At 44.2% G+C, this 55,660-nt stretch overlaps 2 protein-coding genes across 9 annotated transcripts; both read left to right on the top strand.

Annotated features, from left to right (window-relative positions):
• Window positions 1-1,113: 1,113 nt before the first annotated feature.
• On the top strand, window positions 1,114-40,568 carry WIPF2 (WAS/WASL interacting protein family member 2). 6 transcript variants are annotated; one of them, XM_006068604.4, is made up of 10 exons: window positions 1,114-1,289; window positions 10,370-10,493; window positions 12,417-12,470; window positions 20,368-20,499; window positions 24,037-24,169; window positions 24,862-24,978; window positions 25,325-25,981; window positions 33,665-33,871; window positions 35,348-35,449; window positions 35,685-40,568. In XM_006068604.4, exons 4-10 carry the CDS (start codon window positions 20,437-20,439, stop codon window positions 35,723-35,725), a joined length of 1,320 nt encoding a protein of 439 aa, XP_006068666.1. In that variant the 5' UTR covers window positions 1,114-1,289; window positions 10,370-10,493; window positions 12,417-12,470; window positions 20,368-20,436; the 3' UTR covers window positions 35,726-40,568. The 6 variants fall into 6 exon arrangements, with proteins under 6 accessions (XP_006068666.1, XP_044794927.1, XP_006068664.1 ...); XM_044938992.2 differs by having other exon boundaries at window positions 12,412-12,470; XM_006068602.4 differs by lacking the exon at window positions 12,417-12,470 and having other exon boundaries at window positions 1,115-1,289.
• A 3,530-nt stretch (window positions 40,569-44,098) lies between these two features.
• Window positions 44,099-55,257, top strand: CDC6 (cell division cycle 6). 3 transcript variants are annotated; one of them, XM_025280170.3, is made up of 12 exons: window positions 44,099-44,291; window positions 45,240-45,430; window positions 46,217-46,498; window positions 46,623-46,822; window positions 47,076-47,248; window positions 47,609-47,715; window positions 48,721-48,860; window positions 49,961-50,061; window positions 51,243-51,307; window positions 53,468-53,670; window positions 54,112-54,252; window positions 54,568-55,257. In XM_025280170.3, the coding sequence occupies exons 2-12, from the start codon at window positions 45,253-45,255 to the stop codon at window positions 54,655-54,657; spliced, it is 1,680 nt and encodes a 559-aa protein (XP_025135955.2). In that variant the 5' UTR covers window positions 44,099-44,291; window positions 45,240-45,252; the 3' UTR covers window positions 54,658-55,257. The 3 variants fall into 3 exon arrangements, with proteins under 3 accessions (XP_025135955.2, XP_006068674.2, XP_006068675.2); XM_006068612.4 differs by having other exon boundaries at window positions 44,101-44,291; window positions 47,073-47,248; XM_006068613.4 differs by having other exon boundaries at window positions 44,101-44,403; window positions 47,073-47,248.
• Window positions 55,258-55,660: the final 403 nt, after the last annotated feature.

Genomic DNA, 55,660 nt, shown 5'->3' with positions numbered 1-55,660 from the left:
AACTCTTGCGACCCATGGACAGTAGCCTGCCAGGCTCCTGTGTCCATGGGATTCTCCAGCCAAGAATACTGGAATGGGTTGCCATTTCCTTCTCCAGGGGCTCTTCCCGACCCAGGGATCCAACCTGGGTCTCCTGCATTGCAGGCAGATTCTTTACCAACAGAGCTACGAGGGAAGTCCCTATGAAACAGTCGAGACAGGGACTATTAGAGCCATTTTACAGATAGCGTAGTTGAGGCCCAAGGGCACACGGTAAGAAATGAGAACTAAGTCCCAATTCTGTCTCCTTACTTCCGATTCAGCGTAAATAAAGGTGATGGAGAGACCCAAAGAACATTTTGAGGCAATGAGTTTGCAGTGGAAAAGCATTTTTGTGGGTGGACTAGGGAGGAATACTTAGCTGAGACAGAGCTAACAGCAGGCGCACCAGGGAGGGCACGGGATTCCTTTCCCCAACTCCCCCGGAACCCCCCCGCCCCCGACCCAAACAGCAGGAAGTCTGCAGCACCAACCCCCAGCCATGGAAACTGGGGAAGCCCAGGCCCGGGAAAGTGAAGATGGATGTTCACAGGTGTTCGGGTCAAGCAGCTAAGATGACGGTAACGGGTGACTAGTTAGCAGGGCCTGCCTCCCCGTTGCCATGACAACCGGAGCTTGATTGCTGAGCCCTAGCAAGGTTTGCCTGGGGCGGGTTCTTCGTTAACTCGAAATTAGGAAAGGACATTTATGGTGTGTGTGTGCGCGTGAGCACGCGGAAAAAAGATGAAAAAGATATTATGCGAAACTCTGTTCAGCTCAGTAATTCTTCACTTCAGCAACATGTTAGAATCACTGCGCAGTTTTAAAAGTTCCGATGCCTGGCCACACACAAGATCAATTAAATCAGAATCTCTGGGTGTGGAATTCAGGTATCACTATTTAGTCAACTCTTGCCAGGTTATTCCAATTGCAACCAAAGTGGCAAACCCTGCTTTTCAGCGGCTAAGCAACATTCTTGCGACCTTCCCAAGATGGCGGCCACCGACAGCTTCCGCCTTTACGTAAACCGGCAAGGGGCGGGCTCTCCAGGTGCGCATGCGTGTAGCGTCTCTTCGCCCTCTGCTCCCTCCTCCTTTCTCCCCCTCCTCCATTTTGTTCGCGGACGCTGGGGACGGTGGGAGCAGATCCATTTCCGGGTTGGCAAAAGGGGCGGCGGCGGCGAGAAGGGGAGCTTGCCGCGGGGCAAGCAGGACTGGACGGAGCCAGAGCCGAGGTGGCGGAGGAGTCGCTCCCGGAGCCGCTGCGGCCAGGTCGGGAAGAGTGGGTCCAGGGAGGGTGGGTCCGTCGCTGAAATGACCTGCGGATCTGAATGGGAGGGCGAGCCGGGGGAGGGGGGACTGGGGCGGGGCTGTAAGGGAGAGAGGGGACTTTGGAGGAGGGGCCTGTGGGGGAGAGGGGTCCTGGGGGCGGGACCTAAGGGGAGGGGGATTGGAGGCTGGGTCTAAAGAACCTGGAGAAGGGGGGCGTGAGGAATCGAAGTAGGGAGGAGTGGTCGGGAATCGGTGTGGGGCGAGCGCTAACTGTGAGATGGGAAGGAAGGTTGTTGAGAGACAGGAAATAAGGGATCCTGAAGGGTTGGGTGAGGTGAGTAAGACGGCTACTGGGGTGAGGAACGAGGTAACCGTGCGCAAAAAGGCAGATGGGGAGGGAGGACCTGTTGGGAACAGGTAATTAACAGGATGTTCCGGATGAGGAGGCCGCTGTAATATTTAGGGATTGATGAGTGAAAACCACTGGTTACTGAGGAAATCGCTTACATTAGAGGGAATCTGAGAACGTTAGTTGGGAAGAAAGCAGAATTGAGTTTAAGGTTGGATGGATAAATGTTGAAGTTCGCGAGGGAGCGCGATCTGCAGTTGAGGGCTCAGGTTGGAATGATGTGAAGTCTTAATTCTGGCCTCCGCCATCTCCCTAGGATCCACCTTCCTTTTCACTCTGTTATCTTTGCCCTGTGTTTGTTTCTGAATGACTTACTGCATGTTTTGGGTGACTTTTTCTTTCCTCTACACATCAGAAGAGAACCTCAGGGAATAAGGACGGTTCTAGCCCTCCTTTGGATTTAGTAAGTAACTTCGAGGCAGATCAGTTTTTGTCTCCCCCCACCCCCCCCACCACATTGGAGATGTTGGTTTGATCCCTTTCTGCATCTAAAAGATTGTGTTAAGCAAATGGGATCTTTAAAGTGGTTGCAAAGAAGTGGATCCTGAAAATAAGACTGAGATACTGATGTTTAGAAGATACGTCGCTCCCAGTTTCTTCCTCTCAACCTTGTCCATTTTTTTGTGCCTCGTGCCTGGGAAGAGTTTGTTTGGATTTGATACATGTCCAATTTTTAAACTTTTCTTATTGTCAACTTTTAGTAGCCAGAAATTTCATACTGTTGTGTTACGCTGTATTGGCTGCCGTCAAGACGGGGATGGGGAAGTTAGAATTGGAAATGAAAGAGGTTGGTTGATGGAGAGAACTGATGGAGAATGTGGGAGAATGCACTATTTTATTTTCTAGCTACAGAGTATTTTACTCCTGACAAACACTTGCTTCGTGAACTCTTTGAGAATTCACTAAAAAATAGTTGGAGGTCGTTGAGCCTTTTGCTTTTGTTCAGTCACTTAGGCCCTTTTTGCCAGTTGCTGGGGACCAGTGTGCTCATGGACAATTTTGGCTTCTTCTTAATCCTTTAACATCTTGACTGTTCTAGGTTTTCCTTTGGGTGTAATACTCTAAACACTTGGTGCATAGGTGAACTTGTTTAGCTTAAACGTGTTCCTGAAAGTCTTGGCATTTCTGAAGTCTGACGTGGATTTGCTTAAGAGGGGGCAGTTTCTAACTCGGCTTCACACTTGGTATCAGAGTAGTGTTTATCTTAGTTGGTACTGATTAGTTAGGTGATGTTAGCACAGAGATGAAATGCAGGGGAAAGTGGAAGGTGTTGAAAACTGTGGGGTTTTCAGGTTTTACTGATGGCTTTTAAGAGGGAAGAGACGAGTTCTATTCCTTATGGTGGATGTTCTTTCTTGATTTCTTAGGCTCTTTGATATATATATATTTTTTTAATTGTGTATTTATTATTTTATTTTTGGCTGCACATGGGCTTTCTGTAGGTGCTGCGAGCAGGGGCTGCTTTCGGTTGCAGAGCGAGGGCCTCTCGCTCTGGAGGCTCTTTCGGCGGGCTTTAAGGTCGTGTGGGCTTCGGTGGTTTAAGCTCTCCGGCTTAGTTTGGCACGGGGTCTTAGTTGCCCTGTGGCATGTGAAATCTTCCCAGACCAGGGATTGAACCTGTGTTTCCTGCATTGCATGGTGGATTCTTTACCACTGTACCGCCAGGGAAGTGTGTCTTGGGCTCTGCGGGAGAGTAACCTGGTGTACTTGAATCTTTGCTCCTTTTGCTCTGAATTAATTCTGAAAATCATGGGCTGCTGGTTCAGGTTGTTTCAGCAACTCAACCCCAGGAAGGACTGCAGGTATGAAGTACATAGAGATGGTCCCTGACTAAGTATGGTTCGACTTAGAGTTTTCAACTTCACAGTGGTGTGTAAGGGATATGCATTCAGTAGAAGCTGTGCTTTGAATGTTTAATTTTGATCTTTTCCTGAGCTATCAATATTTGGCTCTCATGATGCTGAGCAGAGGCAAACAGCCGCAGCTCGCAGTCAGCCGATATACACTTTATAATCATCCTGTGCCCATATAACTTTTCCGTTTTTCACTTTTAGTACAGTGTTCAGTAAATGACATGAACTATTCAGTCAGTTCAGTTCAGGCTTCCAGGTCCATCACCAACTCCCGGAACTTGCTCAAACTCATGTCCATCCAGTCAGTGATGCCATCCAATCATCTCATCTTCTGTCGTCCCCTTCTCCTCCTGCCCTCAGTCTTTCCCAGCATCAGGGTCTTTTCTAATGAGTCAGTTCTTCCCATCAGGCGGCCAAAGTATTGGCGCTTCAGCATCAGTCCTTCCAATGAATATTCAGAATTGATTTCCTTTAGGATTGACTGTTTTGATCTCCTTGCAGTCCAAGGGACTCTCAAGAGTCTTCTCCAACACCACAATTCAAAAGCATCAGTTCTTCGGCGCTCAGCTTTCTTTATGGTCCAACTCTCACATCCATACGTGATTACTGGAAAAACCAGGGCTATTTTGTACTTTATTGTAAAATAGGCTTTGTGTTAGATGATTTTGCCCAACTGTAGGCTAATGTACGTGTTCTGAGCATGTGTGAAGTAGGCTAGGCTAAGCTAAGCTATGATGTCCTGTAGGTTAGGTGTATTAAATGTATTTTCGACTTAATGGTATTTTCAGTTTATGATGGGCTTATCAGGATGTAACCCGTCTGTACACTTACTTGAGGGTTAAAAACTTGCTTAATATTTTGCTGTCATTTAAGCCTACAGTGTGTTTTTTTGGTTTGTTTTTAGGAAGGTTTGGAAATAAGCTGTGGAGGCTCTGGGTGGACTTTTAGTGTAACCTGCTTCTTCCACATAATGGTTTTCCGTTTTTCCTATCCTGCCATGTGTTTCTGTTGCTCTGCTGGAACCAGTCCCAAGTGGAAAACAGCAAATTGCACATTTTTTCCCCCTCCTTTTTAGTCTCTGGTGGATGTCTTGTTTGTGTCACAGTTTGATACCACCAAATTGAAAGAATTCTTTACTGCTTCAGAGGGAGAGGGTGACAGAAGCTGAGCTGGGTTTCCTGGGCTAGAGAATGGACTCTGTCAAAGCAGAGAATAGTTGCAGAAACACAAACCGGGACCTTGAAGCTGTGACTAACATTTTGGCAACATGCTTCCCTGTGCCAAATAACTTCTTTTCTTCCTGAGTGTGATTGTTGATCTCCTTCTCAAAGTAGGCTCTTGTTGCTACTGTTCTGCACACAGCTCCCGAGCAGAAGTTGGCAGAGTTCCGGTTGACTGTCTCTTGGGGGATGTGGCCTGGATTAGAGTAGATGGGGTGTTCCATGTCAAAGTGAGGTTCATTGGCAGATCCTGAGAGCCTCTCTGCAAGGAAATGGAGGCGGTACTCTTTACTGAATGTTCTTACACTCCTTTATGTTTCTTCTAAATTCAAATCTGTTTCTTATTCATCTGGTGATTAAATGCAGAATCATTGCCTTTGCCTAGCTTTGAAAGTCCAAGGCGTTGAGGGGAAGAGAGTGTTTCTGACTTTTTTTCACCTCACTCTCATTCCCAGGCCTTTGAGCCTAGGGAGCCACAGACTAAACTTATGAGCATTTTTCGGTATTAATATCAAAGGGTATTTAAAAATACTGGATAGAGCTTTATGGAGAAAAGCAATGTTAGTAGGGAAAGAAGGCATTTGCTAATATCTGTGTCAGTCTTAGCTCTCTTAAGATTTTGGCTGATGCCTGTGGAGGCAAATACGTTATCAAATAGGGAAGCCAGGAATTAGCTTCTCGCTTGCCATTTAGGCTTGGCAAAGTTGTAACAATTTAGTATGACCATCCTAAATACTTAATTTTACTTAGTAAATGCTCTTTTCAGTGTGTTCTGCTTAGTGGATGCACTTTTGTTTTTCAGGAGATGATTATTTGAAGATAACTGTGTTTCCATTAGGTCTTGGAATGGATTATGAAGATCATTTCTCGCAGTATATGGCAGTGGCCCTGTAACATTGCAGAGAACCTCAAAACAAATTTTGGCGGCCCTGGATTCACCTTTCTTCTCCCTTCATTAGCCCAGAGGATTCTGTTCTGATATGCAGGTTCAGATCCAGAGGTTTTGACCCTGGTCCAGGGCTTTGATTGTGGTAACAAATATGATTATTGGAGTTGTGTTTAATCTAGTCTCGGGTCTTTCTTTCCTGAAGAGTGTCTTGAAGTGTGGCAAATCTGTATAAACAAGGAACATGTGTAGATTTCCTCACCATTAAAAAAAATTTTGCGGGGGGTCTGTGCTGGGTGTTTGTTGCTGCGCGCGGGCTTTCTCGACTTGCCGCAAGCAGGGGCTGCTCTTTGTTGGGGGCACAGGCTTCTCATTGCGGTGGCTTCGCTTGTGGCGTGGGCTCTAGAGCGTGGGCTCAGCAGTTGCGGCTCCTAGGGGGCTCTAGAGCACAGGCCCTATGGTTGTGGTGCACGGGCTGGTTCTGCAGCGTGGAATCTTCCCAGACCAGGGAGTTAATCCTTGTCCCCTCTATTGGTAGGCAGATTCCTATCCACTGTACCACCAGGGATGTCCTCCTCCCCATTTAATAATTAGTTTTCAAAAATTTTTTAGCTTCTCAAACTTCATGGATTTATATTAAGCTCCATTTAGATTGAGGCCCCTGAGTGAAAGTAATGTGTTTTTAGTTGGTATTTATGATAATATTTCCATACGAATTCATCAGCCTGCTCTCTGTGCTCATAGAAAGCCTGAATCAAGTAGTCGCTTTCTTTTTCCCTCCCAATAAACCCTCTGACTGTGGAACAGTCTCCATATGTCCATATTGGAACATTTGGTATTTTTTAAAAAAGGAATTTTCTAAAGGGGTACAATGTATTATGGGACATGCTGTCTGAGACGTGTGGAGAGTGAGTTTTCCTTCTTTCCACTTCCACCTTCCCAGTGTTCAGATGTAGGCAGGATGTTTGTCATTAAAGATTCAGATATGAGATTAATTTAAACTCGTGCTGCCACTGTCTTACAAGGACAGGACTTTTAAGAAAATAATAATAAATATCTATTTAAGAAAATAATAATAAAAAGATTATTTTCTTAAATAGATAATATACTCACATGGCCCAGAATTTGAAAGGTAAAAAGACGGTATGCATTGAGCAGTCTGCCTTCTACCCTTGTCTACTCTTCGTTCTGGTTTGTCTTCCCAGAGTCAGCTAATAGTATCAGTTTCTTGAGATCCTTTTTTTCTTTTTTTAGTCTTATTTATTTATTTTTGGCTGCGTAGGGTCTATGCTGCACGTGGGCTTTTTCTTAGTTGCAGTGCTTGGGATTCATGTTCCAGTGGTTTCTTTTATTGGGGAGAATGGCCTCTAGGATGCTCAGGCTTCAGTAGTTGTGGCGCATGGGCTTAGTTGTCCAGAGACATGTGGGATCTTCCCAGACCAGGGATGGAACTCATATCCCTTGCATTGGCAGGCAGATTCTTAACCCACTGGACCACCAGGTAAGTCCTCTTGACATCCTTTCCAGAGATAATGTGTACAAAGTAAATATATATGTGTCTTGCATTTTTTAAAATGAGTGTCACACACTAATTCTATGTATGGTTTTTAAAAAACTTATTTTGGCAATCAGTCATTCTATATGAACAGTAAAGAGAGTAACACCTGCTCTATCTGGTAGATATTTAATGTTTCCTGTCTTTTGCTGTTACAAACTATGCTCCAGAGAAAAACTATGTATATCTGGCCTTTTGCATGTGTGATTATATCTGTAGGGTAAATTAGAATTGCTGAGGCTGCTTTTTTGGGGGCCCTGTTATTCATTTCCTTGACAATTTTTGAGTTCCTACTGTGTGCCAAGCACTATGGTAGGTATTGGTGATGCAACAGTGAAAACAAAACTGATTCAGCCTTTGCACTCATGTGGTTATGGTCTAGTGGGGAAAACATCCATTAAACGGGTAATTAATTACGGTTGCCAACAGTACAGTGAAGAGTGCAAATGGGAAGCTTGACCCTAGTTCATTGAGAAGGCGGCCGGTTAGGGAAGGTCCCTGAGGAATTGACTTTTAAGGCTGAAACCTGAAGGATGAGGGGAGGAAATGGCAAAGGTGAAGGTCCTGAGGAGGGAAAGAACGTGGCTATGTGGAGAGCTGAAGGGAGTCCCGGTGTGTCTGGACCTTAGGGAGTGAGAAGCAGAGAGATGGGAGGCAAGACTTCAGAGAGTGTGAGTTCTTAAAAAATACAGGTAAATGGCGTAGTTCATTTTAAGTTCAACCTTTCCAATAGAGATTTCTTCCTGTCAGTTCTCTCCATGGGAGTAGTTTACCACTGTTGATGCTGAATCATCAGTATCATAAAGAACAGGAATTCTGTACAGCAGAACATGTTTCCAGAAAAATTTCCTGGATAAAGCCTGTTCTTTTAGTCTTGATTTCTTTTAGATCCTGCCCATTAAACTCTTGTGGCTGGATTAGAACTTAAAATGTGGGGCTCTTGAGAACTGGTTTGGAGATTGTTGGGGTGCTGTTCTTAGATCATGGGGGATGATGGGCTTGTTAGTTTACCAGACCTGGTTATTTAAGAAACAAAAACCTCTTCACCTCTGGGGATTATTGACTGTTTTTTTGGTAAGCCTCATGGGCTGGAGAGAGAACACAGATGTTCTTCTTGTGAACTACTGAAAGTAATTTGTCATCTAGGCCATATGTCTTAACATGGTGCATACATCTTACTGGACATGCAGATGGATCAGTAGCTCAGGGCCATTATAACTCTGAATATATGAAGCCATTTTTATCTGCTGTATCTGCAGTATATTTTATATTGACTTTTGTTCAGGAATCACAGTACTCTTCCTCAAAGCCCAGATGGTCCTGTTTTGATTTAGTACTTACTTGTGTAATTGGATCAGCTTGCCCTGTTTTCATACTTCAAAGTAGACTCCTGATTTTGCAGACCATCACTAGTGATCTCAATGAAAATGTGCAGATTTTTCTAGCATTTCAGCAAGGAGCATCTGTGTATCTGATGGCTTAAGGGTATTAGAGTGAGAGAAGAAACTCTTCTGCAGTGAAAGTCACAGCTTTGTTAATAGACTTTCTGTGGTGAGTTGGGACTTAATATATTATCTTTGAAATGAGGCATGACACTTCTCTCCATGTGAAGTCTGGATCAACGTTTTATGGAGCATCTGCTTAAATTTTCTTTCAGGCCTTTTCTTAATAGAGACTGTCATCACTGATTTTCCTTCCTCTGACTGTTCTCTGTATGTTTTCTACTTTTATATTTGTGCTGTGCAAATGATGGAATGCACATAGAAGCCAAGTGCTAGTCCTGTGAGATGGCCAGCCTCGAGTGAGAAGAGCTGGTTTTTGTCATCCGTGACTAGATTTCAGCCTACCTGCTAAGTCTTTTAATTTCATTAACAGTTTCTTAGAACTTGTAAAGATATTTTGATAGCAGATGTTGGTTATTTTTGTTTTTCAGTTAGTTGTATTAAATGGAGAACAAGACCTGAAAAGGGGGCTAAGTAATTGGTTTTAAGATTTATCCCTCTATTTTTGTGCTTACCTTTGCAATTAAATTTTGCTTATTCGTTCTTACAGTGGCCTGGAAGTTCCGCACTATTTGACTTGTGATGGTGTGAGCACTGGGTGGTGAACCTTGTTTGGTTACACCCAGGCGGTGGCACAGATTCAGGTCACATTAGGCAGCCTGCTTCATTGCATTTGAGCCTGAGACATGAGTTATTTTGGTTTGTTTGGGGTTTTCTATTTTCTTTAACTGCATTGGTAGCAGATCCAATGTTGACCTTTCTTGGGAAATTTTGGTAGTCTGAAGCTTGGTTTTGTTGTACAGTGTTAGATTTTTTGGTTTTAGTAGTTAAATTTAAAATGAAAATAGTAAGAATATATAAAGAGTCAAATAGTACTGTAAGTCTCATAGTACTTAAGAGCTGCTCCATTTCTCCTTACTTATACTCGGAATGCTTTTAATATTTTTAATAATTTAATAATACTTGTAATATTTTTTGTGATGTATATTCATGTTTCTACATAGTATTCTTACACTGTTATGTCTTGATTTTTCCATTCGTAGATATTATCTATTGAGTTTCTGCTGTGGACACTTGAGTTTTGCATTCTTATGCTGCTATTCATGCACAACCCTTCCTGCTCTCTGCATTATATATATATATATATATCTCACTATCTTGATTAAATCAATATTCTATATGTTTTGGTATTATATATCATGATTATATATCACTGTAGCCTATCAGGCTCTTCCGTCCCTGGGATTTTCCAGGCAAGAGTGCTGGAGTGGATTGCCATTTCCTTTTCCAGGAGATCTTCCCCACCCAGGAATCGAACCCAGGTCTCCCGCATTGCAGGCAGACGCTTTACCGTCTGAGCCACCAGGGAAGCATTATATATCATGATTCAAGTAGAAAAACCAACCATTCTTGGTATTTCACAGATTATCAAATCATGAAAGGCCAGGGGAGCATAGGTCAGGGAAAGCCACTTGCAGGGCTTGAAAGAAACTGCAGTCATTAATAATCCTGATTGCCTTAAACACCAAAGCAGCCAATTTACAGAATATTGAAAACTGCTGCAAACCACATGTCTGTCATCTGTCAGAGGCTACACACCTGCTCATTGTTCCTGGAAGATCAATAATGGCATCTACCTTCCTTCTATCTTCTAGATCTTGAGTGAATGCTATGTGTTGGTGGGATTTAAACCACAACCCAGTGACAGGGGATTCTAGGAAAAGTAGTTCCCAGACCTCCAGCCTCCCCACTCTCCTGTGAGTCCAGAAGGGAGTAGAGGTGAGTGTTATCAAAAGAAGAGAAAAAAGTAGCATCCAATATAATGATTGTGTACTATATTTCCTTCTTTATATATATATATATATTTTTTCCCTTAAGTATTATATTTGCCTTTTTTTCCTGTCTTATTTCCTTTTTTTCCTTGATTTACTAAGTATCAGTCGTTAATTCATCCCTAACCTTGGATGGAAGTATCTCTTCTCAGCACATTTAAACACGTCAGTGGAGTCTCTTCCAGAGACTTTATGAGAAAGATCTATAGGATGGGTGCACTTTTTGAGGGTTTGCCTGTCTGAATCATCTCTTTTCTACCTTCATGCTGGTTGATAGTTTGACTAGATATAAAATACTTTGTTGGGGATCATATTTCTTTGGAAATTTTAAACCTTGCTTTGTGGTTTTCTAACTTTCAGTAATAATATTATGGAATTTGATGCTATTCAATTCTAGATTCTTTGTATAGGATCTGTTTTTTCCTCTGAAAGATTCTAGGGTCTTGTCTTTACCTGCCTCCTGCATTGGAGGGTGGATTCTTAACCTCTGGACCACCAGACTAGTCCCATTTAGGGTCTTGTCCTTATCCTTGGTATTCTGAAATGCAGTGATGTGCCTTGGGGTGGATATTAGAATTCATCATGCTTGGTGGTCCAGTGGTTAGGACTCCATGTTTCTGCTAGTGGGGGCCCAGGTTTGATGCCTGGTTGGGGAACTAATAAGATCCCACAAGCTGTACAGTATGGCCAGGGGGAAAAAAAATTCATCATGCTTGAAATTCAGTGGGCCATTTCAGTCTGCAGCTTATTTCCATTTACTTCCCTGGTGGCTCAGATGGTAAAGAATCTACTTGCAGTGTGGGAAACCTGGGTTCGATCCCTGGAGTCTCTGGGATGATCCCCTGGAGAAGGGAATGGCAACCGACTCCAGCATTCTTATCTGGAGAATTGCATGGACAGAGGAGCCTGGCAGGCCATAGTCTGTGGGTCGCAGAGTCAGACCTGACTGAGCGACTTAACACTTACACCCTTTCCATCTGTCAAGTTTTCCTGTATTATCATCTCTTATAATGTATTCTCTCTCTGATAATTATTTCTCTCCTCCCTATTTCTCAGAACCCATGTTATCCAGATGGTGAAACTCCTAGACTAGCCCTCAATTTTTTTCCCTTGTGAATGTTTTTCCCTCATTCAGTTTTCAGACAGCCTTAGTTTTTTCTTCCAGCTCTTGTATTTTAAATATTTACCATCAATTTTTTTTAGTTTCCAAGAAATTTTCTCCAAATTTTTAAAACTTTATTTTTAATTGGAGGATGATTGCTTTACAATGTTGTGTTGGTGTCTGCCATACATCAACATGAGTCAGCCAGAGGTATACATATCTCAGAATTCTATGTATAAATATTTTTGCCTGTTGTCAGGAATTCTGTTTTGCTTATTTACTTTGCTTCCTGTCTTTCATGTGAGAGGTTTTCTTGAAACGTCTAATAATTCTTGGCTATCTGTTCATTTTTAAGGATGAGGCACTAAAAAGCTGAGTGCAGATCCCTGGCTCATCAAGTGGCGGGCACCATTTTAGGGTGAATTGGCATTGGTCACTTTGCTCAGAGAGGACCGCTCCGGTCTTCTGCCTGGAGAGTATTAGCCCAGCAGCAGGTGTTTTGGGAACGGAGTGGGAGGAGAGAGCCGGGGATGGGGAGAGGTCTCATTATTGAGGACAAGTTAGGCTTGCTTGATCCCGTTTGTTCTCAGTATGGCTCAGCTGCCCTTAGCTATCACTGGTCCCTTGGTTCAGAGACCCTTTGGTTCAGCTTCTCTCATCTCCTGCCAGGCAGTGTAGGGGCGGGGACAGAGGGGATAAAAGAATCTTATTTCTTACACAGACTTTTTGTCTTTGCTTTCTTTTTCTTTTTTTTTAATTGGAGGACAGCTGCTCTACAATATTGTGTTGGCCCCTCCACACATCAGCATGAGTTAGCCACAGGTACGTTACACAGACTTGCAGCCCGTTCTCTTTCAGCCCCTCCTACACCCCTTTCTCCAGACATACTGGATGCCTCCAGTTTCTGAGCCTTTTCTGAGATTCTGTGGTAGAAATCTGCTTGCTTCTTTCCACTGCAGGCATTTGGTTTTTTCCTTTCTGTGAAGTTATTTATCACTAGTGCATCTGCTGTCCAGCTTCCAAAATTTTGTTGATACCTCTCTTTATGTTGTTGTCTCGTTTCCCATTTTCTCTTTTTTTAAAAATTTATGCCTTAAAATTTTTTTTCCTGATTTTAGTAGGTCTGGATTAGGGCCCAGAAATCTTTGTGTGTGTGTTTATTAAACATGCCCTAGGATGTGTTTTTTCTTCAGGCAAGTTTGGAAGCTCTGTTTTAGAAGGACCTTCTGAACCATTTATTGCTATCCTGAGTTGCTTTTGTATTCTGGCTGTGTTTTAGTCTGTCTAGCTTTGGTCTGGATTTCTAAATTAGAATGTGTCCTTCATCTGATTAACTCCTCTCTTCTGTAAGTTAAATACTGGCAAATGGTAATAACTTTGGCCTTGTGTGACTGCATTTTTTTTAGCCACCATTTCTAAACCCTCCGGTTCCTGGGATGTGTGGGTGGGGAGGAAACATTAGTTATGAGCATTGAGCTGCTCTGCATCATTTCACTGTCCAAATCCAGGAATCCGGTTTTTGTTGTTGTTGTTGTTTGAAATGGAAAATTGACTCAGGCTTTAAAAACAAATTTAGTAGTTATCTGCCTTAGATTTATTTATGCAGTGTCATTTTCAGAGATGTTAAAGTACTGTGATTTGAAGTTTGTTTTTAATTTTGACAGTATGAGAGGGCACATTCTCTTCTTTTTGTGTTCTAGATCGTTAGGCCTTACAATGGAGAAGGAAATGGCAACCCACTCCAGTGTTCTTGCCTGGAGAATCCCAGGGACAGAGGAGCCTAGTGAGCTGCCATCTATGGGGTCGCACAGAGTCGGACACGACTGAAGCGACTTAGCAGCAGCCATCTTTTTAATGAAGCCATTCTTCACAACTGGTTATTTAATTGAACACAAGAGTAGACTTCTCATTGATTTGTGGTCCTTTTAGATGAGAGGGCTTGGTTGCCGTGTTGCCCTGTATTTGGGGATCATATATAACCTTTGGAACCTGGTATTTGCCACATCAAGTAGTCTATGCATATGTAGGCTTCTGAGTTTATGTTTTTCAGGCTTTTGAAAAATAACTTGGGACAAGAGGAAAGAGTCTTACTAGGGGGAAAAGCTGAATTCTGGGATATATAATTTTATTCTTATTAGAAAAATTATATTTGAAAGATTATCATCATAAAGTTATGTATTTTTCTTCTGCCTTCCTGGTGGCTCAGTGGGTGAAGAATCTGTCCAAAATGCAGGAGACACAGGAGACACGGGTTTGATCCCTGAGTTGGAAAGATCCCCTGGATGAGAAAATGGCAACCCATCCAGTATTCTTGCCTGAAAAATCCTGTGGACAGAGGAGCCTGGCAGGCTATAGCCCATGGAGTCGCAAAGACTTGGACACGACTAGGTGACTAAACACACGCGCGCGTGCACGCACACTTCTGCCGCCATCCTTTTTTCTTCCAGGATTGTGTGCTGCTTGTAACAGTGAAAAATCATGGAAGTAAAGAGGTTTTTTTTTTTAATTACTTGTTGTATCAATCAGGTTTGCTGCATAGTTAAATTTCCTCGATGGAAAATGCCTGTCATTGGAAAGATGATTTTTTTTATCCTTCATGGAGTAACTTTGGAATTTTAATTACTTCCATGGCCATACATGATAGAAATCTGTTTCACCAGAGGTTTGACTGAATTGAATTTCCAGGGAGAGGGAGCACCTTTTTCCCTGAGAGAAGAGGGCTGTAGATTACTTTTAGATTATATAAAGCTTTCGGAGGAGGGGAGGGTGGTAAAAGACGTAGAACAAGAAAGTTACTCTAGTCTGTTTCCTTGTGCTTTAGAGAAACCAAAATTGCTTTAGTGGAAACTCTACGGTATTCTGTCATAGAACACATGGAGGCATGTTCATAGTTTTCTGCTGATGTCAGTTCTTGCGTAATTAGAGGAACCTGTTTGACTCCTGCTGTTAGTCTCTGGCAGTGGTATGTGAATCCTCTCAGAGAGCTCCTGGCTCTTCTCCCATGTGGGGTTCTGTGGCTTGGGAACTGGATGCCTTTGTGCCACTGTGGTGATGAGCTCACGCTTCCCTAGACTGCTGCTTTTCAGGTGCAAGGTTGAAGGGTAGGTGGACGGGTAAGCAAATTCCCAGCAGGGAACTTTTAACCCTGCAAGGCTTCTGGTTAGTACCTAGGTCCCTAGCTGTGCTCAGGCCAAAGAGAGGTGAGGTACAGTCTGTGGGGATAATGCATGAGATAACTGGTGGAACTTGTTTACTTTGGATATGAAGCTATTGGTTTGTTTAGACTTCTTTGGTATAATAGGCATATTGGATGGAGGAGGATACTACTTTTTATTTGTTTTGGTTGAGCTAGGTCTTCATTGCTTTCTCTGGTTGCGGTGAGCAGAAGTTACTCTCTAGTTGTGGTGTGTGAGCTTTTCCTTGCGGTGGCTTCTCTTGTTGTGGAGCACAGGCTCGAGGTGCGTGGGCTTGGTAGTTGTGGCTCATGGGCTTAGTTGCCCCGTGGCATGTGGGATCTTCCCAGATCAGGGATTGAACTTGTGTCCCTCGCATTGGCAGGTAGAGTCCCATCCATTGTACACTAGGGAAGTCCAGAGAAGGATACTACTATTGGACTGGGAGGATGGCTTCTTATTTATTTATTTTTAATTGGAGGCTATGGAGCATGGCTTATAAAAACCTCAGGTTTCATCTCTTTCCATTCTTTTCACCCTGTTCTAGTTACCTTGGCGTTCAGTTCTCTTAACACATCAAACTTACTTCCATCTCCTTGATGTTTGTTAATTCTTTTCGGAAGATGCTTTCCCCAGATGTTCCTAGGGCTTGGCTGCTCATGGAGAGGCTTCTGAGAGCCAGGCCCCCAGCCCCTGCCCCTCCACATCTAACAACACTGTCCCCTGCTCCTACACTCCCCTTTATGATTCTCATTTTTCCATTCTTTTTATCACTGATATATGAGATTGTATTTGTTTCCTTGTTTTCTTCCTCTAGAATGTAAAGTCCAAGATTGTAAAAAATTGTCTTGTTAAGCCACTGAAACAGAGTGTATCAGTCTCAGCATTTTTCACATTTCTAGACTGGATAATTCTTTGTTGTGGGTGGCTTAGTTGCTCCATGGCACATGGGATCTTCCTGGACCAGAGATCGAACCTGTGTCCCCTGCATTGGCAGGCAGATTCTTTACCACAGAGCCAGCAGGGGAGCCCTTAATAGGATATTAAAGAATCAAACACGTGTTTAAGAAGGGTGAGACAGGGACTTCCCCATGATCCAGTGCTTAAGACTTTGTGCTTCCAGTGAAGAGGGCACAGTGTCAGTCCCTGGTCAGGGAGTGAAGATTCTACATGCTGTGCAGTGTGGCCAAAAAAAATAATAATAATAATTTTTCTTGTTAACATCTTAAATTCCTATCCATATGACTGAGTCTTGTAAGGTGAAACTAAGGCCCTTGAGTCTTTCCTGAGGGAGATAGCCTACTTAAAAAATGTTCAGGGTCATTTTTTTCTCCCCCTGTGGAATTTTTTTCGGTACTTTGGTACAAAAACTGTAATATACTGTGTAATCAAAGTTGAGATCAAAGGAAAGTACTGTTACTTGAGGTCTCTCAGCATGAAAGTGGATGGCATTAAGATTTAGATTTTTAAAAATTATTTTTTCTTTTTAAAATAACTTGTAAACGAAACCTCAGTTTTAGAACAGTAGAATACCATTTGAATAAAGGCCTCAAATTATAGTGGTAACTACAATATCCTTAGATCATTTTAAATATATGAAAAAAGCAGCTAAATTGGATTCTTCATTTATCAAATTAAAAGGCAGCATCATTGTCTTTGTCCTCAGGAGGGTTCCTGCTCCTAAAATGTATGAATATTTGAAAATTGGATAGAAAAATAAGTTTTGTCTTTTGAGGAGTAGAAGAAAGCACTTTTTAAAAAGTGCATTGCTTGAGTTTTATAGAGACTTAACTCTGAATTCTGAGATAAAGTTGACATTAAGAAGACTTAAAATAATGCTCTCTGCTCTTTATTTCAAAGAAACTGACTCCTGAGGATGTATAAAGCTTATTTTATCATGGTTTTTAAGATGAAAGGGATTAAGAAAGGAATGAGAATTTTTCTGAAAATCAAGGACTCTGAAAAACAGAGATGGTGAGGTTTGTAGTTTGAATTTAATAGATCAGAAAGGAAAGACTTAATTCTGTGATGAACTTTTTTTCTTTTTTGTTTAACTTCACGAGTGTTAGATTCTTAAAAATGCAATAGGCAGTGATTCCAGAAGGCCTGGATTTGTCCTCTGATTAAACGTTAATCACTAAAGTTTGTCTTTCTGTTATAAAGCTTTATGAATTGTTTTTGCTTCATTTGTTCTTAACTGAAAGCACTTCTCAAAGCAGACCCTCTGCATTGGGTTCGTGCTTGTAGTATCCATCTTGAATTGGTTTGAATAACACTTCTTTAGGGAATCTTCAGGGAAAGGAAAGTTGGGTTAATTTAAATTTGTATAAATTGGTCTGGTCTGGGAAAATGTAGAGATCGGGTTGTATTCTATCACTAAGATAGGAATTTCGAGTGAGTTAAATTTTTATTTAGGAAAAATAATGGAAAATTGCTAAACCCAGCCAGCTTGCAGTCAAGATTTGTTTCATAGTGATGAGTGAGGTAGAAAGGGACGAGGAGACCTGAGTTTGAGTCCTTACTCTGCAGTTTCCTCCTGAGTGATCATGGGGGTTGCCCCTAGCTCAGTTGGTCTGCCTCTTACCGTAGTGTGTAGACAGACTCCTGCTCCTCGAACTTCCGAGTTCTCACCTGTAAAATGGGAGTGAGAATACTTTACTGTACAGGGCATCACTGTGTACTCCGTGTCCCTGACAGGAGAGTGACATGCTTGCAGTCTTTGTGAAGGCAGCAGGGAGGCTGAGCGCCACTGCTGGTAGTCAGCACTAAAGACAATCACTTGATCAAAGTGTGTGCGCACACACACACACTCCACGCCTTGCAGGACCTCAGTTTCCTGACCAGAGATCGAACCCGGGTCATGGCAGTGAAAGCCCAGAATCCTAACCACTAGGCCATCAGGGAACTCCCAAAAGTGATTTTTTTGAGGGATCTATTTTGAAATTGGAGTTTGAATTGAGCCTATTTTAAAAAGGTATCTTTAACTGTGTAATGTATTAGTGGTCTTTTGCAGTGGGTGACTTTAAAAAAAGGTTTGCCTTGCTAGAGAATTACTGCTTTGCCTAATAAGTGACACTCACTATCAGATTTAAGGTTCCCTTCAGGTTATTTCTTATTTCGTAGCACGTAGGTTGGATCAGCTTGTGGGTCTGGGAAGAATTAGGGACTTGTCTGAACCTCTTTTCCAGGTCATTCTAGAAGACAGTTTCAGCCGTGGCAATGGCCAAAGTAGGTAAAACGGGAACCCCAGAAAAGGCAGAAACTGAGGTGACTGGAATTAGTTGACAATGTTTGTTTCTGAATGGACTATAATTTTCCCTATTGTTAGGCTGTTGGCTATATGCCAGCTATGGAGACCTGAGTGGAATGGTCATAGTGATCCCAGAGAATTGAATAGAAGAAAGTTTATTTCTTCTTCTCCATATGTTTCTTTCATTTTAACACCCCCCACACTCTGTGATAGATGTTCTGCTTATGAGCATTTACTATTTTGACCAGTTTCTCAAGCCTAGTGTGTTAGATTCCTGGGAAAGGAAAACTAGACTTAGTTTTGAAACCAGAAATGAGAAGGTAGTTCCCTTAGAGGAGAGTCAGCTGCTTGTTCTTTGAAGTGAATTCAGACACTACTCCCCGTGGGAGCCACCCAGCCAGAGTAGTGTCCAGGTTTTTGTGGTTGGAGCAAAAAGTTCTGTTGGGCAGACAACCTTTAGAGGCATTACACTGGGAGGAGTTGGGATTTTGAAGACATTCACAGTAATGTTTTTAATCAAATTTTACTTACCTACAAATGTTCTTGGTTTTATAGAAACTGAAATATTTGCTGTTTTATCATTCTCCGGGCATTGAGAGAAGTTTTTAAGTGATCTTTATTCACAGAAAGATTTTGTTCACTCCTATAAAGAGTTTAGAACGAAACCTCTGCAGTTACTTGACTTTTGACTTTTAGGGGTTCAAGAAGTGGGATTTCCTTGGGGTGACTTTTTGGAGGTATTGTTCTTGAGTTTTGGTTTTGGCTTTGCCCCCTACTTCAGTGTCTTAGGGTAAGAGTCCCCTGGCTTTAGTCTCATTTGTGAAATGAGGAACACTTACAAACTCTTAACAGGGAGACAGCCATATAGTTTCTGAGTTTTAAGTGTTCAGCCACTGATGATGGGTTAAATTTGTACATAGTATTTATGCCCTTATCAGATTCCAGTCATATGACTATATCAGGGGTCAGTAAACTTTGACCCATGAGTCAGATCTGGTCCATGATCTGTTTTGTATGGCACAATGACTAAGAACATTTTTTTACATTTTCAAAATGCAAAGATCAAGAGAATGAAAAAAGCCATGGAATAAGAGAATATATTTGCAAAAAGTACAGCTGATAAAAGACCATTAGCTAAAATGTATAAAGAACTCTTAAAACTCAACAATAAGAAAACAACCCAATTAAAAAGTGGGCAAAAGACCTGAACAGGCATGTCATCAAAGAAGAAATATAGATGGCAAGTCAGCATTTGAGAAGATTCCAACATCACGTGTCACTTGGGAATTGCAAATTAGAACAACAGGACTGCACACCTATTAGAATGACCAAAATTCAGAATTCTCGCAAGGATATGGAACAGTAGGAACTCTTACCGTTGCTTGTGAGAATTGCACATTGATACAGCCACTGCGGAAGATATTTTGGCAGTTTATTACAAAACATACTCTTACCATATGATCCATCAGTCATACTCCTTGATATTTACCCAAATGAGTCAAAAACTTAAGTCCTCACAAAAGCCTGCACAAGGATGTTTATATCAGCATTATTCATAATTGCTCTAAGACTTGGAAGCAACTCAGATGTCCTTTAGGAGATGAATGGATAAAACAAACTGTGGTACATCTGGATAGTGGAATGTTACCCAGCGCTAAAAAGAAATGAGTTATTAAGCCATGAAAAGACATGGAGGAAACTGAAATGCATATTATCAAGTGAAAGAAGCCAATCTGAGAAAGGTACATGCTGTATGATTCCAACAGTGTGACAGTTCTGGAAAAGGCAAAACTATGGAGACATTAAAAAGCTCAGTGGTTGCCAGGGGTTCAAAGGACGGGGGCAGGGAGGGATGAATAGGCAGAGCATAAAAGAATTTTTAGCAAACTTCAGGTTCATCAGTTATAACAAATGTAGCACAGCAGGATGCAGATAGTGGGGTACTGTGTGTTTGGTTGGGGGGACAGAGGTTTTAAGGGAACTCAATACTTTCTGCTCTTTTGCTGTGAACCTAAAACCGCAGTTAAAAATGAAGTTTAGTAATGTAAAAGGCTGTCAAAGCAAAATAAAAGAATAATGTGCAACAGAGACCATAGACAGTTTACAGAGCCTAAAGTATTGTTTTTAACTGGCCTTTTACGGAGAAGATTTACCGAGCCCAGGACTGGATCATGGTGCGCCTAGGAGATGAGTGCCTAGTTTCTCTGGTGTCGTGCCCGGGCCTCTGGTTCTTCTGGTACTCACTGTCTCTCAGGGCAGAGTTGTTCTCTTGAATTTATTTCTGCTTCACTTGCAGGTATATGAGTGACCTAAAGCTGCAGATTAAAACGGAGAGAGAGCAGTGCCAACTGCACGCAGGGCAAGGATGCCAATTCCTCCTCCTCCTCCACCACCCCCCGGTCCTCCTCCTCCTCCCACTTTTCATCAGGTAGGTCGTCCTTCTACTCGGCTATCTCGAAACCTGAATGCATACTTAGGGCTTCCTGGTGTAAGACATACGGTGTGGGAAGATGGAGACTGAATAAATAAAGTCTGTCTTCCTCAATTAGTTCTGATTCCTGAGAAGTCCTCTTAGGACCATAATGGCTTGTCTTGGCTTTCCTATCCTGGTTCAGTCTAAGTGGAGCTTTGAGTAGGTGGCACCAGTGTCTCTTCCCTGTTAAACTATTTGTGACATAAAGGTTGGTGTGTCCTTTCTCTGTGCCCCAAAAGAGACTTACCTAGCTAGTTTGTTTCAGTACTAGGACTAGAACTCGGGCCTGCCAACTTGTGTTTTTTTTTTCTTCTAAGTTTTGGGTTTTAGACATTTTGTTTGAGAATATGTATGAATCCCCTTTTAAAACCTTATTTATTTTTGGCTGTGCTGGCTCTTCATTGCTGTGGGGGCTTTTCTCTAGTTGTGGTGAGCAGGGTCTCTCTAATTGCGGTGCTTGGGCTTCTCATTGAGGTGGCTTCTCTGGGGGAGCATGGTCTCTAGGCGTGAGGGCTCAGTAGTTGCTGCACGTGAGCTCAGTGGTTGTGACTCTTGGGCTCTAGAGCACTGGCACGATGATTATGGCGCCCAGGCTTCGTTGCTTAGAGGCATGTGGGATCTCCCTGGATCAGGGATTGAACCCATGTCTCCTGCCTTGGCAGGCAGATTCTTTGCTACTGAGCCACCAGGGAAGCCCTGGATTCCCTTTTCAGTTGAAATTTTATGTGGAAGACCAATAAGTAAAGTAGGTAAAAGCAGAACTGCTCTTGATAGAGTAGAGTTCAAAGATCCACAGTTAATCCTTGTATCCTTGTAGCCTTTAGGTTACTGCGCTGCATTGTTCTTAGTCATTCCCTCATAGCCTTTTCACTGGGGGCTTACTATGTGTCAGAGACTTGGCTGACTACAATTTCAAAAAGCCACATAATTTTACTCTATACTTTAATTTTCTCTATACTTTTTAATTTTCATTTTTTAAAAACATTTTTTATTGTTTTTGGCTGTACCACTTGACTTGTGGGATCTTAGTTCCTTGCTCAGGGATTGAACCTGTGCCCTCAGTGAAAAGTGCAAGAGTCCTAACCATGGGACTGCCAGGGAATTCCCATATAAGAGCTTATATATTGCTTGACTCTCCACACGAATTTATTTAAAAATTAAAAGGGGAAATATGCAGATAAGCAAAAAGAAGCAGATAAAAATCATCTGTGATCTGACAACCTGCAATGAAGCAGATTCTGCTTTTAAGGGCCCCCAGTATAATGAGTGAAACAGGTAAGTCAACAGTCAAAATCCATGCTATGCAGAGATATATGGGGCCATAAGAAGGGCACATCACCAGTGGTCGAAGGAGAGGAGGCAGCCATAAGAGAAGCTTCTGGCAGGAGATGATGCTGAGCTGAATCTTGAAAGATGAGTAGAGTTTAGCCAGAAAAGGGTGAAGGTAGGCACTTGAAGTTGCTTAACTGGCATCCTCCTCGTTGTTCTTTTTGGTTGAACTTTTAGATTACTTTCAGCTTCATGCTATTATAAACTGTTTTTTCCTGTTATTATCTTTGTGCACTGCTCCAATTATTTTCTTCAAGTTAATTTCTGGAAGTAGAACTCTTGTGCTAGACTTTTATGCTATTTTTTGGCTGTGCCTCATGGCATGTAGGCTTCCTAGGTGGCTCAGTGGGTAAAGAATCCACCTGCAGTGCAGGGGACGCAGGAGGTTCGATCCCTGGGTCGAGAAGATCCCCTGGAGGAGGGTGTGGCAACCCACTCCAGTGCTCTTGCCGGGAAAAATCCCATCGACAGAGGAGCCTGGAGGGCTACAGTGCATGGGGTCACAAAGAGTTGGACATGACTGAAGCGACTGAGCATGCACGCAGGCTCGCACACTTGGCATGCAGGATCTTAGTTCCATGACCAGGGATCAGACCTGTGTCGCCTGAAGTGAAGGCACAGGGTCTTCACTGCTGGACCACCAGGGCAGTCCTGTGCTAGACTTGCCTGAACAGGGCAGGTTTTTGTTCTGTACGCTTTTTACATCTTCAGTGTGCCAGGCACTATGCAGGCAGTGCCTTGACAAAGCTAACAAGCTCTTTTTGTAATTTTAACCTTAACCAATATCATAGGTAGATAATAATACTGTTTCACACTATATTTTTTTTTTTATTGTTGAAGGTTTTTTTTTTCTTTTCATATTTGCTGGCTCTTTTGACTTTCTTCAGCCTGTATTGTTCATGTGTGTGCACTAAGTCGCTTCAGTCGTCTGACTCTTTGTGATCCTATCTATGGACTGTAGCCTGCCAGGCTCCTCTGTCCATGGGATTCTCCAGGCTAGCATACTGGAGTGGGTTGCCATTTCCTTCTCCAGGGGATCTTCCTGACCCAGGGATCAAACTCAAGTCTCCTGCATTTCCTGCTTTGCAGGCAGATTCTTTACCTGCTGAGCCACCTGGGAAACCTCAGTACTGTTCATAATCTTTCTTGCTTATTATCCTATTGATTTCTGAGTCATCTTGTTTGTTAATGCTGTATAGATTTAGAGCACTACGTTTGTTTCTATCATATGTTACATTTGTCACTGATAATTTCTCCTTCCAGTGTGTTATCTGCATATTATATTCCTAAGTGAATAATCTATAATAAAGAGATCTGTTGGTCTTTTCCTGTATTTTGGTTGTCTTGATAAGAAGTCCTTCCCCTTACCTATTTTTTTCCATATAGTACTTCTGTGGGTTTTTTTTTTTACACTTGAAATTTTTAATTCAGCCAGAGTAAAGCCCTAAGGTAGGTATTTAACTTTATTATTTTTTTCTGAAAATTAACCACTTGTTGGACTTCCTTGGCATTCCAGTGGTTAGGACTCTGAGCTTTCACTCCAGGGGGCTCAGGTTTGAGCCCTAGCCAGGGAACTAAGATTCTACATGCCCCATGGTGCATCCCCCAGAAAATTAACCACTAGTTTTTAACACCTGGTATTTAATAACCTATCCTTTCTGCACTGATGAACTGTACTTTTATTTTTTCTTCTGTAGATCTGGGCCTGCTTATGGAGTGTCTGTTTGTTCCATTAATCTAGGTGTCTGTCCTTGTGTTCTTACTATAGTTGGTCATAGGACTGTTTCAAGATTTGAATGAGATAATGAAAGTAATGTGCTTATTATTATTAGTACAATGCTTCTGGTATAGTAGGGACTCCATAAGTGTTTGCATTGATGATGATGATACAATACAGATAAAGTGTCTGACACAAGCCTAGCACATAGGTACTCTGTTAGTATTGGTGCAGGCCTCCTATCAGAAGCCTCTAAATAGGAGGGAGAGCTATCCCTTCACCGAAGGGACAGCATGAGAAAAGGGTGTGAGAAGGGTGTCGTTTGGCACATGTACCTTATCAGGCTAGACAAGCATTGCATGGAATCCAGTTTGCCGAAGACATTTATCCTGAACTTGTGATGAAGAGGATATTGAGGGTGAACTTTTGTTTCCCTCTTCCTTCAGGCAAACACCGAGCCGCCCAAGCTGAGTAGAGATGAGCAGCGGGGTCGAGGCGCCCTCTTACAGGACATCTGCAAGGGCACTAAGCTGAAGAAGGTGACCAACGTTAACGATCGGAGCGCTCCCATCCTCGAGAGTGAGTCTGAGCTGCATCGCCTTGCGAACCGCCAGGACCCCAGGGTTGACCTGGAGACTCAGCCTGGCTGTCATTTTTTCTGTTGGATCTTGGGTGGGAGTTTTGTGTTAGGGTGTTCTGTGACTGTCTTCTCATCTGTACTTTTGAATGCCTTAGAAATTTCTTTTTGACCTTTGAGAAACATTCTTGGGGTCTTAAGCCTCCCGTCTCCTCCTATGCCTCGTGCTTGTTAGGGCACATCCTTGGCTTTTTTCTGAGAGAACCACCACAGTCCTGAAAACTGATAAGCTGAAGCCAGTAATGATTTTATAATTGCTGCAAGTGTTCTTGCTGGAGGGCCTCTGGGGAGCTGGCTCACACCTGGTTCCCAGAGCCATCAGCCCCTGATCATCTGGGACTTGGAGAGGAGAGTTTAGAGAACTCTCTTCATCCTGGTTACCCCTGTGCCCTAAATAAAGGAAGATTGGCTTCTCGTTCCTTTCGTTCTCTCTCATCACAGCCCAAAGTTTCATCCCCATGCCCACTTGAAGCTGTGGAGCAGAGAGGCTCACTTTCTATTTCAGTGGAAGGACAAAAGCAGTGGCGGTTTGCAAATTAAAGCCCAGGGAGAAGGACGGGTTTCTCCTCAGGATTGACTTGGTCACCAGCTCAGAGCACGCATGAAATGACAATCCTAATGGTGTGCTTTCCAGAGCCCAAAGGGAGCTGTGGTGGTTACGGTTCTGGAGCAGCTGCCCTGCAGGCCAAGGGAGGCCTCTTCCAAGGAGGAGTGCCAAAGCTGCGCCCTGTGGGAGCCAAGGACAGTTCAGGTATGTGGTAAGGACTTCCTTAGGGTATTTCCCAAATGTGTTCATTTTGGACTGATCCCAAGCGGGACCTCTGGAGATCAGGAGCACGGTAGAGGTGCGAGAAAGAGGGGTGGGAGCAGGGGAGGAGTGACAGAGCAGAATAAAGTGGGAGCTGAGGCATTCGATGAAAGTGCGTTCGACTTGCAGCAGTAGTATTTGCTAATGGACCCTGAGCCTGAAACCAGGTTAAAACCCAGAACCGTTCCTGCTGCCATGCAGGTTGCACAGAGGAGGCGGGGTGACACGGAGATAACTCACCACCATGCGCCTGGCTCTGTTGACCTGGTGCTGTCTGCTGTATTTGTAGAGAACCTGGCTGGTAAGCCAGCGCTCCAAGTCCCCAGTTCCCGAGCTGCTGCCCCGAGGCCTCCAGGGACCACAGCCAGCGGGCGTCCTCAAGATGACACAGACAGCAGCCGGGCCTCACTCCCAGAGCTGCCCCGGACGCAGAGACCCTCGTTACCGGACCTCTCTCGGCCCAATCCCACCAGCAGTACCGGGATGAAGCACAGCTCCTCCGCCCCTCCTCCACCTCCCCCGGGGAGGCGTGCCAACGCCCCCCCCACGCCCCTGCCTATGCACAGCAACAAAGCCACGGCCTATAACAGAGAGAAACCCCTGCCGCCCACGCCTGGACAGAGGCTTCACCCGGGTCGAGAGGGACCTTCTGCTCCACCCCCAGTCAAGCCGCCTCCTTCCCCTGTGAATGTCAGATCGGGACCAAGTGGCCAGTCTCTGGCTCCTCCTCCACCGCCTTACCGCCAGCCTCCTGGGGTCCCCAACGGACCCTCCAGCCCCACGAATGAGTCAGCCCCCGAGCTGCCACAGAGACACAATTCTTTGCATAGGAAGACTCCAGGGCCTGCCAGAGGCCTGGCGCCTCCTCCGCCCACCTCAGCCTCCCCCTCTTCACAGAGTAATAGGCCACCTCCCCCAACCCGTGACCCTCCCAGCCGGGGAGCAGGTAAGTGCCTGGAAGTACCTTGTGTTTCCCCTCATACTCAGACTGAGTCTGTCTTCCTTTTCACCCTTCTCACCAAAGCTCTTCAGTGACTGAAGTGAATACTCATTGGACAGGTTTATTAGTGCCTTTTTACATGTCAGATTCTGTTGTTAGGGAAACAGCAATAAATAAAAGGCAAAAAATCCTGTTCTGAACACTGAGGAAAATAAGTTAATAGAAAAAATATATATGTGTGTGTGTATGTATAAAGAAAACAAGCAAAAAATATATATAAACACATAATATATAGATGCTTTAGAGAAATACGAAGCAGAGAAAGGGGATGGGGTGTACTGGAGTGGGGATGAGGAAATACTTAAATTGCAGGGATGAGGGTAAAAGTAGGGTCAGGGAAGGCCTTACTGATAAAGCCACAGTTTGGCAAAGACCTGAAGAAACTGAGGGAATGCACTAAGCAGGCATTGAGAGCAGCAGATGCTAAGGCCCTGAGACTGGGGACAGCAGGGAGACCGCTGTGGCAAGACCAGGATATGCGAGGGGACAAGCGACAGGATGTGGAGGTCAGAAAGCTAGATTCCATGAAAGAGTAGCCGAGGACTTTGTGAAGGCTTCAGGTTTTAGTCCATGTGAGATGGGGAGCCACTGGGTCGGGGGGAGGATGGGAACATGGAAGTAGCATTGATCTACCTTTTGAAAAGGTCACTGGACCCTGTGTTGAGAAAGACCACAGGAAGACAGAGGGGCCAAGGGAGAGCACTTGGGAGGCTAGGGCAGTGAACTGGGTGTATGGTGTATGGGTGGATCGCAGCAGCTTTGGGGAAAGATCGGTGTTCCATTGATCTTGTTTTTTTGTTTTGCTTTTAAATATCTATTCGGCTGCCTCCGGTCTTGGTTGCAGTGCGTGGGCTTCACTCTAGCTGTAGCTCAAGGGCTTTCTTGCCCCACACCATGTGGGATCTTAGTTCCCTGAACAGGGATCGAGTCCCCTACATTGGAAGGTGGATTCTTAACCACTGAACCACAAGGGAAGTCGTAGGTGTTCAGTTTTGAATGTCAAGTTTGAGACCTGAGGGGAAATCATGGATTGGCAATTGGCTCTGAGACTCTGCAGTTCAGGGGGATGGTGTGGGCTAGAGAGGGGAATTTGAAGAATTTTGAGAACTACATGCTGGGGTGAGACCACCTGGGGAGTGAGTTCATTGAAGCAGAGGAGAAGTCTGGGGCGTGAGTCCTTCCTATAGCAGAGGCCAGAGCATTGAGAGTACTAAGAGAGAGGAAGCTGAGAAAAGGCCTGGAGTGAGGGAAAAAGGAGGAATGCCGAGAGAGTAATGGGAAAAGTCCGAGATAGTCAGTGAGCACCCGGGGCCTGTGCTGCAGGTGGGTCAGCTAAGCTGAAGGCTGAGAATGACACTGGTCTCAGCAACACGAAGAGTCATTTTGAGGATCCACAAACTATCCTTGTGAGTAGTTTTAGTGGAGTGCGGAGGAGAGGGTGACGCAAAAGTCTGATTGGATTGGGTTCAAGCATGCAGGAATAGGAGAGGCCTTGATGAAGACAGCAGTAGACATCTAAGGAGTTTGCTGTAAGGGGAGAGGGCTGCAGCTATGTGGAATGGTTGCTGGAGGAGGATATGAGATTGAGGGCTGATCCCCCTGCCCCATGCTCCAAGATGGGAGAGATTTCAACATCTGTTTGTATGCTGATGGAATGATCCTGTAGAGAAGGGGAGATTGCCTGGATAATCCTCAGGGAGGCAAAAAGGAATGAAATCTGATCCACAGGTCAAGGGTTGATCTTAGGTAAGAATTCAGATAGTTCTTCTGGGTAGCAAGAGGGATGACTGAGTATATAGGCAAAGAAGCAAGTGAGTAGGTGGGTGTAGTGGTGGGAGCATGTGGAAAGTTTCTTCTGTTTTTTTTTTGTTGTAGTTCTATTTACTTGGTGAGTTTGAAAGCAAGGACATCTGCTGTGAATGTGGGTAAGGAGTTAGAGGGAGATTTGAGGACAGAAAAGAGGGCATGAATTGGCCATCTGGGCGCACGGGTGAGTGAGTGAAAGAGGGAAGTGTGCTGCGATGACCAGTGACACAGAAGGCTCACTGCAGCTTAGGGGCCACATGTTTCAAGTGAGATTCATCAGTTCGACGTGTGTTCAGCTGTGTCTCTGCCAGTCCTAAGTCGGGGCAGAGTTGTAATTAACCAGGTTAGCATTTTGTAGGCATGTGTGACCATGAGGGAGAGTTGGGCAAGGGAGGTAAGGGGGTGTGTAAGGGAGTGGTTGTCACAAGGGACCATGCTGCTAAACTGGGTGAGGAGAAGATTCAGGAACCTTTGAAAAGGTGGAAGAGAGGAGTTCTATGGTGTGACGGTGAGCTCTCTGGACTCTGAATCAAGCGAAGAAGTTGTGTCATCTTTCAAAATAGGTGAAAGAGAGTGAATGAGACTCTTGACAGCTCTCTGGGGCCTTCTTAGTGTTCTATAGTGTTAGTCGCATCCAACTGTTTGCAATTCCATGGACCGTAACCTGCTAGAATCCTCTGTCCATGGAATTCTCCAGGCAAGAATATTGGCGTGGTTTGCCGTTCTCTTCTCCAGGGGATCTTCCCGACCCAGGGATTGAACCTGGGTCTCCTGTACTGAAGGCAGATTCTTTACCATCTGAGCCACCAGGGAAGCCCTTCTTAGGCCCAGGAATTTTGGCTCCCATATTCTGTTGTATCAGCTCTCCTGGTGGCTCAGTGGTAAGCAGTCTGTATGTCAGACATCCAGGTCCCAATCCCAGGGTTGGGAAGATCCCCTGGAGGAGGAAATGGCAACCCACTCTAGTATTCTTGCCTGGGAAATCTGATGGACAGAGGTGCTTGGCAGGCTACAGTCCATGGGGTCACAGAAGAGTCAGACACGAATTAGAGATTAAATAGCAACAATTCTTTTGTATCACTGGGCTTTGAGCGGCACCCTCCACAAATGGCTTTTGAACTTTGGCTTTAGACACCCCACGTGTGTAGGTGAAATCATCGAATAGGGAGGTTTGTCACCAGGAAGCATGTATTAAAGGCCCATTAACCTGCACGCTGCTTGACTAAGTACAGAGATGTCAGTTTTAGGAGCTGGCCATGGCATCAGGTGGTCACATAGGAGCCTAGTACATGGCCAACCCTGTATCTCCTTGGCTTTAGCTGGAAGGATATAGTCCCAACATGACCTTTGATTTTACAAAGTTTTGGTTAAAAAAATTTTTTTTAACTAAAGAATGTTTTTTAAATGACCCTTTAACTGAGCCAGAGCGCATATCTTTCTAAACCCAACCAGGAATAGAAGCAGGGGAAAATGTAATTTCCCTGGGTTGAATTGAGTCGTTTTAAATGTCTGTAGACTTCTTGCTTCCCACTTCTCAGTTCTTTCTTTGTGATTTCTTTAGAATATTGTGAAGTTACGAGTCTTATTCTTCTATTAGTCATCACCAACTTTGAAGCCTGCCATAGGCCTCGGCCTACTTTCTGCATCAGTAACCAGAGCTGCTGCTGCTGCTACTGCTAAGTCGCTTCAGTCGTGTCTGACTCTGTGCGACCCCATAGACGGCAGCCCACGAGGCTCCCCCGTCCCTGGGATTCTCCAGGCAAGAACACTGGAGTGGGTTGCCATTTCCTTCTCCAATGCAGGAAAGTGAAAAGTGAAAGGGAAGTCGCTCAGTCGTGTCTGACTCTTAGCGACCCCATGGACTGCAGCCCACCAGGCTCCTCCATCCATGGGATTTTCCAGGCAAGAGTACTGGAGTAGGGTGCCATTGCCTTCTCCGTTAGTAACCAGAGCAACAGTTCTTAAAAATGGTACTCTGAAAAAAAAAAAAATTGAGATATTTTAGTCAGAGATCTTGTGAGTATTGGCTCCATTTGTTTATGAGATTGGGCCTATCGCTCTGATTTCTGAGTTTGTTTCCTGATCTGTAAAATGATATTCATAGTACTTTCAGAGGTGGTTGTAAATAAAAGAATGCATAGAAGTGCTTTTTCAACTGTGGTGTGCTGGTGAGCTTAGTGGGTTTATGCAAAGGGCTTCTGGGTAGTTTTTGTGGACTTATTTCTATTAATTAATCATACTGTGATAATGATAACATGTTATAATGTACTTTTGTTTCTTTATGAATGATTTACATTTGAAAGAATATGTAAAAAGGCAAAAGAATATGTAAAAAAGGCAAAAGGAGTCTTTTGCTGTGCCCAGGGTGCTTAGAGACCAAAAATATCCCTTCTTATTGGTCCATAAAGTTTCTTTTTGAATTTTTTCTCTGTAGAGTAAAACACTATTTTGAAGGGCATTTTTTTCTTTTGAAAAGAATCAAGGATGGAATGGGAGGTTGGGTTTAGTAGATGTAAGTGCAACATTGTAAATCAGCTATGTCTGTGTGCTCAGTCCTGTCCAGCTCTTTGCCACCCCATGGAGTATAGTTTGCCAGGCTCTTATGTCCATGGAATTGTCCAGGCAAGAATATTGGAGCAGGTTCCATTCCCTACGCCAGGGGATCTTCCCAACTCATGGTTCGAACCTGGGTCTCTCACAGTGTAAGCAGATTCTTTGCCATCTGAGCCACCAGGGAAGCCCTGCTTCAGTTTAAAACAAAAGAATCAATAACATCATGCTTTACTCAAAATTGGGTTTATCTTGGATTACAAAAGTTGATCTTCCCACCCTGAGGTTTCTTTTATACACTGCTTGTCTCTTGGGGTTATTCGATTCCAGCTCTGTCACTTGAAGTAGTCTTAAAACTGGATGTGACAAACAGCAGAACCTGGTCAGGATTTCCATCCCTGAGCTAAGGAAGCCAAGCAGGTGGTTCTTCGTCCTGCTCCATTTTGCCTGTCCAGGTTGGCTCTCATCACTGCCACCTACTCACAGCCTCACTGGTGTCCTTTTGAGCCTGGCTGATGCTGTCTTCTTTAATTGCCCTATCCCCACCAGGGAGTCTGGGTAGACACAGATTTCCAGGACCCTAAGAAATCTTGACTGTGAAGAAGGCTGAATGCCGAATAATTGATGCTTTTGAACTGTGGTGTTGGAGAACACTCTTGAGAGTCCCTTGGACTGCAAGGAGATCCAACCAGTCCATTCTGAAGATCAGCCCTGGGATTTCTTTGGAAGGAATGATGCTGAAGCTGAAACTCCAGTACTTTGGCCACCTCATGCGAAGAGTTGACTCATTGGAAAAGACTCTGATGCTGGGAGGGAGTGGGGGCAGGAGGAGAAGGGGACGACAGAGGATGAGATGGCTGGATGGCATCACTGACTCAATAGATATGAGTCTGAGTGAACTCCGGGAGTTTGTGATGGACAGGGAGGCCTGGCGTGCTGTGATTCATGGGGTTGCAAAGAGTCGGACACGACTGAGTGAACTGAACTGAAGAAATCTGACCATGAGGGAAATATTTTGAGGATGACCTGAAAGAGCTTTGGTTTGAGCAGATTTGGTACGAAAACAGGGTTCAAAGATCTGCTGGGAGGTGTTAAGGAGGTTTCTCTTTAATTATTACTTCTAATGGACACTGTCCATGCTTACACAGACCTTGGAGATTGAGGGAGAGTTTACGTTCTGAGTGTGTTTTGTGGGAAGCTAAAACTGACATTTACTGGGCCTACAGTGCCAGACTCCTTGTCTATAAGCATCAACCCATTACTGTTTCATTCTTAACTACGGTTACTCTATAGAAATTCTGACAGTAATTCAGGAGGAATAATATATACTCTTATTATTAAGACAGTGTTGTTTGTTAAGCACAGTAGTATCTCTGTGTACTGTGTAAGGAACAACTTCTTATTGGGCATAGCCTAGGTACCAAAAGACATACCTCCATCTCACTGGGTTATACATTTGTTGGGGAGGTAATTAATACTTGTGGTGATTATGAAAAGCAGTATGTAGCAGTTTTCTTACTGTGAAAGAGTAGGCGTGTTCTGGGTCTGTTAGATCTGTGACCTTAGATAAATAGCCAGAGTCCCCGTTTCCTCATTTATGCAATGCAATGGGGATAGTGCCACATACTTGTATGGGGCTGGCTACAAGAAGTTTTAAAGATTTAGTACACCGGCTCAGTAGTTGTGGTGTGTGGGCTTAGTTGCTCTGCAGCATGTGGGATCTTCCTGGACCAGGGATCGAACCTGTGTTCCCTGCACTGGCAGACACATCTTAACCACTGGACCACCAGGGAAGTCCAATGTCCAGCATGCTTTTGATATTATCTAATACTTGATGGCAGATTTTTGTCTTTTAAGGGTGAATTTGATATTTGGAAATGGCCAAAAGTCAGAGTCAGACATAGTTAAAATATAGTTAAGAATATTTTTGTTGGTGGTGCAACCTCAGAAAATGGGAAATGACCATGATATAATAATAATTAGGGATCTGTCTGACTGGGTTTGGAGACAATTCTTAAGAGGCTTTTCTGGTTTTTTTTGAGCAGTGAGCCTGTCACTGGAAATATGTAACTTCTGTCAATGAAACTATTATACGTAATTTGAAAGGCACACATTTTAGTCTGTGCTGCTGAGTGCTGGAATAAGTGACATAGTCTCTAAATGCTGCCAGGGAACAAAGGAGGGAATCAGAATAGAGTGGATTGCTTTGAGAAAGCCTTGAGAAGATGGGAATTGAGTTAAACCTTCAAGGATAGGTAGGATTTGATAGTAAGGACTGGTCACAGGAGGAAAGCATAGGTAATTCAGGTTATTTAGCAAATATTGATTAAATACCTACCATTTGCTATACATCTGGCTGAGCTTGGGAACTCAGATGAATGGACACTGCTCTGACTTTAAGGAACGTACAGTATACTGGGAAAGAAGCACATATAATGAATAATTATAGCATAGTAGAGTAGTAGAGAGAGACAGAGGTAACAGTGGGAGTGTGGATGGAATGGTGCCACTTCGACCTAGGAGGCAGGCAAGGACGGAAAGAACGAAGGCAAGATCAGGTTACCTACGTGGTAGATTACTGTGTAAGCGAGGAATATCGTGGGGTGATACTTGTGGAAGCTAAGGATTTGAAACTTGATGAGGTAGAAAATGCAAAGCGCTTGGAAAAGTTTGAGCTAGTATTTGAGGGAGATTAATGAGTTGGTATGCAGAATGGATGGGAAGGCTAAAAGATCAGAAGCAAGGAAAACAATGGCGAGGCTTTTTGCAGTAGAACCAGCTAAAAGTGAGAAAGCCCTGACTTTGAATTGTGGAGGCAGGCATGGAAAAGCCAAGAAGGAATCATCACGAATAAGTAGAGTTCTTGCCTGACTTGTCATGGGAAATGAAAAAGGGTCATCTATTCATTCTGAACTTTGTCTCTGGAAGACTGTGATGTTGCTAAAGAAACAGGAGGACTTCTGGCGATCTGAGCGGTTGGGACTCTGCTTCCAGTGCAGGGGGCACGAGTTCGACCCCTAATCAGGGAAACTTAAGATCTCACATACTGCATCAGCGCAGCCAAATAAATAACGTAAAATAAAGAAAGTAAAAATTTTGAAAAAGAAACAGGGATGAGAGGAGGGGGTGTGACATCAACATGCTGCCCAGAGGCTCCCAGAGGCTGGCTCTTCGGGAAGGTGCCGAGGTGCTGTTTTGGCCCGTGCCTCTCACATCCCTCTGCCCATCACTGTCTCTGCATCCAAGCCTAACTGCTTTTGATTCTAATTTCAGCTCCTCCACCCCCACCACCAATGATCCGAAATGGTGCCAGGGATGCCCCCCCTCCCCCACCACCATACCGAGTGCACGGGTCAGAACCCCTGAGCCGAGGAAAGCCCCCACCTCCGCCCTCAAGAACGCCAGCCGGGCCTCCTCCACCACCGCCGCCCCTGAGGAATGGCCACAGAGATTCCATCACCACTGTCCGATCTTTCTTGGGTGAGTAGCTAGCTGTATTAGTCTCATAGCTCCTAAGGGACTTCACTGACTCCAGTGGCCACTGCACAGTGGGCATGGCCAGTTGGTACCCTCTTCACTGCAGTTCCTCTCCTGACTTCCCTTCAGACTTCTGTTCCTGTCCACGTACATTGCTTTCCTTAGGTGAATTCTCAGCTCGATTGCTTTGGAAGAGATTAAAAGTAAAATGAGCAAGTGTTTTGTTAACTCTGATAGGAAGTGTTTTGCTAACTCTCTTGCTCCTCAAGGCTCATTATGTGTGGTTAGCTTTTAGGTCCGAGACTGTATCCTCTTCAGGATTATTGAGATAGGAATTTCATATTCTCTGAGGAAGAAAGGCTCCTTTCTGGACCTTTGAAAACAGAACATTCTATGCACAGCATTTATCTGATAATCCAAAGCCACTGACTAGCTCTGTTACTTTGAAGAAGTCACTTCATTTTTCTGGACCTCACTTCCCTTATCTGTGAAACAAGGAGATTGACTAAGTGGACCAGAGTTATCAGATCCACTTTTCCAAGGTTATAAATGAATCTTGGGCTCCACCTGAGGGAGTCTGGTTCATTAGGTCTGTGATGAAGCACCAAGTAAAGACTGTCCAGCAGGTATTGTTAGACCCTCTGTTGAGGGACAGGGAGGCCTGGTGTGCATCAGTCCATGAGGTTGTGAAGTGTTGGACACGACTGGGCAACGGAACAACAACTGTTGAGGAAGTCTGGAAAGATCTGCATGGTCCGTTTTAGCCTGCGCACTGTCGACTCTTTAGTGATTACCTCTTCTCTGCCCCTGCTCTGGTTTCTTCCTATTAAGTGGACTAGGGTTTTTGCTTAAAAGATATGCCTTGTGGAATGGTAATCAAGTCACACCCATAGGAAACTTGAGCTTTCATGTAGAGGAGCCATGGGAGATAGGAGCAGAGGCCATGCCATGGCTCTCCCAGCTGTGTTACAGAATTCCCTGAGGGGAGCCCGGACTGAGAAGGAATTAACCTGGTCAAAATCTCTCAGTAGCTGGTGACAGATATTCCCAGGTTAGCTTAATTTCTACCAGTTTGTGGATTCAGTTCAGTTGGTTTCCCATGGTGATAGTCTTTAAGATGACTATGTTACTAAAACAGAATTATATTTCTTTCCCCTCCCAGGCAAACAGCTGGGCTCCTTTACTGGGATGTGCCTTGTTTGGAAACATCCAAACCAAAAGTTGTAAAGAGCCAGTTTGTGGAAAGAAGTAAAGAACCATTTCAAGGACTCATTCCTTAGTGTAAAGAGCCTTTGAACACACTCTGCATACCAGGCACGGAGAGTAATGCTGTTGCCGTCCTCATGGGTTTACTGAGCAAGGCAGGCCCTCACAGTGCGTCAGGAAGGGTTAGGAGTAGCGGCGAGGTGTGTGGGAGCCAAGGCAGACTTAGGGATTAATTAGGCGGTGATAGGAATTAATGCTCCATTCCTTTTGCAGATGATTTTGAGTCAAAGTATTCTTTCCATCCAGTCGAAGACTTTCCTGCTCCGGAAGAGTATAAACACTTTCAGAGGATATATCCCAGCAAAACAAACCGAGGTAAGAAGAGAATGAAAGTTCTTCCATAATTATGTAGGCTATAGAATTGATGTGTGTTTTTCTTAGGTTAACATTTGCTTCTTCTTGTCTGCATTTTCTTAAAAAGACAAAACCTCATCCCAGGTTTTAAAGGATAGCTCAAAGAGCCTGTCTGTCTCTTGTTTTAGGAATGTTTGGGTGATTCTGGGTCTGGTGAGTGACCTTATGTATGTGGTTTTTATTTATCTTTTTTCAGCTGCCCGTGGAGCCCCACCTCAGCCCCCCATTCTCAGGTGAAGCCTGGCTTGGTCCTGCTCCTCAGGAAAAGGATGGACCCTCTCCTCTTCTCAGATGGTCCCTTCCATTCCCCTGAAATCTGCATGACAGCTCCTGATGTGTTTCTCCAGTGCAACCAACCTCTAGACTCCAAGCGTCCTCCCAACTCACCTCCATCTGTGTATGCATCTCATCTCTGGACTTGGTGACGGACTGTCTGTATTGACAGTAGGGCCTCAAACCCTGCATCCATCCCTCTAGCAAGCCCTGCTGGCCAGATGAGGAAGCAGCTTCCATGTCTCCTGCTTTCCTCTGGGGAAAGGTGCCTTGTTGTGATGAATGAACTCATTGTCGGGTTAGGGTGGGAATGGTCCTCCCACCTTCTCCTACCCACTGTAGGGGGGTGGGGAGAGAGGAACTTGATGGCTACATTATATTTCTTCATTTTAGGAAGCTGGTATGGCCAGGACTTCCAGGAGTGGGCATTTTTAGTGAAACGGGAAAGGAGTTTGCAGAGAAATGATCTGTTTTAAAGGTCAGGTTTGGAGCATAGGCAAGGAAATGGATCTGCTCTATTTTTAGGGGTATTCTGGTTTTGCTGTAACCCCACCCCACACTCATACCCAGAAATAGGCTGGATATAAACACTAAATACTAACCAGTTGAACTAAACATCAGTGAAAAGAGAAGGTGAAATAAACTGGGCATCCTTTCAGAGCTAGTCAGTTCCTCTGCAGCACAGGGACCGGGGGCCATGGTGGGAGCACTCTGGAACTCCCTGCTCCACTTCCGCAGGTGCTGAGGCTGAGGGATGTTGTCGTTCTCTCACCACCTTATCCCCTCAAGAGAAAAGTCCCTTTCATTCATTCATTATGGATTCTCAAATCCCTAAAACCTCTAGTGAGAGATAGGAAAATAGGACCTTGGCCTTGGCCTTAACCTTGACCTTGAGGCTGCCTCAGTCTTTTACTGCCTGGCTCCAGAAGCCCCTGGCCCTTTCAGTCCTGTTCAGAAACTGCAGCCCCCAGGATGACAAAGGAGGGAAGGGTGAAGCACCTTGTGGAAAGGTCCAGCTCTGTGGGCTGTGAAGACTTTTAACTAAGGCCCACCGGCTCTGAAATTCATAGCCCAGCTGACTGAGCAGGCTCTTCCCATTCCCTTCCCCATTTAGCCACAAGCCTGCATAGGTTAACATTTCTGAGTAGAGACAGGTGAGGAAGCTTCTGGGGGAGTCAAAGATTCCTCTGTGCCAAGAAGCACCATGACTTTGGTGAGGTGTGCTTCGATCCAGTTGATCTTCTGTGGCAGCCAGCAGCGTTGTTTCATCTTCCAAGTCCAGTTGAAGAGCCCAGAGAAAATGGAGGTTCCCAATCTAGGTAGGACCTGAGCTTGGATCATGGTACAGGGACTTGCCCTTCTCCGACAGCAGAATGGAGCTCCACATCCAGCTGGTGTGGTTTGCTTAAGCCCTTGAGTGCAGAGGCTGCTCAGAGCTTAGAGTGAGAGCAGAGGAACCATGTTATTGTTTGGAACGAATGGGGAAAAGTCCACGAAGACTTTTCACCAGGTACGTCACAGGCTTAAACTGTCCTAGGGACTTTCCAATCTATTGGATCACAAACTAAGGGTCTTTTCATGGTGCCCAGTGAAACCCAGGTCTTCCCACTGCTAGATGAGAGAGCTCGTAACTTGGGTTACTTGTCTGGGGTCTGCTATCCTTTGCCATCCCCTGGACCATACTGACTGTTGAGGCAAACCGCAACACACTTTTTCTAATCGTTCTTTTATTTATAATTCTTATTTTCACATCTGTTAGCAGTTACCTCTCAGCAGTATCCCTGGCATCCTGAAGCCAGAGGAGCTGAGAGAGGGGATGCTAGTGGAGGGCAAAGGAGAAAGTGCAAGACTTGACACTGCAGCAGAGTTCCAGGGTAGACACTGACCGGTTACTGAACTTGGACTGTGAAGTCTTCCCATTTGTTTTTGAAATGGGAGTTGATGCCTTTTGTACAATGTTATCAAAGTGTTACCTTCCCCCACTACCCCCTGCTACTCAAACACAGAGCATTGAAATAAGCGTTACACGTAAAAGCCAAACCCCAGGTTTTCATTGGGGCTTCTTCGTCCTCCCCTGTGACCTGCTGCCCCCCATATTCCCCAGAATTTGGACTGTGTCATGTGGGTATGGATTGTACTTTCAGTTTCTTGGCCTCATGGGAAAAGGCCTGGGACTAGATCTAGTCAGCTGGATTTTCTTCCGCAGAGCATGTTGATGACACAGTACCTATTTAAATGTCTTTGCCTTATACCTTATTTGGTTCCTTTGTTAATAACAGATTTATTATCATGTATATTTACTATTGAAGAATGGGAATGTGAGCCTCATAGTTACTGATCTATTTTGTACGCTGTAAAAAGCTTGTAATATAGGTTTGAGGTGGGCTGGCTATAAGAGCACTAAAACTTCTCACCTTTTAAACTGCTCTTTTTATCTGCTTGTGGGAATGTCGTCTCTTCAGTGGAAGATTGGGTGGTCTCATGTTGAGGCTGTTGCCCAGTCCCATTAACTCCCTTATTCCTTCCTGGAAAGAAGAGACATTGCCCAGCTAAGCATCAGGAAGCTGTGCTAAAAGCCCTCATGTGGGTTTGGTTTTATGCTGTTTTTCTCAAGTGGGAAAAACTTAATAGTTGTTTCTTACCGCCCTTTCTGGGAAACAGGCCAGTGGCCTCCAGGTTTTTCAATGAGCTCGATGTCCCCGTGTCCCTCATCTCTGGTCCCCAGACCTGGATCACAGCACTTTAATATTCCAGGTTTTCTTTCTGGTGGGGCTTTCCTCCAGCCACAGCGCCCCCAGTAGTTTCACCGCCTGGGTCCGCTGAGCGAGAGCATTTCAGGTTTTCCCACCAACAGATGGAAGGCTCCGGCCTCCAGAAAGTATACCAGCTCTCTCAGCTGGTGGAGGCGAGGAGACTGGCCACTGCACTGGGGGCATCCCCTCACCCCATACCTTCCCAGCTTGAAACCCAGACTCACCTCCAGGGAGAGGTGAGAGAAAATTGTAAATAGACTTGCTACAGAGCAACTCAGGGTTGGGGTGTGTTTTAATTCTCCTGATCACTTGAAATAATCTGTAGGCTGCGTGCTTATGGGAGTGGGGGAGGAGTGTGACTCCAGGGTCCTTCCCTTCTGCAAAGCTCTGGGGGTGGAGTAAAGGGCGGCTGAGGCTCTTTGATGGCACTACACTGAGCTGTCTGTTCTTCTGGAAACCCAAGCTACAATGAACTACAGATCAGATTCCTGACATTCCAGTTGTAGGCTTTCTTTCCCTGTTGAATCTCAGTCCCCAGCTCCACGTGGTCATGGTGGTTCTCTGGGCACCACCCTAACTTAGGGAATGGGAGGCATTACAACTCTGCCTTCAGGACTCATCTCTTAAAAGCAGAATAAAGCAAAACGACAACCACCTTCAAAACACTTACAAAAACAAAATAAAGGATAACTAACCGAAGGAAGGGTTTGGTTCCATTCAACTCCACATTCATTGTGCCTTTACTTGTGTTAGATTTCTGTGCTTTCTTCCTCTGTCCCTCTTTGAAGCAATTAAATCTTCCTTGATAAACTGCTGTTTCCTTCTTTCTACTCTTGTTTCTGACAAGTGAGTGGGTTCCCTCTCTTAACTGTCGTGAACCTCATTCCACTGGTGGCAGAGGGGCTGAGCCTTCTCTTCTCATGTCTAACCTTTGTCTTTTCCCATGGCAACCAGCACGGGAGCCCTCATCAACACTGAATACAAGACTAGAGCAACGTGTGTGAAGAGTGTGTGTATGTATGTGCGTGTCCATCTTTGCATGTTGATCAGTTTCTCTCTTTTTAAAAAATAATTTATTGTATGATTTATTTTGGCGTTTCTGATTACAGTACTCCCTCCCCAACTTAGCATTGATTCCACTCCCCCCCCAAATGTGTAATCTGGTCTCAGGTTGGATTCTTTGGTACATTTCTTTCTTCTGGATGCCGTGCAGTTTAATTAAACCTTGCTTAAAAACAAACACAAAAACCCTGCAAACTGTGTACTCGTGTCTGGGATACTTACTGCCGCAAGTGGTGGCAGAGAGTGGGAAGAAGTCTGCTGTCTCGGGGGTGTCATGGTTTGACTCCAGGTCCCCTTGAAACAGTAGAAACACTCACTTGGACATAAGCATCTGCAGCTTCCTGAGAATTTTCTCTCCTCCCCTCCTGCTGTGTTTGGAAACTCACAGTTCCACTTCGCCAAGCTTACCGGGTGATTCTGAGAGTTGGTCATTATTTGTATTTGCCACCTAACTCCCCTTGGCCCATGGTTTCAGGGAGCCCAAGGAGATCCCCCAGGCCTTGTCTCTGTCCCTGATGGTTCTCTCCGCCTGTACGCATGGTAGATTCTCACAGTGAGGTGTGAAGAAAAGGTGAGGACAGAATACAGACTGTGTGTGTCGGTTTTTTATGTGGATGTTGGCGTTTCTCCTTCAGTCCTTTTCAAGTTGAAATCTTAGCTGACTTCCTTGAACTTTGACTTCAGGTGTCGAAATTGAACCAGTCTCGGCTTACTGTGGTCAGCTGACATAATCACCACAGATTTAATGAGCTTAACCTGTACTTTAATCACTAGCAGAGGTCTTGGAATTATTTCCTGGACTGATTCATAACGGGTGTGTGGATGAGTCACTCGCAGAGTTTTGATATAAAAACCTATGGGGGGAGGGAGTGAGGGGGGAAAAAGGGCCTCCTTTCATTTTCATCCATATTTGCCAGATAGGCCGAATTCTTGATTCTTTGATTCATCATTGTTATTAATATGATTAATAAACTACCTATTTATTGATGTAATTGTTCCTCCTGTGCCTTTGCATAGCTCTCAAATGGAGGTTGCCTAAATGACCCTTAACTTCCTAACTTCCTATCAGCTTTCTCTGTCCTTTTGGGATGGTATTGCTAGTCACACCCACCAGTGCACACAAAGACATGGCACAGACTTACAAAAGGATGCCAGACAGGTTCTTCCTGTGTGATTTCATTCCTTCCCCCATGATACTGTGTGTGGATTAGCAGGTGATAAGGACACTAGTCTGTCCCACATTAATTATTACTGAGGCATAGCCGCTTATGGCAAAAGTGTCGCTTCAGTGTTTGCTGACCCAGCCCAGCCACAAACTGCAAGTTACTTTAAGGAAGCTGCCTGCCTCTGACTCCCTATTACTCTGCAGACCGAGTTAAAAGGACTAAAATGTCAACCTCAGGATCCTCATCACCCTGGAGGATAACGATGGAGAGATGCTTTGTCTCTGACATCGCTGGAGCCCAGTCTGGATCATTTTACACATAATTCATTCTCCACTCCTAGGTTTAGGGGGGTGTGAGATTTAAAGGACTGTATGCTGTCTGACCACAAAAAAATGTTCACGCAAAAGATGGATAGCCGCTTGGCAGGAATGTCTTTCCTATTCATTCAGCAAGCACTGATTGCATATTTTAGCTCTGTGCCAGACAGCGACAGTATGAAGATGAATAGGACATGGTCTTTGCCTCCAAGGAGCTCACAGTCTAGCAGGAGAGCAGGACAGCCACCAGGAGAAACCTATGAGGGATATACTAAGTCTTTATGGTAATTAGCCAGGGAAGGATGGTGAGCAGCATTCCAGACATAGGAAACAGCACAGAAGAGGCACAGAAGCAAGAAACATTATGATGGTATCTCATCATAACTACTGGAGTACTGGAAAGGGAAAGCATCAAGTAGGTATCCTTTCAGAGACCTTTCAGTCTGGACATTCTGCAGTTCTCTGCCTGCTTCCCCATAGTCCCTGACTCTTGTAGGCTTTTCTTGGACCTGTGCTGTATTTCCTGGTGGATGCTTCCATAGGCTCCAGTATGCACATTAAGTACTCATGGCTGCTTCTGCTCCCTCTGTAATTAAGATAGGTAGGTTGTTCACCACCATCCCTTAAAAGCTCGCTGGGCACTTGTTACCATTGGTTATGAAGGACAATTTTTAGGTGCCCAGGTTATAGAAATAAATATCAACAGTGGAAGTTGCTTCCTAGGTTCTATTGCCCTATTAAGAGATCAGAAATACCAGCTGGTAAAAAAGGCTCAATCCTATGGTAACACTTCCTCCATTTGTGGCAGCCTATGCCCTTCATTCGTGGCAGTTTTCATCTCCTAGAAAGCCTTCCTCAAATGTGTTCCCTTGCCCTCTCTCTGCTATAGAACCTGCATCTGTCTATTGGGCTTCCCTGGTGGCTCAGCTGGTAAAGAATCTGCCTGCAATGTGGGAGACCTGAGTTTGATTCCTTGGTGGGAAAGAGTCCCTGGAGAAAACGTCTACCCACTCCAGTATTCTGGGCTGGAGAATTCTATGGACTGTTTTGTCCATGAGGTCTCAAAGAGTTGGCCATGACTGAGCGACTTTGACTTTCTATTACTCCTTGGATGTTTTAAGTGGTTAGGAGTTTGGTCTTTCAGACTTCCTGGGTTCAAATTCCAATTCTTCCACTCACTAGTTGTGTGATCTTGGGCACATCTCCTCAACCTCTCTATTTCTGTCTCCATATTAGTGAAATGGAGATAATTCCAACTTCATGGGGTTCCTGTGAGAATTAATAGGGTGATATAGGTAAAATAACAGAGCTCAAAGCCTGGCGTACACATAAGTATTGGCTTTTATACCCTATATGAATCAACTACAACTAACTTGATTGTAATATTGTTGTTTTCCTATTACTTGGTTTTATTGCTGTATTTCATTTGATATAGAAGGATGAGAGATAAATGCTTACCATCACCTAGAATTGGGTTCTGGTTTTTAATGGCACCTGAGGCTTAACTGGGTTATTAGCTTTGGAAGCTGGCCTGTAAATTACTGCTCTAATTTATATTTTTTCATTAAAAGCTCAGCTTGCCTCTTCTATAGAGGTCTCTGGTCCTGAAACCCTTGTGTTTAGCCATTAAAAAATATTTTTAAATTAAGGGGCCATAATTCTCTCCACTCCCCACATTGTGTGGATCAATGGGACTAGTGATGGAACGGTACACAGAATATCATATTCTTATCTGTAACAAAATAAAAGCAAAGGCCTGGCCCTATTTCTCATCTTTGAAACACAAATAAGGGGGCTAATGTGATGAAGTGCAGTGTTATTTATGCAGAACTTTACAAAGAAACTGACTTTGGTATCAAATAATGATCCTAGGCCCTTCAAGGCCACCAAAAATTTTGTGACCTCTAACCCTCAGCGGATTGATTTGCTTTGTGCCTTGCAGTGTTGAGCATTAGTAAAGCGCTTGGCATCAAACCTGGCACCCAGAATTGCCCAAATAATGTTAGGTATTGAGACATTACTTTGCCGACAAAGGTCTAGCTGGTCGAAGCTGTGGTTTTTCCAAGTAGTCATGTATGGATGTGATAGTTGGCCCATAAAGAAAGCTGAGTGCTGAAGAATTGATGCTTTTGAACTGTGGTGTTGGAGAAGACTCTTGCGAATCCCTTTGGACTGCAGTTAGATCAAACCTGTCAATCTTAAATCAATCTTGAATATTCACTGGAAGGATTGATGCTGAAGCTCCAATACTTTGGCCACCTGATGCGAACAGATTCATTGGAAAAGACCCTAATGCTGGGAAAGATTGAAGGCAGGAGGAGAAGGGGATGACAGAGGATCAGATGATTGAACGGCATCACCTACTCAATGGACATGAGTTTGAGCAAACTCCGGGAGTTGGTGATGGACAGGGAAGCCTGGAGTGCAGCAGTCCACGGGGTTGCAAAGAGTCGGACACGACTGAGCGACTGAACTGATTAACTGATTATGTAGTATCTCTCTGAAAATCTAGCCCATTCAGTTCAGTTCAGTTCAGTCGCTCAGTCGTGGCTGACTCTGCGACCTCATGAATCACAGCACGCCAGGCCTCTCTGTCCATCACCAACTCCCGGAGTTCACTCAAACTCATGTCCATCAAGTCGGTGATGCCATCCAGCCATCTCATCCTCTGTCGTCCCCTTCTCCTCCTGCCCTCAATCCCTCCCAGCATCAGGGTCTAGCCCATTAGGATAATGAAAAGGGGTACGTGCAACATTGAGAAAGGGCATCGAGAACCAAAAAAGGGCTTGGGAATACAGTCGCGAGCTGCAAAGACTACATCTCCCGCCGGGCTTTGCGGGGGCGGGGGGGGGGGCCGCGGGGAGGCGGCCAGCCGGACTCACACGGCCCCGGCGCAACCGTGCGTCTTTCCGGAGAGGCCCCGGATGTAAACTGGTCTGTGGGCGTGGCCTCACGGTGGCGCTAAGACCTGGGGCTCTCTTATTGGTTGTATACCTTCCGGCTTGATTGGCTGTGAAGGAGGGGGCTGGCTCCAAGGCGCGCGCGGCGCTCTGGCGACACCCAATCAGAAGCGTGGCCGGGCTTTGGCGGGAGTCGGGAAAGCTGCGGCTGTGCAAATTTGGCGCGAGCGTGGCTGGGTTTTGCTCCTGTCGGTGTGGGGTTTATCCAGCAGCTTGTCGTGGACAGTTCCTAAAGTTGTCTGCCGGAGACGTGAGGAACAGCCGGCACTGAGGTGACGCAGCCCTGTATGGTGGAAAGGCGAGGAGGCCCGGGTCCTTGGGGGCGGCGGAGTTTGTGAGAGCCTGGGGCAAGGACCGCGGGAGGAGAGCTCAGATAGCCAGAAGGTGATGAGGTCGGGGTCGGGTAGCGAAGAATGCACCCTCGGAATGGTGTGACAGTTGTGCTGAGTGCGATAGGAGGGCGATGTTCCCCGAGCATCTGGGATTATGTGGGGCCGAGGTTGGGCGGAGTAGGAACTGAGGGCTTGGGGGAAGCCTGTAAGTATGGGAGGCTGCTGCGCTAAGGTGGTGATAATGGTCTACTCCGGGCCTGGAGCTAGAGAATTAGAAGTGCTATAGGCGCCAATTAAGATCAACTTCTTATTGCATGGCTTGAGTGGTTAAAAATTTGGGTTTTGGAGCCAGAATACCTGGTCTTATATCTTACTTTGCTATGATGTTGGACCTCACTGCCTCTCAGTTTTCTTATCAGTAAGAAAAGGATAATAGTACCTACCTCTAAAATGGTTGTAAAACTTAAATGAAAGTAAAAGTCGCTCAATCGTGTCCGACTTTTTGCGACCCCATGGACTATACAGTCCCTGGAATTCTCCAGACCAGAATACCTGAGTGGGTAGCCTTTCCCTTGTGCAGGGGATCTTCCCAACCCAGGGATCAAATGCAGGTCTCCCGCATAGCAGGTGGATTCTTTACTAGCTGAACCACAAGGGACGCTGAGTAAATACCTAAAAAACTTATGGCAGCCTGTTATGTGTAGTAGGTAGACAAGGTATTTCTTGTTGCATAGATTTGGATATGAAGCCGAATTAAATGCTAAAATATTGTCACAACATAATCTGATTATGAAATGAGTGTTGATCATTGGTTTAAGTTCCATGTTAATTATTTTTCCTTCACTTTTACATATTGACTGGATGTCCTGTTCCTTTTTTTGTACCCAGCTGTGCTGCCATCATGCCTCAAACCCGCTCCCAGTCACAGGCTACAATCAGTTTTCCAAAAAAGAAACCGTCTCGGACAGTGGACAAAGCTAAAAGCTCCAGTGACACCAAACTAGAATTGACAAATGCCCAGGCTATCCTGCGTTCTCCTTGCGCAAAAATTCTGCCTCTTAGCCCCAGAAAACGTCTGGGTAAGATAGCCATTGTTTGAGTACTTTTTAACCGGTAGCTCTCAACCTCTTTCTTAATAATAGGATGACTTTGAAACAGCTTTCTGAGTACAAGTAAGACGATTCTATTCCCTTTGGTTATTTTCAGAATGGTTGCTTACTGAACTTCAGAGTTAAGCTGCTTTTGAAATCGCTTTCTGAACTACTCGATAGGGCCGACCTTCAGTTCCTAATATTGAACTTGATTCTGTCAGCGTCACTGTTCGTTATATAGTATTTTGAAACTTGCCTCAGTGGTTGTGAAATTATGAGAAACAGGTGACAATTCTTGTGGTTGATAATCCTTTCTTGTTTCTTTAAGTTTTGTTTTCTTTTTTCCCTTTCTTGTTTTAGCGCATCTATTTTTAATGAGGGGTGATCTGGTAGTACCTGGAGACATTTTTAGTTGTCATAACTGAGGGGATGGATGCCACTGGCGGTGGATGCTGCTCACTGTGATGCAGTGCATAGGACAGTCCCCCACCATGAAAAATTATTTGGTCCAAGATATCAATGATGCCAAGGTTGGAAAGCCCTGTTTTAGAGCAATCCTAGAATTTCCTCCCATTAAAACCGCCACCAACTAGGAAGACTCAGTGGTGCCATCTGGTGGCCGATGTTTGCTTCTGGCTAAGAGGCATTTTATTTTGGTGATTCTGACCCCAGTAGAAATTCATCCCCCTTTTGAAGGGTGGATGCAGAGATCTTTCCAAGTCCTTTTACTGTCCACTGCTATGAGTGACCCATTCTGATTTTAATATGTTTCAGGTGACGACAACCTGTGCAACACTCCCCGTTTATCTCCCTGTTCTCCACCAAAGCAAGGCAAGAAAGAGAATGGTCCCCCTCGCTCACAGAAGTCAAAGGGACGCAGATTGGTATTTGACAATCAGCTGACAACTAAGTCTCCTAGCAAAAGAGAACGCACCAGAGTTCACCAAAACAAAATACATTCCTCAGTTCCGAAAGGTCAGGACATCACAACCAATTCTGAGCAGAGATGTCTGCCGGAGAAAGAATCTGCATGTCTGAGACTGTTCAAGCAAGAAGGTTGGTTCTTTCACGGCAGCTGTTAGTGCAGCCTCGTAACCAAGGCTGGTGATTCCAAATGAAAGCCGGTGGGTCTTCTCAGTCCCCTCTGTTGTGTCTAATTGTCCTTTCATGTCTGGCACAGGCACTTGCTACCAGCAAGCGAAACAGGTCCTGACTACAGCTGTCCCGGATCAGCTGCCTGCCAGGGAAAAGGAGATGGATATCATCAGGAATTTCCTAAGGGAGCACATCTGTGGGAAAAAAGCTGGAAGTCTTTATCTTTCTGGTGCTCCTGGAACTGGAAAAACTGCCTGCTTAAGCCGAATTCTGCAAGACCTCAAGGTACATTGAGAGTCTGAATTATGATGCTCTTACTAAAATGACATCTGGTTATTAAGGGTTAAGAAAAAGTGGAAGTACTTCAGGGATTGCAGTTTTCCCCCAAATAAGACATTTTTAATTTCATTGTCAAAATCTTTCCAAATGAAAGTGGAGCTTATTTTCTTATGCTGTTAACCCCTCAAAGACACTTAATGTTCCATCAGAAGTTTATCTGAGGCCAAACTAATTTGCCTGTTTGCATTTTTTCTAGAAGGAACTAAAAGGCTTTCAAACTATCGTGCTGAATTGCATGTCCTTGAGGAGTGCCCAGGCTGTATTCCCAGCCATTGCTCAGGAGATTTGTCAGGAAGAAGTATCCAGGCCAGCTGGGAAGGACATGATGAGGAGACTGGAAAACCATATGACTACAGAGAAGGGCCCCATGATGTAAGCGTTGCTCTGTTGCATGTTGCTTTGTGAAAGTCTCCGAGATCTGTTGCCCACAAACTCACAGTCTTGTCTCTTGAATTTATCAGTTTACTCCTCAAAAGAACATTTCCTATATTTTCTCTCTGAGAGGTAGTTACATAAGCTTAAAGGGAAAGAAGAAAAGAAAAAAAAAAAAAAACCCTTCTAATTTCAAATTGGGGGAAAATGTTTTTAAGCTCATTGCTGTATGTTACCAAATGGGGTAGATGACTACCTTCAAACTAGTTTGAGCTGTAGGAATGTGACCTAGAGTCAGCCCACATCAAACAGATTGGAGAGTTAAGAAGGTGAACATGGATCCTCATTGTTTCTTTGTAGTGTGTTGGTGCTGGACGAGATGGATCAGCTGGACAGCAGAGGGCAGGATGTCTTGTACACACTCTTTGAATGGCCGTGGCTAAGCAATTCTCGGTTGGTGCTGATTGGTTAGTGCTCTGTTGTTCATGTTACATGGTGGTTCTAAAGACTTCTTTTTAAGATCTCTTCGGCTTATCAGTTTTGTTTTGTAAAAACAAATTTTTTTGAAAAGAAATTTCACTGTGCCACATAGCTTGTGGGATCTTAGTTCCCCAAACCAAGGATTGAACCTTGGTTATGAAAGCGAGTAGTCCTAACCACCAGACTGCTAGGAAATTATCACATATTACTTTATCTTACACGAGCTTTCTGCTTTCTTACTATAATAAGAAAGTTACTATAGGGACTTCCCTGGTGGTCCAGTGGTTCCGCACTTCCACGGTAGGGGCATGAGTTGGTCAGGGAACTGAGATCCCGCATACTGTGCAGCTCAGTCAAAAAAAAAATAAAAATAAATAAAAGAAGAATTTTTTTGTAAAGGAAAGTTATTATAAAATAATAGGGAACTTAATCAAATCAGGGCTTCCCTTGTGGCTCAGCCAGTAAAGAATCTGCCTGCAATGCAGGAGATCTGGGTTGGGAAGATCCCCTGGAAAAGGGAACGGCTACCTACTCCAGTGTTCTGGCCTGGAGAATTTCATGGACTATATAGTCCATGGGGTTGCAAAGAGTCGGACACACGACTGAGCGACTTTAACTTTCACTAATCAAATCATTTTTGTTAACTCTGAATAGAAATGACATAATACTGCATTTCAGCAACAGTCAATTTTGGGAGTGTCTGGTCCTGCTTGTTAGTCAGAATTTTAAACCTAATTTGAATACAGCATTCTTCCCACATGCCGCAACGAAGGCCCAGCACAGCCAAGAAATAAAGAACACTTAAAAAAAAAAGCATTCTTCAATGATTGTGTACATCCTACCTAATGAGTACTGAGAGTGGGGGACGAGTGGGAAGCAACAATTGGAATGCTGGATTATGACTAGAAATTTTATTCTGCTTTCAGAAGGTTTATTTTTCCTTTTAGGATGATTTGACCACTGATGATAAGTGTTACATATCTTCTCTTCAGGTATTGCTAATACTCTGGATCTCACAGACAGAATTCTGCCGAGGCTTCAAGCTAGAGAAAAATGCAAGCCACAGCTGTTGAACTTCCCACCTTATACCAAAAATCAGATAGCCACCATCTTGCAGGATCGACTGCATCAGGTGAGTGCCACGCACTGTACCAAGGTGTCTGTTCCTCGTATCACCTGTGAAAGGGAAGCCTAACAATGGTTCTAAAATATTTTGCTTTGACTGCATTGCTAAACAAGGCATTCCTTTGGGCCATAGTGAGAACATTTTGTGTGAATTTCTACCCATGGCTCCATTTATTGGGTACTTCAGTATTGGAATAAACATAAGAGAGGAGTCACTCAAATGCTTCTCTAATAGTCTCATGGAGCAGGAAATGGCAACCCACTCCAGTATTCTTGCCTGGAGAATTTCATGGACAGAGGAGCCTGGCAGGCTGCAGTCTATGGGGTTGCAAACAGTCGGACATGACTGAGCGACGAGCACACACACAATAGTCTTAAAATAGGACCTGAGGGGGCTTCCCTGGAGGTTCAGTGGTAAAGAATCTGCCTGCCAGTGCAGGAGACACGGGTTCCATCCCTGATCCGGGAGGATCCCACAAGCCTTGGAGCAATTGAGCCTGGCAACCGCAGCTACTGGAGTCTGTGCTTCACAACAGGAGAAGCCACCTCAGTGAGAAGCCCGTGCACCACAACTAGAGCGTAGCTTCTGCTTGCCACAACCACAGAAAAGCCCACGCAGCAGTGAAGACCCAGCACAGCCGAAAAGAAATAGAGAGGAAAAAAAAATAGGACCTGGGACTTCCCTGGCGGTCCAGTGGCTAAGACTTTGAGCTTCAATAAGACTTTGCACTTCAATGCAGGAGGGGCACAGCTCCTATCCCTGGTCGGGGAACTAAGATCCCATATGTCTCATGGTCTGGCCAAAAAATTTTCTAAAAAAATAGGACCAAGAAAACACTTTCTCTTGACCAAGTAGATTTTAGTATAGTGTAGTTTTGCTAATTTAAGTTTCAGTTGTTTTTTTCCCCTTTGTGAACCTCTACCACATTCCTACAAAATGCTTCAATGTATGAAATTCCCATTCCTAAGCAGAAAAGGCATCTTTTAGACCCTAAAGTTTGGTCAATCAAGTTTAGAATTAAGCGTGAAAGTACTCATGTCTGAGACCTAAATTGCAGAAGAGGAGCTGTGTACTTTCAACTGTAAACTTCTGTGTCTTGTCCAAAGGCATCTAATGACCAGGTCCTAGACAATGCTGCCATTCAGTTCTGCGCCCGCAAAGTCTCTGCTGTTTCGGGAGATGTTCGCAAAGCGCTTGATATTTGCAGGTGAGTTATGGCACTGTTGGCCGCTTTTATTAAAAAAGAAGAAATGCTGTTAATTGTCTCGTGTAACTCAAATGAATGTGGCTTAAGAGGCTCCGTTCCACTTTTTACGTTCAGAAAGGAGGACTTGTTTCTCAGTGGGGAGCTCTGCATTTCCACCGTGTTAATGTCTGAAACATTATCAGTCCATTACCTACAGAGGGAGAAACAAATGAGATGTTGCTGGCACTCCCTGTGGTGATTATAGATTGGTTAATTACATTTGTATTAAAAAAGACTCCAGTTTACTTTTCCATTAGCTGGTCTCAAGCAGGTTTATTTATGGACCTGAACCATCCTTGCCTTGAGACTTCTTTTGCCCCTTCCTTTGCTTTTGTGAGCACCCCTTCCTCCAGCTGGTGGTCCCCCATAGTTATGTTCCAGACCGCTCTCTCTCCCCTTTCCCATCCCCGGGCCCCTCCTGCTGGGGAAAGCCTCTGTGCTGACTGATGAAATTTCTTCTTTCCCAGTAGGACACTGGGGCCATTAAAATGACACTTGCTGTGTTGGCCCGCTGGTCCAACCTCCCCCTGCTGCCATGCAGAAGGTCCAGGTCTGGCTCATGGCTTCCTGTGGGCAAAGTACTTTGGAGAGTGCAGTGGGAGAGTAAGCTCTTCCTCTTGCTAGATGGTGTGATCCTGGATTTGAAAGTTCTTCCTAGTCAGCAAACTACTTGGATAAAGACTGCAGCTATGAGCAAGAGTCACGTAGGCCGGTGTGGTTTTAGCCTACATATAGCCTATGTATAGATAACTGCGGGCTCCTCTTTTAGGGCTGGTGTGTATGGGTGGTGCTGTCTCTCTTTAGTCAGTCACCCACACTGCATGTCCTCTCTTCTATCCACGACATGTTTTCCTTGTCCAAAATATTATCATTGGCTCAATGTATGATGACTTACTCGGCCTCTATAAGAGGAAATTGAGTAGTGCTGAAGTTTCTCGGATTCCCTGGTCCATGATTTATTTCGAGGCAATTAAGTCCCCTGGAGTTGAGGCATAATCCAATTTTCTTGGGTTTTAAAATTATAAAACATGTTGCTTTGTGTTAATGTGCCTGTTTTTGGGCTTGGTGGTTTGGTGTGGTGTTGGGTTTGGCTCAGCCTAAATTAACTCTAGAAATTTTTTTTTTTTTTTTTTTTTTTACAGGAGGGCTATTGAAGTTGTCGAGTCAGATGTCAAAAGTCAGACTATCCTCAAACCACTCTCTGAATGTGAGTAGTTTATCTCTGTTCCCTCTTCCTTTATAATTAGAAGCTTTACTTTTCTGAAAGAGATAGAAAGATGAGGTGAGCATAGTTAAATCCTGTTACCCATTTGTGTGTGGGTGTCTGTGTTTTTCATCAGTTTCATCTACTTTATTTCAGTCTTGCCTGCCAGTGCTGTAAGCCACGCAGTACTGGAAGTGGGTTCTCCAGGGTGTTACATGAATAGTTGGGACAGAGTCGGTTTTCTTTCCAAGTCCTAGGAATGAAAACTAGACACTAAGATTGGATCAGCGTCTCTCTGGGTACTTATATCGAGTGCACTTTAGGTCTTGATATAGGTGAAAGCAAAGCCCAGGAAATAAGAGTCAGACAGGGAAAGAATTAGTTCAGCTTGGGATATCGCTAGACTTGCAACAAGCCTCAGAGGGTGGCGATACAAAGATAGCATCGCTACAGTAAACGGCACGCTTTCACAGAAACGACAAAATTAGTTTTCCTTTCCCTCAGCCTTGTCCTCTTAGCTATAGAGGATGTAAAATGGCCATGAACTGCATATCTTGTGGTTAATATCCAGTGTTAATCTTTAGAAACACAACAGTCTGATTTGATTGTTTCTTCCTTATCATCAACTTGTTGAAAGAAGATTAATAAAAATATTTCAGAAGTAGCTGAACAGTGCTTTGACTGATAGTAGGTAATATTTGCCAGTGCACAGATTAGATGCTGGTTTCTCTTCAGTTTTTCACATCACTCCCTTTTCCCTACCAGGAACATTTAGGCTTGTCAGTGGGCCCGGTGAGCACCACTCACACACACACAGAACTAAAAGAATTTGTGACTTCTTGTCATAAATTATTAAACTAATCTAATTCCTGTATTTTAACCTCTGGTAGATGTGGTTAGCTTTAATGGCTTTAGAAGGCCACAGGGAGACTGACTTTAAATATGAGAAGACACTTGCCTGGACTTCCCTGGTGGGTTCAGGGAAGTGGTTAAGACTCCGCACTTCCAGCACAGGCGGTGTGGGTTTGATCCTTGGTTGGGGAACTAAAACCCCACATGCCTCGTGGTGCAGCCAAAAAAAAAAGAAGGCACTTTCCAGCAATGAGCACTAACTGGTCTTCTTTTGACACAGTGGGGGTGTCCCAGTATTGAAGAGACTAAGACACAAGCTGGGTAGGTGACCTCTTCTTGGAACTGTTATCAAGAGACTCAGCCATTGGATAGGGAGTAAGACTAGACCTGAATTCTTCTCAGCTTTGTGAGATTCTGCTTCTTGACCACTGAACTCCAGTTTCTCCAGTATGCTTAGTCCTCGGTAGCATCCTGTCTGTGATCATGGAATTGAAGCAGTGAAGGACAGGGAAGCCTGGCGTGCTTCAGTCCACGGGGTGGCAAAGAGTCGTGCACGACTTAGCGGCTGAACAACAACAATCGAAGCAAACTCTCCTGGGACAACTGACTTGGTCTCCGGAAGTAACATGAGGCAACATGAGGCAAAGTTTGTTACAGAGCAGATCCTCCTCCGTCTTGCCATTCCTGCATCCAGACAATGAGGCCACAGTCCTCTGTGGCTCCTTGGCAGTTTCCCAACCTCCGGCCTCTGAGATGGTGCTATCTGCTGAACTATCCGATGACATTTTCTCAAGTGTTGCTCTCCTGGAGATTGGCTTGGGCAAATGAGCCAAACCTCAAAGGTCATTTGGGGAGGCTATCAAGAGGACTTAGGACTGTCCACGTTTAGCCACTCACTTGATTTGAAATATTAGGTAATTTTTCCAGCCTTTATCAATGACCAGGCCCAGTCATCTTTGATTCAAGGTTCTGTCCTTCTTTGCCTTTGAGATATCAGGAACCTTACATTAGTTCTCTGTCTAGTCCTTATTCTTTCGTGAGGTAGATTTCATCTTTTTGACATTAAATTGCATCATACAGGATGAAACAGCTCACCGTTCTGCCCAGAAAGAGGATAACCTTACTTTCCAAGTCGTGTCACATTTTGGCATCTTCCTGAGGATCGTGCTGTGTCTCATCCTTTGACTTCTCGTTACAGAACTGGAACCTCTCCTTCCACTAAAACTTAGTATCATCTGTCTCGATTCATATTTAATTGTAAAAATACAATATTTAAAAAATCGAATTAATCCTGGTTTATTTACTTGATAGGTAAATCACCCTCTGAGTCACTGGTTCCCAAGCGGGTTGGTGTTATTCACATATCACAAGTCATCTCGGAAGTTGATGGAAACAGAATGACTTTGAGCCAAGAAGGAGCACAAGATTCCTTCCCCCTCCAGCAGAAGATCTTGGTCTGCTCTTTGCTGCTCTTGACCAGGCGGTTGAAAATCAAAGAGGTCACCCTGGGGAAGGTTAGTCAGGAATCTCAGCAGATGGAGCTGGGGTGGAGAGGAGAATTTGCTTTGCAGAGCAGATATTTTCCTAAAGGCCTATGATGCTGCAGCTGATGTGAATTAAAAATGGATTTTAACGGTGAGAATAAGTACTGGTATCATGTAAAAGGCAGCTGACTTTTATTTCCCTTGGGCTGTGGTTGAGCCTTTACCATTAATCTTCTCCCCTTTATTTCTGCCTCTCCCTATGAAACACAATGAAGCCCCCTCCTTGCATTACAGTGTAGGTTTTTGGCGGTACCTCCAGAAAGCATTTTCAAGGATTTTATTGAAAATGGAGAGCATTAGGGTATTCAGATAACTCTTTTGCAAACCCAGATTTACGTTATTTTAAAAGATTACAAAGTTAGAAGAGAGAGGGCTGTTAAACGACATTTGTTGCCCCTTGTTTCCTTCCAGTTATACGAAGCCTACAGTAACGTCTGTCGCAAACAGCAGGTGGCAGCTGTGGACCAGTCGGAGTGTTTGTCACTTTCCGGTCTCTTGGAGGCCAGAGGCATTTTTGGGTTAAAGAAAAACAAGGAAACCCGCTTCACAAAGGTACAACAAACTGCTTCTTTGTGACATTGCTTTTAATTGTCCTACTTTGAAGAGCTTATATTTTTGCTAAAGTAAAGATTTAAAAATGATCACAATTAGATAAACACTTTTTTTTTGTTTGTTAGGTAGGATTTAAGGTGTGTGAAGATACGGCTATAGAATGAATCAGATTTTTTTCCCCCCATGTTATTGGAAAAGCAGTGTTTAACTTGCTTGACTCTTGTGAGAAAAGTTTAACATAGTAAAGGTTTCTGTAAAAAAAACTTGGCTTTTGTGAGTTCTCCACCACAAAAAGTCCTTTTCTCTTCCTTGCAGGTGTCTCTGAAGATTGAAGAGAAGGAAATAGAGCATGCTCTGAAAGACAAAGCTTTAGTTGGAAATATCTTAGCTACTGGATTGCCTTAAATTCTTTTCTACTAATACCCCACCCGAAAGTATCCAGCTGGCATTTAGAGACCGATGGAGTCTTCATTTTAGTACTTTATACACTCAGGTCTGAAAGCAGGTGACCTTTTTTTACTTAAAACTGATAAAAAATAATCTATGGATTTGTGACTATTAGCACAGAATTATATCTTTGAGTTTTATTATATTTATGCATTACAAACTACCAAGGAGACCCTTTTTAATTACACTCATTGCCTCTACCCTGAGTGTGACCCTAACCAACATGCTTACAGGTATACAGATGGGTGCTGCAGAAAGTTCATATATTGATTTCTTAGTCTCCTCAAACATTGGTATATTTTCAAGAACGTTTGAATCAGAGGAAGCAGAACGAAAAAGGAGACACCAGACAAATAAGCCAGCTGACGTGGAGATCGGAGGACACTTTGATCAAAGGATATCTTTTTTTTGGAGTGTGCTGTGTTCGTGTTATGTTGCAGAGACTTCCGCACTGCGACATTTTAAAGACTCGTTGAATTTCCTGGGCACTCCCAAGGTTGTGGGGGTGGTCAAGAGAATGTGACTACAGATTGTGAATATATTTATTTTCAAGTTGCAGTCTTTGTTTTCTTCAGCTATCATATTTCAAGAGAGCTCAAACTTTTCAGAAGGCAATGTGAAAATTCCTCCCCAAACCGTCCCACGGTCCTCAGCTGAAGCCACTTGTTTCAAGATGCCCTCGTTTGGGTTTGGATTGTCATTGGAACCTCATTTTCCCAGTCTCCTTAGATAAATTAATCCACATGGTTACTCAAGTCCCTGCTTTTCTGGGTTTGGCTTCCAGTGGCATTAAATGGCAATTTGTGATGGGGACACCAGAGGGCACCATGATAACACTGACTGCCTTAGGAGTGCAGGTGTGGGACTGGGGTAGTTGAGGGAAGGGGGGAAAAAAACTGAAGATTCCTCTGGGAGACTGCTGTACTTTTATAACTCAAGCATATGCTTGGAATGCAAACCA

This window comes from Bubalus bubalis, chromosome 3 (genome assembly GCF_019923935.1).
Source record: "Bubalus bubalis isolate 160015118507 breed Murrah chromosome 3, NDDB_SH_1, whole genome shotgun sequence".
Taxonomy (NCBI): domain Eukaryota; kingdom Metazoa; phylum Chordata; class Mammalia; order Artiodactyla; family Bovidae; genus Bubalus; species Bubalus bubalis.
The sequence above is the reverse complement of the archived record's forward strand: the minus strand, read 5'-3'. Positions and strand labels throughout refer to the sequence as shown.

Bases quoted from the DNA above. Each gene is read 5' to 3' on its own strand.
- CDC6 (XM_006068612.4), top strand. From the start codon at position 45,253: ATGCCTCAAACCCGCTCCCAGTCACAGGCTACAATCAGTTTTCCAAAA. The intron at 47,249-47,608 runs GTAAGCGTTGCT...GTTTCTTTGTAG, and splicing joins ACAGAGAAGGGCCCCATGAT to TGTGTTGGTGCTGGACGAGA. The intron at 54,253-54,567 runs GTACAACAAACT...TCTTCCTTGCAG, and splicing joins AGGAAACCCGCTTCACAAAG to GTGTCTCTGAAGATTGAAGA.
- WIPF2 (XM_006068604.4), top strand. From the start codon at position 20,437: ATGCCAATTCCTCCTCCTCCTCCACCACCCCCCGGTCCTCCTCCTCCT. The intron at 33,872-35,347 runs GTGAGTAGCTAG...TTCCTTTTGCAG, and splicing joins CACTGTCCGATCTTTCTTGG to ATGATTTTGAGTCAAAGTAT. The intron at 35,450-35,684 runs GTAAGAAGAGAA...ATCTTTTTTCAG, and splicing joins TCCCAGCAAAACAAACCGAG to CTGCCCGTGGAGCCCCACCT.